Raw genomic sequence first — 72,089 nt, forward strand, 5'->3', positions numbered from 1 at the left:
AAGCTGAAAGTACACTCCCTGTTTCTATCTAATTCTTGCCTCCCTATTCTTCTTTCTCCGACAGGCATGCAGCCCATGAAGCCTTAAGTTCAGACGAGCATTATTAACAGCAACCTTTATAGTCTACCGGGGATTAATTTAATTTTTTTTGGCGTGTGTTTTTATAATAGTTTCAAGATGCTGGAATGTAGATATAGTTCTTGTAAAAAAAAAAAAAAGTTTCGACTTTTGGTTGATTCATTTAGCTACCCAGCAGGATCTGATTGCTTTTGCTGAAATTAAATTCCAAAGACGAAAATCTAACATACCACTGCCACAAACACATAGCACACACTACACAAATCCATACACACGGTGTGGTAGTGATGTCCAGGTGAGGTAAGAACTACTTTCTTACCTGGAGATAGGTTAGGTTTTAATTAATTTTTAGAAGTGTTTTAACTCTGGTCCATTTTCCTTTTGGATGAGCCATGACATATTGATAGATATTTAGATGATTTTGTTCTTATTTAATCTTTATTTTTTTGGTCACCAAAATCACTAGATTCTAGTGCAAATTAAGAGGTTGTTTTCTTTATACATTGGGAGTGGGTGGGTATATTTTATTTTACGTGTTTAATTGTAGCTGACACAGTTAGAAAGCTCTTTTGTCCTTCTTTTTCAGGCTGTATGCGAACTCCATTTCAATGCCAAATAGGTAGGTAGAGCTGTAAATTATACGTGTTGTGGATGTGCTAATAATAAGTTATTCTTATGGCCTTTCCAAGAAATCATTCTGGAGGAAAGGCAGTGGGAAGTATGTCTTGCTGTTTTTGGAGCACACAGAGAGTGAATGATACTCAGAAAAAAATGAAATGTTTAATTTTTATACTTTCACCTCAGTTTGAAATGCAGATGGAAGTTGTATTTTTATTTATGGCTTGCAGGATAGCATGGCCTGATAACAAATCACGAAGAAAGATGGAAGCCCCAATAGCAAATTTCATGCTGAAAATTTCATCATTTGTCACATATAAGTTCCTAAAAAAAGAAAAAAAGAAAGGGGACAAATGCCTTGAATTTGTGCGATACTCCAAGTTCCAAATGTAGCTGAAATTGTGCTGTGTGCTAGTCCATTTGGAGAGCATATGCAAAGCTCTGAGCAATTCATCCTTTTTTTTCCCTTTTTAAGTACAGAGTAGAAACATAGGGTATCCTGAACCCTTTGTTTTATCAAAGATACATTGACCTCTTAGAAAGATTTTCTCTAGTACCCAGTGCCTCTGGCCATACAAGGATCCATGCTTTGCACAGAAAGACAGGGGTCAAAAGAGAACTAGTCATATTGATTTAGTGCACTTGGTGATGTGGAGGTTAGAGGGCAAGCAGCCTCAGGATTTCTCACGGTCACCCAATAGCGTTAATGCTCTGTAAAATTAACTCAATTTAGAGCAGCTGACCTCCGGGCCAGTAATGAAGTAGGGGCCTTTGTACTGAGTATTCTGTTTTAATTCCTCAAGGCTATCTTCTTCTCCTTCCTCCAGCCTCCAAATAATACTCTACACCTTTGCTTGCCAGCCACGGACACACAAAACCAAAATAAGACAGACCCCAACCTCTGTTTCTCTTTGGTTTGGAGATCTCACTGAGTCTGCTGGCCGATGTCTATTGCCTTCCTTCTGTAAAATATTACCTGATAATAGATTATAGGTGGCCCATTTCTTACGTGGGTTGTATAATGTAAGATTCAGTATGTCACATAAAGATACAACAGATAGTGGAGAAGATATCCTGGGTCGGGGACAAGGGTCTTTGCAAATACTCCCATATACATAGTTACTTTCTCTATTTGACAGAATGACCAGACTTAGTCAATCAGAGATTGATGGGGATAAAGACATGATAAATAAAATATAGCTTCTTCAAAAACAGAGGATAATATTTCTTAGTCTTTTTTGGGGTCGTATTTCTTCTAGAACTTTCAAAAGCATTTGGGCAACACAGGGAGGCCTGAATGATTAGAATCAAATGGAACAATTTTTTTTTGTTTTTATTTTTAAAGATTTTATTTACTTATTCATGAGAGATACAGAGAGAGGCCGAGATACAGGCAGAGGGAGAAGCAGGCTCCCTGCAGGGAGCCTGATATGGGACTCAATTCCAGGACCCTAGGATCACAACCTGAGCCAAAAGCAGACGCTCAACTACTGAGCCACCCAGGCACCGCAATGAAACAATTTTAAACAATTTTTATGCCTATGATGTAGTAAATTGAGAGATGGTATCTAAATATAGACATTGGGATCAGATGATCTAGGCTTTTATTTCAGTTCCACCTTTCATTAGCTGAGTGATCTTGGGCATGTTTTCCAGTCTGTCTGAATATGACCTTCTTTGATTATAAAGTAGGAATGGTTGTCAAAGGGCCCTTACTGGATGATGTGCACTCAAGTCCATGTGAACACAGAAGGTGTGTGAACATGTTAGTTACCATTAGTAATAGGTAGTTTCCAACCTTTCTAGAAACACTGTCTGCTGGTGAGTTAATTAAAAACCTATTAACTGTGATATGTGTACTGGAAAGGAGAGCAAGAAGGGAGTGGCAAAACAGATTTTTAAAAGAGTGGGACAATTATGTAAATAGCTTGAATTTATTGATTTAATGCTAATTATTTTTAGCTTGAGTGAGTTTGTCAGACATATAATGTTACATTAATATATCTTCACTAGTTGGAGTGGTTTAATTTTCCATGTAATTTTCAAGGCCGCATTGAACAGCCAATCACTATCATGTGGGATATTAGAGAACATTGCAGATACTTTATGCTGAAGAGTCCTCATTTTGAGCAATGGTTTTAGAGACAAGTATAGCAATAAATGCACTGTTTACATTTATCTGTTCTATTGGAAGAGGCTCAAAAGAAAAAAAATGTATATCTATACCCCAATGAAGTTTTATTTCAGTGGTTTACATGTATACTTTTTTTTTTTTAAGATTTTATTTATTTGACAGAGAGAGGGACAGCATAAGCAGAGGGGAGGGACAGAGGGAGAGGGAGAAGCAGGTTCTCCGCTGAGCAGGGAACCAGATACAGGACTCCATCCCAGACTCCGGGATCATGACCTGAGCCAAAGGCAGACAGACATTCAACTGACTGAGCCACCTAGGTGCCCATTTATTCTTAATACTATAATAAAAAGAGAAGTGTAGAAACTGTCACTCCATTAAAGACTGTGAAAGGGGCTAGAACTCCCTTAGTTGGAAACAGAAGAGCCACTCATCATTTATAATAAATGGTACCCAGAAAACTTTGACCAATATTCACAGAAACTTGTGACCAAAATCTGTTGACAGAATATGTGAATTACTCATAAAATTTCTGGGAATTCCTGGGCTTCAGGGAAGCATAGGTGACCTAGGAGAAATAAGGAGAATAAACTGTTTCTGTGACTGTAAGAGGAGTTTCTAGAGAAGCCCATGAAGGGTTGTAATTTATCCAAGAGAAACCAAGTTGGGGTATCTGGGAAATTATTCCAGTGACCTCCAAGGTAATGCTGTGTTTACTTTTCTGCAGTTCCCAAGTATGTACAATGCCACGAGGCTGGACTCCTGTAGAAGGGGGTGAAACGTACATTCTTTAAGCTCACAACACAGAGGATAGCCATTCAAGGGTCTTTGGTACCATCTGGTTTAACCTCTTTTCTTGAATGAGGTAAATAAGATCAAAATAGCTTGTCTGAGTTATTGCAAAAATATTTAGTGCCTGAAGGAAAAGTGTGAGGGTAATTAAGAATTATGTACTTGTTATTTTCCAGTATATTCTATATCACAAAGCTATATTTCAATATTATTATTATACATCTATTTCACAGATGAGAAAATTGAAGTTCATTAAGGATAAGAAACTGGCATAAAATTCTCTTACTGGAAATTTGTAGGATTTGAACTCAGAAGAAGGCTCTCACCTTGCCACTAATTCACACTATCTCCCAAGAACCAGACATAATTATATATATATAAAATCTATCTTGATTTTAAGGCAATGACTTTTTTTTTTGTATAAGGTTTGCTGCTTAAGTGTTGAATAGATTCAGACAAAGCAGAAGAAATTATTCAGGAAGGAAGGCAGAAAGAAAAAAAAACTTCTGTGAAGATGGAGGAATCTCAGTACCAGGATGAAAAAAATCAGTACATGGATAAATTTAACAAAACAGAAAAGATAAGGGAAGCAAATTCCCTACTGTGGAAGCTTTTATAGAGGTTTGAGAGTGTACAAAATAAGCTGTGCCTTTACTGGAAGATATTGACTGGTAGTCTGCATGAAATCTTAATGATGCAGGAAACACATGTGCATTGGTCAGTAGGATAAATACTATTGTAGCTCTTCAGAAGTAACAATGGTTAATATCATTCAACTGGGGATTCCAGAAAAAAAGTAAGTTGACATGCCTATCCAGCCCCTGAGCAGATTTCTGGGGGCATAAATCTAAGCCATGAGACCCATTTAGACTCATTAAAGCCACTAATCAATTAACTCCAGCTGGGATTGTAGGAACAAACAAGAAATTTGTTCTCAAACCATGTTCCAAAGGAAACTTCCATAAGAAGGGAAAAAAGGCTCTGGGTTGAATTAAACTTAGGCGATATCACATGCTAAATCTTTGCCCTTGGAGAGTCTAAGAAAGAACTCTGGTAGACTTTGTTTAGCCTAGAATTTTCCAAAAGAATTTGACCATGGGCCACTTTTTCAGTAACATCTATATTAATGTATGGAACAAACTTTTTGCACATATAATTCTATAATACCTGATAATACTCATTGGCCTGTCGAGTGATTTGATATTTACAGAGAAAAAAAGGGATACTTTCATTTCAATATATTTTACAGCTTTGAAATAGATTAATTCTTAGATATTCAGAAATTCTGGTATTTTCTTACAATCTTGTATGTGCTACACATACTGTGTTGGTCAGTTCATCTTGGATTGAATTCAGTTATTGGAGCACATTGTTTTGGCTAAAGTGTTTGCTTACCATTTGCTTATTGCAGAAGCTAAGTTCATGTTTTCTTTTTATAGTTGCTTTGCATTTTAGCCCTCATTGATGAAAATTGGTTAAAATGCAGTATGGCAGCATAAATGCCATGAGAAAAAATGTAAAGTAAATATATGGATGGATATAGAACATAAATGGATATAGAACATAAATCTGTGTGTTCTCAGAAAAGTAATTAATCAGCTGTAACAAGTTCACATGAGCAGCCCAAAAAGAAAGCTACAGGTAAGATAAAAGATACAATGAACATTCAGATGGATATGTCAAAATGTAATTTCATAGGATCAGCAATCTATTTCTAGGATTCTGTCAAATACAAAAAGCCCTATTATTTATGCTCTTTTCGAAGTACTTGTAAATCAATCAAATCTATCTAGATTCTTCTAAACTAGGAATTGGAATAAGATTATGTTTATTCAGAGAACTGCTGAGATCTCTAAGCTGTCAGAGCACAGCAACCACAAACTTCGGTGACAAGAGAGGGAAGAAATAGGGAATTGGTGAAATTAGAGAGCTGGAGAAACTCAAATCTTTGGGAGAAAGAAAAAAATTGACATTGCATAGGAAATTCTTGAATCTTGTTAACTCAAGAAGACACAAAATGTACTGTGGGATTTTTTTGATACTACATTTGTCCAAAAAAAGTATGTCATGCTATATTGCCCTAAAAAGGACAGACTAATATAATTAATGTTGAGAAAGAAAATTTGCAGGTTACAATTTTTTTAAAAGACTTTATTTATTCATGAGAGACACAGAGAGAGAGAGAGGAGAGACACAGGCAGAGGGAGAAGCAGGCCCCATGCAGGGAGCTGGAAGTGGGACCCGATCCCAGGTCTCCAGGATCATGCCCTGGGCTGAAGGCAGGTGCTAAACCGCTGAGCCACCCAGGCTGCCCGCAGATTACAAGTTTTATTTATTTATTTATTTATTTATTTATTTATTTATTTAATAGATTTATTTATTTATTTATTTATTTATTTATGAGAGAGAGAGAGAGAGAGGCAGAGACACGGGAGGAGAGAGAAGCAGGCTCCATGCCAGGAACCCGACATGGGACTCTATCCCAAGACTCCAGGATTGCGCCCCGGGCCTAAGGAAGGTGCCAAACCGCCAAGCCACCCAGGGATCCCCAGGTTACAAGTTTTAAATCAAATAATATTATCGGGTGTTGCCTAATATCAAGGAAATCTGATTTAAAAGGCATTTATCATCATGCACTTACTAAACACTTAACAGTTTCGTTTGGACAAAACCAGTGATGTGCTACACATGAACACATTTTTGGCAACTATGCAGTCAGTTTAAAAGAGAAAAGTGCTCAGTGAGTCTCTGTTTTGGTTATCACTAAATATATTGCTACAGAAATTTAAAAAAATTGTCAATGATTATATTTGAAAGGTGCTGCAGAATAGAGTGTCCTGAGACTGGCCCGGGAGAGCAGGAGCCACTTGTACAGATAGGAATAACATTAGTGGGTGAATTGCTTTGAACACTGGGAATGGAAAGCTTTATTCACAGTAAATGATTGGAAGCAATTTTATTTCTCTGCACCATGAAATGAAATCATAAAAATTATGAATACAACCACATTACTGTGAGCGTTTATACTTCTTTTCAGTGTGTTTGAGAAGAAAGAAAAGAAGATTGTGTAAGACTGAGGTTTTGTTTTTGTTTTGTTTTGTTTTGTTTTTTTTTTGTTTTTGCTATAATACTCTGGCTGTCAGTGAAAAACAGGTACTCTCTCCAGTTTTTGAAAGAAAGATGATATAAAATATTCTTGAAATTTTTTATGCCAATATTTTCAAGGTTTAGTACAATGATGAATCCTATTGATATGTTTGAATCTTGAAAAGGCTAAACTTGCTTAAAAGCAGATACATCATGACTTTACTCTGTGCAGATTAAGTATTGCAAGATTTAAAATAAGACTAATTTATGGAGCAAATGGCTCATACCATGAGTTTGATTCTTATCTGGTGCTTGATGGTTTTCTTCTTTCATCAGAGAAAAAAATTGATAATATGTCATGGTTATATTTTCCATCCATATCTAGATGCTGCCACAAAATTACTTTCTAGGGACAAATACAATGCAGCAAATGAAAATCTATTTGCGAATTAAAACATTTTAATGTGGTGAGGTTGCCAATTTAAATTCTGAAAGCCCATTGGAAAGAGTATTTGATGTGAGATTTCTTCATAATTTTTGGGTCAGTGTTTAGATTTTAGCCAGAATTATATAGATTTTCTGCCATTATGATTGACTTATAAGACTAAGAAAATAGAACAAGCCAACCTATGCTTATTACCTAATCTATAGCTAATCTTATTTATTGCTGGCATTATGTTGAGCTCTTGGTGTAGGATTAGAAACAATATTTTCCTTCCCACTGATAGAAAATTAATGGAAATACCAATTTCAAAATATACTTTATTTTTATAAGTTAAAATCATAACACTTAAAGTTTACTTAAAATTAGTGATAGGGATTTTTGTTAAATAACTAATACATGTTTTATAGATAAAATGTTAGAGAAACATCAGTGTAAGGAGAGTATTTTGGAAATTGCTAGATGAGGAACTTAAGGGTTGGAGGCATGGTACCCAAAGACCATTAGTCAGGAAATGCTGTGGTTTCTAAAGCCAAACTTGAAATAAGAGAAAGGGGAATTGGAAGCTCACGTCATTCTATAAAACAGAGTTTTGTTTGCAAGGACATATGTGACGGAGAAAAAAGTATTCTGGAGAAATACCAATGGTAATTGGAAAATGAGAAAGAATGAAGGGGAAATGTACTTGGGGGCTGATTCTTTTTTCATTCATCCAGTTAATAACATAAAAATATTTTCCGAAGCTAAGCAGGTAGTTGATGTGAAACTGAGTTAGGTGTTTGAGGAGAGACTGGAGCCCTTGCCTGTTGGAATCTTAACCAGTGCTCTGGACCAATATCAGTCACCACTGATATTGACGGATAATACAACCAGAACAAGGGCTAGTTTTTGAGGAAATAGCCTGAGTTCCATTCTACTTGAGTAAAATCAAGGGCCTATGAAATATTTGCCTGGGATATCCATGAAGCAGGTGGACATAAAGGTCTGACATTGAGAGGAACTGTCTGAGCTAGAGGTACCAAATTAGGTGTCATTGTATTACATACAAAACCTGGAGTCAATATGAATTTACCTCACTCATTTTGTCTGCAAAGCATGTGCTTTGTTAGCTAACAAGTAGAGTATTTAAAGAGAAGGGCACCTAGAGACACTCGATATTTAAAAGTTAGATGTAATCTCAATATTGGCCTATGGGCTGGTTACATAGAGGAGGAGAAACAGAGAAGACCAAAAAGGACCAATTAGTAAGAAAAGAGGAAAACCAGTGGAACTGATGTCACAGAATTCAAAGAAAGAGAATGTATGTGAGCAGAAGGTCAACTATGTGCAATTCAGCTAAAAAGTCAAGAAAAATAAGGTAGGAAAGTCCCCCAGAGGCTTTCACGCATAGAAGTGTTGTTGAGTTTCCCAAGTTGGTGAAGTATTGCTAACAAAGCACTGAGCATGGGTTTTGAAAAAGGAAGTATGAGTAATAAATGCAGATTTGGAGTCTGGATTCTAGTAGAAGTTGCCCATGGCATCTGGTTGTAAAGTCAGGTTTAAATGATTTGGGATTGTCAGCTGGAAACTTTGGAGTTCTCCATTTAAGAGTGATTTGGAGGAGTAAGGACAAGTATGGTCTTTAACATTGGAGGATGCCCAACATTTATATTCTGGCCCCACAAACATAGAGTTCAGACAGGGTTTATTTGATCTTTGTTCCTCTTCCCTATGATTTCCTTTCACACACTAATCTCCTCTTAAATGTCCCTTTTTGAGAGCGGTGAGTGTGTGTGTGTTTGTGTGTGTGTGTGTGTGTCTTTGGGAGGGCACAGTTCAAGGGAAAATGGGATAGTCTTATTGTTGGAATATGGAATTAAGATATGTATCCAAGCCATTCTATGGGACAATGTATGACATAACTGAATTTAAAAGCAAATATTGAAAGTCACATCACAGATGAATAATATGCTTTATAATTTGATGAGGAAAGTATTAAATTTTATTATAAAATTATAAACACCCATACCACATTCTGATTTCATAAAGATGGTTGATTTTAGAAAAACAACTGCTAAAAGGTCATTTCTGCAAAAATATTGTGTGGAAAATAGCAGGAAAAAAAACCCCACCTTCTGACCACTTTACTATTATATGTGAATAAGGATTTGTTTATTGTTGTATTATATTTTATAAAATGAAATTGATATTAGAAAAGAAAGAAATGGTGAGGAAAAGGAATGCTCTACTTCATTAGAAAGTTTTCCTCTTTTTGTAAAAAAAAAAAATTGCTTCTTCAACCATTCTTTTTGAAATAGAACTTATACCACAGAAGCAGTGGCATCTGCGGTCTACAAACTGGCATATCATTTATTTTGCCTGATTTCTTAATTACTGAGCCTGCTGTATATGGTACCAAAATTTATAGACTTTGCCAGAAGCATTTTGTCATTTTACCCAAGATTTGTATAATTTATTTTCTATGTGGTGGACATGATCCTGCATTAAATTATCTGTGCATCTATTTCCTAAAATAACTGAATGTAATAAATAAGTATTTTGATTTCAAAACAGAAGTCGATTCTGGTCAGGTTTACGGAAAAGTGAGCCGTTTGAAAGAATTCATTCATTACTTTCCTTTATTCAGCAAATCTACACGGAGCACCTGCCATGAGCTAAGCCCCGTTCTACAGTTAGGAATAAATCAAGGAACAAAGCAAAGTTTTGGAAGTATATTTCTATTAGGGAAGACAGACACCAAATAAACAAATATGTAATATGTTGCATGGTAAAAAATATCAAGAAAAAATAATATCGAGTAAAGCAGAGGCAGTGGGGGTGGGGGGTGGGGATGGCGGCTGCCTTTCTGCAGCGGGCCTGCACCATGGAGCAGGTGCTCAGCGAGCAACTACCCAAGAATCACGTTATCAAGTTTCTACAGGACCACGGTTCAAATTTGTTTCTTGCAGAACATAAATTATTAGGAAACATTAAAAATGTGGCCAAGACAGCTAACAAGGACCATTTGGCTACAGCCTACAACCATCTTTTTGAAAGTAAGTGTTTCAAAGGTACTGAAAGTATAAGTAAAGTGTCTGAGAAGGTGAAAATTGTGAAGCTTAATGAAGATAAACCCAAAGAAACCAAGTCTGAAGAGACTCTGGATGAGGGTCCACCAAAACATACAAAATCTGTCCTTAATAAAGGAGGTATTGTTCACTGCTGGTATACAGGAACAGTACAGAATGGAACTGTTTTTGATACTAATAATATTCAAATCAGTTCAAAGAAGAAGAAAAATGCCAAGCCTTTAAGTTTTAAGGTTGGAATAGGCAAAGTTATCAGAGGATGAGATGAACCACTCTTAAGTATGAGTAAAGGAGAAAAGGCTTGACTAGAGATTGAACCAGAATGGGCTTATGGAAAGAAAGGACAGCCTGATGCCAAAATTCCACCAAATGCAAAACTCATTTTTAAAATGGAATTAGTGGGGGGGAGGGAGCAAGATGGCGGAAGAGTAGGGTCCCCAAGTCACCTGTCCCCACCAACTTACCTAGATAACTTTCAAATCATCCTGGAAACCTATGAATTCGGCCTGAGATTTAAAGAGAGCACAGCTGGAATGCTACAGTGAGAAGAGTTTGCGCTTCTATCAAGGTAGGAAGAGGGGGAAAAATAAATAAAAAGCATCCAAGGGGGAGGGGCCCTGCGAGGAGCCGGGCTAAGGCCCCCCATCGAGAGCTCCAGGACTGGATCCCCCTCCCAGAGAAGCAGGAGCTTCACCAATCTTCCGGGTCGGAAAGGCGCTCGCAGGGAGTTGCAGCAGGACCCCAGGAGGGGCGGGGGTGCCCTCAGGCTTCCAGGGGCACTAACCGAAGGAGAGCGTGCCACACCCCGCGGCGAGCTCCCTAAGGGCCTGCAGTGCTCCTGGCGGGGCCTGGGAGCAGCTCGGAGGCGGCACAGGTAGAGCTCGGTGGTGGGGGCTGCGCGGCCTCAGGAGCAGCTTCGGTGTTGGCTCGATTGGTGGCAGGGAGCGCGATTCCAGCAGCGCAGGCCCGGAGCCCAGGGTGCTGGGGACACAGCCCAGGATCCTGAGCTCCCCCCAGGACAGGCAGAGGCCGGAAGGACACAAGATAGCAAGGATGCTTCTGCCACCAGGCGGCCCGCCCCCAGAGCATCCAGGGCCCTGCGGACTGGGAGCTGTGGTTGTTACTGCGGGAGCTGACTCCAGAGCTGGAGAGCTGGCTGCTGCCACTGTTGTTGTTCCTCCTGGGGCTTCACAGGATGAACCCCCACTGAGCCTCACAGTGGCCTCACAGGATGAACCGGATAAACAACTCCCACTGAGCCCTGCACCAGGAGGGGGCTGAGCAGCTCCCCCAAGTGCTGATACCTGAGCATCAGCACCGCAGGCCCCTCCCCCAGAAGACCATCTGGACAGACAGGGGAATAACAAGTTATTGACCAAGCAGCACTGGAAAGTTCCAGGGGAAGTCGAGGGATTTACAGTATATAGAATCAGATGATACTCCCCCTTGTTTTTGTTTTCTGTTTGCTTCCGCCCCCTTTTTTCCTTTCTTCTTCTTCTTCTTCTTTCTTCTTTCTTCTTTCTTCTTCTCCTTCTCTCTTCTCTCTTCTCTCTTCTCTCTTCTCCATTTCCCACTACAACTTGTTTTTTGGCCACTCTGCACTGAGCAAAATGACTAGAAGGAAAACCTCATCTCAAAAGAAAGAATCACAGTCCTCTCCCCCACAGTTACAGAATTTGGATTACAGTTCGATGTCCGAAAGCCAATTCAGAAGCACAATTATAAAGCTACTGGTGGCTCTAGAAAAAAGCATAAAGGATTCAAGAGACTTCATGACTGCAGAATTTAGATCTAATGGGGCAGAAATTAAAAATCAATTAAAGGAGATGCAATCCAAACTAGGGGTCCTAATGACAAGGGTTAAAGAGGTAGAAGAACGAGTGAGTGACACAGAATACAAGTTGATGGCAAGGAGGGAACTGAGGAAAAAGACAAAAACAATTAAAAGATCATGAGGATAGGTTAAGGGAAATAAATGACAGCCTCAGAAGGAAAAATCTACATTGAATTGGAGTTCACGAGGGCTCCGAAAGGGACAGAGGTCCAGAATATGTATTTGAACAAATCATAGCTCAGAACTTTCCTAATCTGGGAAGGGAAATGGGCATTCAGATCCAGGAAATAGATCCCCCCTAAAATCAATAAAAAAACCGCTCAACACCTGGAAATTTAATAGTGAAACTTGCAAATTCCAAAGATAAAGAGAAGATCCTTAAAGCAGCAAGAGACAAGAAATATCTAACTTTTATGTGGAGAAATATTGGATTAACAGCAGACCTCTCCACAGAGACCTGGCAGGCCAGAAAGGGCTGCAGGATATATTCAGGGTCCTAAATGAGAAGAACATGCAACCAAGAATACTTTATCCAGCAAGGCTCTCATTCAGAATAGAAGGAGAAATAAGGAGCTTACAAGATAGGCAGAAACTGAAAGAATATGTGACCTCCAAACCAGTTCTGCAAGAAATACTAAGGGGGAGAGGAAGTCCAAGGGAACAATCCACAAAAACAGGGACTGAATAGGTATCATGATGACACTAAATTCATATCTTTCAATAGTAACTCTGAAAGTGAATGGGCTTAATGACCCCATCAAAAGGCACAGGGTTTCAGACTAGATAAAAAAGCAGGACCCATCTATTTGCTGTCTACAAGAGACTAATTTTATTTTATTTTTTAAAGATATATTTTTATTTATTTATGATAGAGAGAGAGAGAGAGAGAGGCAGAGACACAGGCAGAGGGAGAAGCAGACTCCATGCCAGGAGCCTGACGCGGGACTCGATTCTTGGACCCCAGGATCGCGCCCGGGGCCAAAGGCAGGCACGAAACTGCTGAGCCACCCAGGGATCCCCTACAAGAGACTAATTTTAGATATAAGGACACCTACAGCCTGAAAATAAAAGGTTGGAAAACCATTTACCTTTCAAATCGTCCTCAAAAGAAAGCAGGGGTAGCCATCCTTATATCAGATAAACTAAAGTTTATCCCAAAGACTGTAGTAAGAGATGAAGAGGGACACTATATCATACTTAAAGGTTCTATCCAACAAGAAGACTTAACAATCATCAATATTTATGCCCCGAATGTGGGAGCTGCCAAGTATATCAATCAATTAATAACCAAAGTTAAGACATACTTAGATAATAATACACTTATACTTGGTGACTTGAACGTAGCACTTTCTACAATTGACAGATCTTCTAAGCACAACATCTCCAAAGAAACAAGAGCTTTAAATGATACACTGGACCAGATGGATTTCACAGATATTTACAGAACTTTACATCCAAACGCAACTAAATACACATTCTTCTCAAGCACATGGAACTTTGTCCAGAATAGATCACATACTGGGTCACAAATCAGGTCTTAACTGATACCAAAAGATTCCAAAACCAGACAAAGACCCCAACAAAAAGGAGAATTATAGACCAATATCCCTGATGAACATGGATGCAAAAATTCTCAACAAGATACTAGCCAATAGAATCCAACAATACATTAAGAAGATTATTTACCATGACCAAGTGGAATTTATCCCCGGGATGCAAGGCTGGTTCAACACTTGTAAAACAATCAACATAATTGATCATATCAGCAAAAGAAAAAACAAGAACCATATGATCCCCTCAATAGATGTAGAGAAAGCATTTGACAAAATACAGCATCCATTCCTGATCAAAACTCTTCAGAGTGTAGGGATAGAGGGAACATTCCTCAGCATCTTAAAAGCTATCTAAAAGCCCAAAGCAAATATCATTCTAAATGGGGAAACACTGGGAGCCTTTCCCTTAAGATCAGGAACAAGACAGGGATGTCCACTCTCACCACTGCTGTTCAACATAGTACTAGAAGTCCTAGCCTTAGCAATCAGGCAACAAAAAGAAATAAAAGGCATTCAAATTGGCAAAGAAGAAGTCAAACTCTCCCTCTTCGTAGATGACATGGTACTGTACATAGAAAAACCAAAAGCCTCCACCCCAAAATTACTAGAACTCATACAGCAATTCAGCAGTGTGGGAGGGTACAAAATCAATGCCCAGAAATCAGTGGCATTTCTATACACTAACAATGAGACTGAAGAAAGAGAAATTAAGGAGTCAATCCCATTTACAATTGCACCCAAAAGCATAAGATACCTTGGAATAAACCTAACCAAAGAGGTAAAGGATCTATACCCTAAAAACTACAGAACACTTCTGAAAGAAATTGAGGAAGACACAAAGAGATAGAAAAATATTCCATGCTCATGGATTGGCAGAATTAATATTGTGAAAATGTCAATGCTACCCAGGGCAATTTACATGTTTAATGCAATCCCTATCAAAATACCATGGACTTTCCTCAGAGAGTTGGAACAAATCACCTTAAGATTTGTGTGGAATCAGAAAAGATCCTGAATAGCCAGAGGAATTTTAAAAAAGAAAACCATAGCTAGGGGCATCACAATGCCAAATTTCAGGTTGTACTACAAAGCTGTGGTCATCAAGACAGTGTGGTACTGGCACAAAACCAGACACATAGATCAATGGAACAGAATAGAGAATCCAGAAGTGGAGCCTCAACTTTATGGTCAACTAACATTCGACAAACGAGGAAAGACTATCCACTGGAAAAAAGACAGTCTCCTCAATAAATGATGCTGGGAATATTGGACATCCACATGCAGAAGAATGAAACTGGACCATTCTCTTATACCATACACAAAGATAAACTCAAAATGGATGAAAGATCTTAATGTGAGACAAAATCCTAGAGGATAACACAGGCAACACCCTTTCTGACCTTGACCACAGTAACTTCCTGCAAGATACATCCACGAAGGCAAGAGAAACAAAAGCAAAAATGAACTATTGGGACTTCATCAAGACAAGAAGCTTTTGCACAGCAAAGGATACAGTCAACAAAACTAAAAGACAACCTACAGAATGGGAGAAGACATTTGCAAATGACGTATCAGATAAAGGACTAGTATCCAAGAACTATAAAGAACTTATTAAACTCAACAGCAAAGAAACAAATAATCCAATCATGAAATTGGCAAAAGACATGAACAGAAATCTCCCAGAGGAAGACAGACATGGCCAACAAGCACATGAGAAAATTCTCTGCATCACTTGGCATCAGGGAAATACAAATCAAAACCACAATGAGATACCACCTCACACCAGTGAGAATGGGGAAAATTAACAAGGCAGGAAACCACAAATGTTGGAGAGGATGCAGAGAAAGGGGAACCCTCTTGCAGTGTTGGTGGGAATGTGAACTGGTGCAGCCACTCTGGAAAACTGTGTGGAGGTTCCTCAAGGAGTTAAAAATAGATCTTCCCTAGACCCAGCAATTGCACTGTTGGGGATTTACCCCAAAGATACAGATGCAATGAAACGCCGGGACACCTGCACCCCGATGTTTATAGCAGCAATATCCACAATAGCCAAACTGTGGAAGGAACCTCGGTGTCCATCGAAAGATGAATGGATAAAGAAGATGTGGTTTATGTATACAACGGAATATTACTCAGCCATTAGAAAGGACAAATACCCACCATTTGCTTCGACGTGGATGGAACTGGAGGGTATTATGCTGAGTGAAATAAGTCAATTGGAGAAGGACAAACATCATATGGTCTCATTCATTTGGGGAATATAAAAAATAGTGACAGGGAATAAAGGGGAAATGAGAAAAAATGAGTGGGAAATATCAGAGAAGGAGACAGAGCATGAGAGACTCCTAACTCTGGGAAAGGAACAAGGGGTGGTGGAAAGGGAGGTGGGCGGGGGATGGGGGGGTGACTGAGTGATGTTCACTGAGGGAGGCACTTGATGGGATGAGCACTGGGTGTTATGCTATAGGTTGGCAAATTGAACTCCAGTAAAAATTTTTTTCATTTAAAAAAAAATGGAGTTAGTGGATTTTGATTGAAATAACAATGCTTTAGATATAAAGACATTAGCAACAATAAAACATGGCCTTGAAGAAACTTAATAAGTAGAGCTGGTTACTATTGTAGGGGAAGAGTCAACTGGAAAATTCAAGAACTCAGATATTGTTTACCCAGTCCCCAACTTTTAATATATGTAATCTATCATAATTCTCTAAAGTTCAAAATATTTTACTACAGCTGTGTAAATATTAAGGTGAAATGACTTTCCTTTTACCTCATGCTGTAAACTAAAAGGCTCAATAAAAACATATTCGGTGTCTCGAAAAAAAAGAAAAAATAATATCAAGAAAAATAAAACAAAATTTGGAAATATGAATTGATGAGAAGTATGTGAGTTAGGCTCAGAGAAATGGTAACCATGGGAGGTTTAGCATTTATGATCATAGCCAAAATAGTCTGGGTGGGATGCTGCCAAATCTTCCTTAGAAATCGTCAACACGAGGACTGGATATTGGTTTCTGCCACTGTGACCCAGCTTGTATACTCTAGAGTCAGAGACTGCACAGGGAATGCCTGAGTGTAGGTCTTGCACCCAGACTTGAGCTTTCCAGAGAGATAATCTGCTCCCCTGTGCCATTTCTTTTTTTCTTTAAAAAAAAGATTTTATTTATTTATTCACAAGACACACAGACAAATGCAGAGGAAGAAGCACGTTCCCTGTAGGGAGCCTGATGCAGGACTTGATCCCAGGACCCCAGGATCATGGCCTGAGCCAAGGGCAGATGCTCAACCACTGAGCCACCAGGCATCCCCCCCCTGTGTCATTTCTAATGGAAATTCTGTTACCCACTGAACTTGTTTTTCCCCCCACTTGGGGATACAAAAAAAGATATATGATAACTAAAGTTGAATTTTAGTTAAATACTGGTTACTGTTTTAGTATAAGTATGTTCATATTTAAGTGAATCTTGTATTTGTTTTTTCTAATTATGACAACTTACCCCAAAGAGTAAAGATGTTGTTTGCTGAGAGCTACAAAATGACAAATGCCCACTCAAATCAGTTAAATGTGAAGATTCAAGAAAGACCAGTATAAAAAACCAGAATCATAATACAGTGTACTCTGTGCTATAAATAGGAGTGTGTAGAAAAATCTGTAGGAGAATATCTGAGAAAGCAACTTTTCTTTTTCTGCCTAGAAGTTGGATGGAGAATTTGGCCACGCTGCAAATTGGGGTTGAATCTTGAGTTTGGTCTCAAAATGAGTAGGAATTTGCCAAGTAAGAAAAAAGAGGGGGAAACACTTGACCAGCAGAGAACTAGCAACATGGATCAACGAATTATGAAGTAAGTGTTATGAATATGGTATGGTTTGCGTGAAGGGGTTTGTGTGTAAGAAGCGATTGGGGCCAAGGGTGTTGGATGAGATTGAGAAAAGTTTTATATAGTAGAAAAAAAAACAGGGATAAAAGCTGAGTTGGGAAGCCTTGCTATAGCTGGCATATATGACTTGATTTTGGTTTTATAGGTTTGGCTTTATATATTTATATCTTGAATTCCCAAGAGAAAAAAGCCTTACCTCAAGTCACTTAGTTATTATTAGGAGTATACTTGTTGGGTGGGAAGAAACCATCAGTGGTGGCTGATTTGTGGAGCTTTGGAAGGGGAACATGAAGCTAGTATGGATGGTCAGTTATGAAGTGAATTAAGTGTTGAGTATCCACACATGGTGAACATTAGTGAGGCCACAACAGTGTTCTTGGCGTAGCATACTGAGGTGGCCTTAAGGTTGGGTGAGAATGAGTGGAAGACAAGAAAGGAACCTGTGAGGTGACAAGTAAGCACAGATGCATTAGATGTGTGCAAGTTAATGAGGTCATGAGTACATAAATGTACACACTCTCTCAGATTTTTCCCCTCAGCCAGGCGCTTACCTGCTTTCCTTAGGCAACTCAAAGAAGTAAAGTTGAAGCCTTGAAATGAAATCATAGATTTTATTCAAAGAGAAAGTTTGCTGTAACAGAATACATAATATTTCTTTTATTACTACGAGAGTGTTGAATTCAGAGAACAGGCTTCTATGAACTTTGGTACATATCTGCCTGTAGTTTCTCAAGGGAAGGTGTAAGATATTTTTGAATAGTTATGCATGCTAAGACAAATTCACTTGTCACTCAGTTGGCTTGTAGCCTGAAGACTTGAATCATACAGAAGTGTAATCTCAAAAGTTTTTATCTCATGGTTTAAGGTAACTTTCACCACATCAGTTTTTGCTTCATTCAGCTGTACATTATTTTTTAAAGATTTTATTTAATTATTCATGAGAGACAGAGAGAGAGAGAGAGGGAGAGGGAGGGAGACACACACAGAAGAAGCAGGCTCCATGCAGGAAGCCCGGTGTGGGACTCGATCCCGGGACTCCAGGATCACGCCCTGAGCCGAAGGCAGGCACCAAACTGCTGAGCCACCCAGGGATCCCCCATTTCATTATTTTTTAGGCATAGCTCAGGCACCTGGGGTTACATCAAGCTGGAAGACATTTTGGTATATCAAATTAAGTATTTCATGAACTTCACCTTAAAATTTTTTTGCATGTCCTACATCTTTGGCGTATATATATATATACACACATTATATTATTTTATATATAAATTATATATAAATCTAAATTCATATATTATGGATTTATATAAATATATAATAAATATAAATATATAAAATATATGTGTAAAATATATAACATTTATAGAATATATTTTAAATCTATAATTTATAAAATATGTATAAATATTAAAGTATATAATAAATATTTAAGTTATATATTATATAAATATAAAGTATAAATATATATAAATTTTTATATATACCTTAAAATTTTACCTTTATGAATATATATGCTATTAGAGAAAGAGAAGTCAGAGACAAAACAATTCATAACATGATTTTAAAAAGTTGTTGAGAAACCGCACTTCACGGCTTGTAAATTTCATTATTTTTAAATCTGCCTCTGCCTCCCACATTAATATGAATAATGAGGAGTTTGTGTACAAAGATTTTTGAATAGGCCCTCTAGTCCTGCGTGTAATACATTAATATTGCTATGTTGTAGGATTTACATACATAAATGCATATACACAAGTATGCATTTTTGGAATTGACTTTTTGTAAGGATCCAATGATTAGTGTTGAGGACAAATAATGGAAGGATATATGAATTAGGACCAACTTTGCTAAAAGAGCAGGAAGTGTGCATTGGGATAAAGGAGGATTAAAGGTAAAAACTCAAAAAAAAAAAAAAAACCTCTAAAACCTGAGCATAATGAGAGGAAATTTTTTTTTTTAAATTTTTTTTTTTTTTTATGATAGTCACAGAGAGAGAGAGAGAGGCAGAGACATAGGCAGAGGGAGAAGCAGGCTCCATGCACCGGGAGCCTGACGTGGGATTCGATCCTGGGTCTCCAGGATCGCGCCCTGGGCCAAAGACAGGTGCTAAACCATTGCGCCACCCAGGGATCCCAATGAGAGGAAATTTTGAGGAGTATTTGGTCTAATATGAGTTAAGTGGGTTTCTGGAAACATAGGTTTTCTTCCAAAGCAGTGTGGGAAATCAATGGATAACTAGGAAATAGAAATAGTTTTATCTTACATAAGATAAAACTTTATTCATATCTGTAATATTCTACTGTTTCATTGTGGGGATCCTTTTGGTAGACTTATTCTTTGGTATTTGGCTTTGTATTCTTTGATGCTATTGCAAAATGATGTCTTTTTTAAAATCAAATTGTCTAATTGTTTGCTGCTCTTGTCTAGATATGCATCTGACTGTGTATCCAGCCACATTGCTGATAGATCAATAGTTTTGAATTTTCAAAATGCGATTAATTGTATCATTTGCAGTTATAACAGGTTTGTCTCCTCCATTCTAATCTTTGTTTCTGATTTCTTTCTATTGTGCTAGTTAAGGCCTCTAACTCAATATTCAATACAAATAGTAATAATGGGTACCATCATCATCATCAACATCATCATCTTGTACCATTCCTGACTTCATTTTTCTTTAAAATTTTATATTTGTTTGTGGTAAGAACACTTATTAAGTGATCTATCCTCTTAAATTTTTAAGTGTGTAATACAGTATCTTTACAGATACACGTTGCATAACCAAAACTTTATGCCCATTGATAAACAACTCCTGTTTTCCTATCCCTCTGGCCCTGAGTAACCATCATACTATTCTCTGATTCTATCAGTTTGACTATTTAGGTTCCTTGAGTAATTGGAATCAGACAGTCCTTCTGTGACCAGCTTATTTCTTTTACCATCATGTCCCTTGAAGTTCACCTGTGTGGCTGCATATTACATTGATTTCTTTCTGTCTGAAGGTCGAATAATATTCCATTATATGTATATATCCATTTTTGTTATCCATTTGTACATCCCTGGACATCTAATTGTTCCTTATTGGGCTATTATGAATAGTACTGCAATGAACATGAGAGTGCTACCTATCTCTTGAACCCTTACTTCTGGGTATTTATCCAAAATTATTGAAGTGGTATTGCTGGCTCATATGATTGTTCCGTTTTTAGTTTTTTGAGGAAATGCCATATGTTTTTCCATAGCAGCTGCACATTTTACATTCTCACCAACAGTGTACAGGGTTCCAATGTCCCCACATCCTTCTCAACACTTGTTGTCTTTTGTTGTTTTGATAATAATCACTGTGATAGGTATGAGGTGAGATCTCATTGTAGCTTTCATTTGCCTTTCCCTAATGGGTATTGAGATTGAGCATCTTTACATATACCTGTTGATCACTTGTACATCTTCTTTGCAGAAATGCCTATTTAAATCTTTAGCCCATTCTCAAATAATTCATTAATTTATTTGTTGTTGAGTCCTCAGAGTCTTACATATTTGGAAATATACTCCTTATCAGATAAATGGTTTGAAAACATTTTTGCCCATTCTGTATGTTGACTTGGTTGATTGTTTCCTTTGCTTTGCAGAAGCATTTTAGCTAGATACAGTTCCTCTTTTCTGTATTTTATTTCTTGGGTGTGTTTTTAGTGTCCTATCCATGAAATCATCCCAGGACCAATGTCCTGAAGCTTTCCCCTGTGTTTCCTTCCCTGTGTTTTATAGTTCTAGGTTGTTAGTTTCAGTCTTTAATCCATTTTGAGTTGATTTTTTGGTATTGTGTGAGATAGGAGTCCATTTTAATTCTTTGGCATCCGGCTATCTTGTTTTCCCAACACCATTCATTGAAGATCCTTGAAGATCCTTTCCTTTCTCCATTGTATATGCTTGGCTGCTTTGTTCAGAATGAACTTCCCTGTGTAAATATAGGTTTATATCTGGGCGCTATATTCTGTTCTGTTGACCTGTGTGTCTGTTTTTATGCCAATGCCTGACTGTTTTAGTATAGCTTTGTAATAGAGTTTCAAATCAGGAAGTGTGATGCCTTCAGCTTTGATCTTCATGTTCAAGATTGAACAGGCTGTTCAGAGTCCCTTGTGATTCCATATAAGCTTCAGGATGGGTTTTTCTATTTATGTAAAATGTGCTATTGAGGTTTTGATAGAGATTGCATTGAATCTGTAGATCACTTTGGGTAGTATGGACTTTTTTTTAATTTATTTTTTATTGGTGTTCAATTTGCCAACATATAGCATAACACCCAGTGCTCATCCCATCAAGTGCCCACCTCAGTGCCCGTCACCCAGTCACCCCCACCACCCACCCACCTCCCCTGCCACCACCCCTAGTTCATTTCCCAGAATTAGGAGTCTCTCATGTTCTGTCTCCTTCTCTGATATTTCCCACTCATTTTTTCTCATTTCCCCTTTATTCCCTGTCACTATTTTTTATATTCCCCAAATGAATGAGACCATATGATGTTTGTCCTTCTCCAATTGACTTATTTCACTCAGCATAATACCCTCCAGTTCCATCCACGTCGAAGCAAATGGTGGGTATTTGTCCTTTCTAATGGCTGAGTAATATTCCATCGTATACATAGACCACATCTTCTTTATCCATTCATCTTTCGATGGACACCGAGGCTCCTTCCACAGTTTGGCTATTGTGGACACTGCTGCTATAAACATCGGGGTGCAGGTGTCCCGGCGTTTCATTGTATCTGTATCTTTGGGGTAAATCCCCAGCAGTGCAATTGCTGGGTCTAGGGAAGGTCTATTTTTAACTCTTTGAGGAACCTCCACACAGTTTTCCAGAGTGGCTGCACCAGTTCACATTCTGAGCAACAGTGCAAGAGGGTTCCCCTTTCTCCACATCCTCTCCAACATTTGTTGTTTCCTGCCTTGTTAATTTTCCCCATTCTCACTGGTGTGAGGTGGTATCTCATTGTGGTTTTGATTTGTATTTCCCTGATGCCAAGTGATGGGGAGCATTTCCTCATGTGCGTGTTGGCCATGTCTATGTCTTCCTCTGTGAGATTTCTCTTCATGTCTTTTGCCCATTTCATGATTGGATTGTTTGTTTCTTTGCTGTTGAGTTTAATAAGTTCTTTATAGATCTTGGATACTAGCCCTTTATCTGATATGTCATTTGCAAATATCTTCTCCCATTCTGTAGGTTGTCTTTTAGTTTTGTTGACTGTATCCTTTGCTGTGCAAAAGCTTCTTATCTTGATGAAGTCCCAATAGTTCATTTTTGCTTTTGTTTCTTTTGCCTTCGTGGATGTATCTTGCAAGAACCATAGCTGGGGGCATCACAATGCCAGATTTCAGGTCATACTACAAAGCTGTGGTCATCAAGACAGTGTGGTACTGGCACAAAAACAGACACATAGATCAATGGAACAGAATAGAGAATCCAGAAGTGGACCCTCAACTTTATGGTCAACTAATATTTGACAAAGGAGGAAAGACTCTCCACTGGAAGAAAGACAGTCTCTTAAATAAATGGCGTTGGGAAAATTGGACATCCACATGCAGAAGAATGAAACTAGACCACTCTCTTGCACCATACACAAAGATAAACTCAAAATGGATGAAAGATCTAAATGTGAGACAAGATTCCATCAAAATATTAGAGGAGAACACAGGCAACACCCTTTTTGAACTTGGCCACAGTAACTTCTTGCTAGTATAGATTTTTTAAAGATGGTATGTCTCACAATTGATAAACATGATATTTTTCTGTTTGTATCTTAAATTTCTTTCATCAGTGCTTCGTGGTTTCCAATGCTAGTCTTTCATTTCCTTAGTAAAGTTTATTTATTTTCTTTTTTTTTAAAGTTTATTCTTTTTCATGTTATTGTAAATGGAATTATTTTCCTAATTTCCTTTAAGGTAATTCATTGTTAGTGAACAGAAATGCAACTGGTTGTGTATATTGCTCTTATATCCTGAAAGCTTACTAGATTTGCTTCTTATTTATAACAGTTTTTTATTCATCTTTTTGGTTTTCTGTATATAGTATCATGGCATCTGGAAATAGGTTTAATATTATTTTAACTTTCTCATTTGGATGCCTCTTCTTTCTTTCCTTCCTCCCTCCCTCCATACTCCTTTCTTTTCTTTTCTTTTCTTTTCTTTTCTTTTCTTTTCTTTTCTTTTCTTTTCTTTCTTTTCTTTTTTCTTTTCTTCTATTTTTCCTGTGTCTTTCTTTACTTCCTTTTTTCCTTCCCTCCTTCTTTCCTCTTCCTTGCTCCCTCCCTCCCTCCCTCCTTTCCTTCCTTCCTTCCTTCCTTCCTTCCTTCCTTCCTTCCTTCCTTCCTTGTTTTAGCTAAGACCTCCAATACTATATTGACTAGAAGTAGTGAGATTGAGTATCCTTGCCCTGTGCTGATCTCACAGGAAAAGCTTTCAGGTTTTCACTGTTGCGTATGAAGTTGGCTTTGGACTTTGCATATATGGTCTTTATTATGGTGTAATAATTTCCTTCTGTTCCTAGTTTGTTGAAAACTTTTATCATGAAAGGGTATTGAATTTGCCAAATGCCTTTTCTGCCTCGATTGAGGTGATCATATGATTTTTATCCTCTATTCTATTATATGTGGTGAATCATATTAACTGATTTTCATATATTGAACCATTTTACATCTCAGGGATAATGCGCTTGGTCATGGTGTGAGAGCTCTTCAACGTGCTGTTTCATTCAGTTTCCTAGTATTATGTTGAGCATTTATACATCTGTACTGATCATGGATATTGGCTGGTAGTTGTCTTTTCTGCTGGGCTTTGGTATTATGGTAGTTGTATTATCAGGAAATGACTTTGGAAGCTGCTTCTTTTCACTTTCTTGGGGGAATTTGAGGATTGGCATTATTTTTTCTTTAAACGTTTGGAAGAGGATCCCTGGGTGGCGCAGTGGTTTTGCGCCTGCCTTTGGCCCAGGGCGCGATCCTGGAGACCCGGAATCGAATCCCACGTCGGGCTCCCGGTGCATGGAGCCTGCTTCTCCCTCTGCCTGTGTCTCTGCCTCTCTCTCTCTCTCTCTCTATCATAAATAAATAAAAATTTAAAAAAATGTTTGGAAGAATTCACCAGTTAGGCCATCGGATCCTGAGCTTTTGTTTTGGGAAGTTTTTAATTATTGAGTCAATCTCTTTTCTAGTAATTTGTCTGTTTAGATTTCTTTTTTGTAAATGATTCAGTCTTGGTAGGTTATATGTTTCTAGGAATTTATTCATTTCCTTTGGGTTGTCCAATGTGTTCGCATAGAATTGTTCATAGTAGCCTTTTATGATGTATTTCTGTATTATCAGTTGAATTTCTTCTCTTCCATTTATAATTCTATTTCAGTCCTCTTTTGTTTTTCTCGGTAAGTATAGCTAAATGTTTGTCTACATTCATTATCTTTTCAGAAAACCAGCTCTTATCTTTATTAATCTTTTCTTTTGATCTCCATTTCATCTATTTGTACTCTGATCTTTGTTATTTCTTCTTTGTTATTTTTTTTACTGATTTTGGATTTCATTTGTTCTTTTTATAATCCTTGAGGTTGTAAAGTTGTTTATTTGAGCTTTGCCTTTTTTCTTAATGTAGGCATTTATTGCTATAAACTTATAGTACTGCTTTTGCTATATCCCATAACATTCAGTATGTTGTGTTTGCATTTTAATTTGTTTGAAAATATTTTTGATTTCTCTTTTGATTTCTTCTTTTACCCATTGATTGTTCAGTAGCATGTTATCTCATTTCCATGTTTGTGACTCTTTCAGTTTTCTTTTTGTATGTGATTTCATACCATTGTGGTATGACTAGGAGATGGGCCTTTTTTCCTCTGCCTTCTAAACTAAGTCCTGAGTGGATAGCCATGTGAGTGCTTGCACACCTAGGAAAAACTGCTACTTTTGCTAGTCTTTGGGTTTCATGGACATAGGCCTCATTGACTTTCAGAGCTAGACATTTAAGAAGCTCGTGCTTTGTATGGGAGTCTCAGAAGTTGAGGTTAAGCCCTTTGATTTTCAGGGAGAAGCTGGGAATTGACAGTTACCTCCTGATTATATGGCATTGTGCCAGGAATTGGATTTATGACAAGACTGTGTCTCAGCCTTTCTAACCTGCTTTTCCTGTGGATATTTTCTTTTTTGCCTGATGTATAGGAACCTTTTGGCTATTATGGATTTCTTTCAGAAGAAGTTGCTTGATGTGTCTGTGGTAGGAGAGGAGTTCAGGAGCCTTCTGTTCTGCCATCTTGGTTGACTTAAACACATATATTTTAAATTGTTACATTCTTATGGTAAATTGAGACTTTATCATTTTGTAATGATCTTCTCCATTCTTAATAGTGCTGTTTCTCTTACAGTGTACTCTATATGATATTAATAGTGCTATTCCAGTTTTATTTTGGTTGATAAATAAAAATAAATCCAGTATTTCTGAGATAGGTCATGCTCTACTGTTTTCTTCCAATATTTATATGTCCTTATGTTTTTGGTGAATTACAAATAGCGTATACCAATTGGCCCTTAATATTTTGCTTTCCAATTTAATGTATTTATATTTATTGTAATTATTGATATATTTGGATATATTGATATATTTCTATGTACTTTGCCCATTTATTATTTGGTTATTTTGTTCTCCTGTTTCTAATTTTTATGATTTGAGTTGATATTTATACCTCTCTCCCAATAAGATAAGAACTTAGCACTTTATCAATGGATTTTGCACCCCTAAACCCAGATCAGTGCCACTCTCCACCCACAAACCTGCTACATACAAATAACTCCTCATTATTTTGAGGATTTCATGGTTTTCTGCATTTTCATACTTCAGTTCTTTCAGGATTGATCTTGGCCAACAGATCTATACTAGTTTTACTAGATTTATACTTCTCAGAATCAGAGCCCATTAGGGTTGCTATTAATTCTATGGCTATTTTCAACTATAATCTGCATGTTTTTGTATAACTATTTTCTTGAGACTACTTATGCCACTGTTATGGAGATTTGGAATTATTACCAGTATATTTTGTGTTTTGTTTTACACGAAGCTCTTTGGATGAAAGATACAAGTACTCTAATAGTTTTCTTTTTCTTTTTTGTGAGATTTGTATATTCAAGTTTAATGTAAACTTTTTTTAAGGTTAAAGTTTAAAATTATTTTCTCACGATATTTTAAATAACTGATGTTTATTTTAAATGTTGGAGAGATAGGCCAACCGGGAGAGGGTAATTCCTCTTCATTTTTACCCCATTTGGAGAAATATTCATGGCTACTCAAAACCATTGGTGTAGTTTAGACACACAACCCTTCTCAGGTCATTGTTGTCCACGAGTTCTGTAACACATTTCATAGATAGTGACATGGACTTTTTCAACATAATGACAATATTTATTTGTTGCCATCCATTACCTTGTCAAATTTTCCATTTTTTATTTTTCTGGTACTCAACCTTACGGATCCTGAAAAATCATCTATCCTCTAAGAGACTTTTCTCAGAGGTGAACACATTTTGACACTTTATCTCACAGTTGATATTCCAAACCATATTTTCTATTATGTCTATTTGTTAAGCAAATATTGCTGCCATAGAGACTAGGTTACCCTAAATGTGTTTGGATCACGCATTCTTAAATATCTTATCAACACTATGATATATGTGTCAGATAATTTTCCCTGGTAATGGAAGATTTAATGATAAATAAGTCCAACTATTCCTGCCTTTTAAAATGACATTAACTTGGGGAATAGAGTTTATGCCATATAAGATTCAGAAAATTTATTAGTTTACTATGAAAATTTACTATTCCGTAAAAATAATTTTAAAGTCTGTAAGATCCTCATACATTCTCCCTCCTGGTGGCCACGGATGTGCCTGGATTCATGAAAAGGACTTTTCCTATATATTAATTCTAAGCCAATGGATGAATTACAGTAGGGATTGTCCTATAATATGTTGTTTTTTCCTTTTATTTAAACACATATGTGAGAATGATCATTGTTATATACTTTGACTAATCTTCTCAAATAGAGAAGCTCTTTTCTTTAGATAGCAGATGAGATTATAACCAAGTTTTACTGGCTTTGGGACCACTTTATTAGATAAATTTGTGTCTTTTTTTTTATTTTTTATTTTTTATTTTTTTTATTTTTTTTTTTTAAATTTGTGTCTTAATTTGTTTTGATGTTTTTGTTAAAAGTTGGTCTTAAACAGTAACTATCAAGAGGCCATTCTTTTTTTTTTAAGATTTATTTATTTATTTATTCATTCATTCATTCATTCATTCATTCATTCATTCAGAGAGAGAGACAGGCAGAGAGAGAAGCAGGCTCCATGCAGGGAGCCCGACGTGGGACTCGATCCCAGGTCTCCAGGACCATGCCCTGGGCTGCAGGTGGTGCCAAACCGTTGCACCACCGGGGCTGCCCCAAGAGGCCATTCTTATCTCTATTTTCCAGGGTTTTATTTTAGGGAGGGGTTACCTTACTATAGATCATAGGTACAGACGATGCATTTTAGTATTTTCTATGTTATTTCACAAGTGCTGATAATGTTACACTTAATTCATAATATATCTTTTAAAACTAGATTTGTAACTTGAATTTTTTTGAATTGCTTTGGTATTATTTATTTTTGTCTTTGAATTTGAAGTAAGCTAATAGAATTAGCTTACCCTGTCATGAGTTCTGGGTGTGTCAGTTTCCTGATACAGTATTTGCAAATGCAATGCTTTTCTATACGGATTATAATTTACAGTTTGTTACTTTCCATACATTAATTCCAGAAACTAAATATTTAGGATATCTGGTATTTCCAGGCTCTGGTTTATAGGCCAGATGTAGTCTAATTTGCTATATGCATATTCTGGCTAGTATTAAAATATGGAAATACTAGAATATGGCCATAACATGATATTTCCATCATATTGTGGGTTTTTATGTATTTGTTTTAGTTGAAGCATAGTTGACATACATTGTTACATTAGTTTCAGATGTGCAACATAGTGATTCAACAAGTCTATACATTGTGCTATGTTTTTAGTTAGGTTAAGAATATATACGAACACCTTTGGTTTAGAGCAATTCGTGTTTTATTTATTTCTGCTAAAAGTAAGGGCTGAACTGCTAAGGAAGACCCTTTGACAGAGCATCAGATTTGGTGGTATGGTCAGAGGCTGCCCTATGACTGGGTGAAAAGCCAGATTTATTAACTGAAATGAAATCCTAAAGAACACATGAAAACAGATATAGTGGAACCAAAATCCTTTAAGATTTGATTTTAAGCTCATGAGGTCCAAATAAACCTGTGGATAAGTTTCACTATTTTTCCTTCAAAAAATGGACTTATTGTGTGCATCTAACTTCACTAGTGGCTCTAAAAGGAAAATTGGTTTTTCTTTGCTTGAGTAAAATGGGAAAGCACAAGTTATGAAATGTCATATAATGAAAAATTTGATGAGTGGAATGAAATTGAGATTGGTGGCCCTCATTTACACAGCTTCCAGAGAATTTATAGTGAAGAGAAACAAAGTAGAACAAAAGGAAGAAGTCAAAGTCCACTCAACAAGTCAGAATTTAGAAGTGTAGTAGTCTGGATCATGCTAGGAAGGTGGGTGGAGTGAATGTGTCATCTTTTGCAGAATGCTAACACACCCTTAGTTTTCAGAGCCTGTGTCCTCAACTACTGTCTCTGCTGATGCTCAATGGATACACCATGTTGTTTAAATTCAGTTTAAAATGTTATCTTAGTGAAAATCTGCAGCTAGAACAGAGATTGATGCCTTGAAATGCAGAGATGGGTAGGAAGAAAACCTACCACGAATTTCAGAGCTGTTTTTCAATCTGTAGCCTGAGGGAGGTGTCTGTTTCTGAAGTTGCCACTTGGAAGATGAAGAGAGATGGAGGTTGAGGTAGTGAACATCTTCCCTATTTGCCTTCGTCTGCTATGTGAAAATGTCCATATTGACACTGAAAGGATTATCTGGAGAAACATAGAGTGTGTGTGTATGTGTGTGTATATCAGTGAAAATAAAATTGAGAAATAGAGGAGTTTCAGTGTTTATCTTTCAAGAAATACCTGCCTATTTTCAGGTAGGGTGTAGTGTATACCCTTTTAAAATGCTAGAGGTTGTATAATTCGGTTTACAGAAAAGATGTGTATGTGAAAGCTTTGCACTATGAAAAGACTCTAAGATCTCTAGATCAAAAAGCCCCTTCATCACTGAACCTCAATTTTCTAGCCTCAGCCAATCATTTTCCTAGATTAAGTCTCCTGGAAGAGCTGACATGACCTAAATGGAGTGCATGGCTCTGTCTGTAAGCCTTTCATCACATATGTCTTCTGTCAACCTGAGAAGCCCCTCTTCTTCCCTTACACATAGTTCTCTCCATGTCTTGCAGTTTGAAGACTTCAAGTGTCAGATGGGAGAGGTAGCCAGACCCTTCAAACCTCTTTTACCATGGGAAATTGGAGGACACCCATGAGAAACATCTTATTGTAAAGATCCATACCACTTGCTATAGAAGTTTCCAGTTTCCGGAAGGGCTGAGAGTGGAGGAGGATGATGAGAACCATAAAGCAAAGCTTCAGAAATTGGTGAATGTGCTGAGAAAAGATATAAGCATCCAAGCATATACTGTTTCTGCAGATGGAATTACTTCTGTGATGAGTAATGCAAGATGTAGGAGCTATGAGGTGACCCAATGCACATGAAAATGTATGACTGTAAATATGGAAGAGACTTGGCTTAGTCAAAAGGATGGTGAGTTTGAGATTATGGATGGCATGGATAAACTCAAAACAAGATCAGTTCCTCCTCACATCAGAAAGCTCCCAACACTCCCTACTGAACCACGAACTCATGAAAACACTCCTTGTGATTGCTTGAGGATGTGGCTGTCGGGTCTCACTTGCTTCCCTGTGAGGATGCAAGTACCACAGGCTGGCAGGTGCCATGCACAAGGATTAGGGAGATGCTGGAAGGGATACAGAGGGACATAATTCTAGGACATGGATATGAGACTCTCCAGTTGCTTGGTTCTCTTACTCATGTATGTGATAGGCCTTTTGGACCTATCCTGAAACCTAATGAGGAGAATTGGTAGGTTTCTTTCAGATACAACATTTTAACTTTGATAATAAGATGTTTCTAGTTATTTTTAAAGGTTTTATTGTAGTTCTGCAGTTTTAATACTGAATGTAAGGTATATTCTTCTACAAAAGCTAGCTGACATGTTTGTTGAATTTTTTTTTTCAATCACATGAATTCTCAACAAATGTTCTATAACCAGATCGAATACCAATTTTCTATCTATTTTTTATCTCTTTCTCTTTGTAGAAAGTGAACCAAGGTGATGTGATAAATTATTTTTTCTACAAATAATCATTTGGAGCTCCTTAAATGAAACTAACTTTTCTAAAAATAATATCTTTGAGGAAAAAAGGGCAGCATAAGCTGAGGAGTGATGGGAAGCAGTTTTTCATCCCCTAGGCAAGGAATTTCCTATGCTGATAGATCATTACACCAGCATCCTGGGATGCTGCTCAGCTTTTTATTTATTTTATTTTATTTTATTTATTTTATTTTATTTTATTTTATTTTATTTTATTTATTTTATTTTATTTATTTTATTTTATTTAAGATTTTATTTATTCATGAGAGACAGAGAGAGAGAGAGAAAGAGAGGGAGAGAGAGAGACAGGCAGAGGGAGAAGCAGGCTCCAAGCAGGGAGCCCGATGTGGGACTCGATCCCGGTCTCCAGCATCACGCCCTGGGCCGAAGGCGGGTGCTGAACTGCTGAGCCACCCATGAATCCCCTGCTCAGCTTTTTAAATACTAGTCCTCCATTTGAACTTCTAGTCTAGTGTATTGAAGGTAGGGTGGAGAAGTAAAGCACCATATGCTTCTAACCAATCAACTTAGTGGGTGCCATGGGCTTCTCCTACTCCCCACATATCCCACTGAAAGCACATATCTCACCCACCCTCTCCCCAAAGACATTCCCATCTGTTTTGGTACAATGATGTGCAAGCCCTTTGAATTGTGGTTTCCTATTTCTTGTTATCTGTCATCCAGTTTCAGAGATTCCTCAACATTTCTTAGTCCTTTAAACACTTCTTGATTTGGAGGGGCTGTTAAAGACTATTTATGTATCACTTAATGTCCTTTCTAGAGAATTTGTTGAGAGAGAGAGAAAGGTGGGCGTGCTTAGTTCATTACTTAACTCCTATCTTGCGGATAAGATGGATTGTATTTCTCTAGATGGAAATTGTTTTTCATTGAAATAGGTTTCTATTTCCAGTAATGTCCAAGTGCTCTCATATTTACATTTGCTATTGCTGTCTTATTTTATTCAGTGCATCTTTGACCTCTTTCTGCAGTCTGATTGGAAGGAGAATTATGAGAATTATCCACATTGTTTTCACTTGTCTAAGAAAGAGGAAGTCCAGCAAAGAAGGAAAAGTGAAGGAGAGACCAGATGGCCATTTGTCTTCTGAATCACTTGCATTCTGTTCATTTCACCATTTGCCGAAATTTTTTTAGTACACATGAGGATGACATATCATCAGGTAGGCAGCCACAGAAAAATAGATGCCACTTCCATTTTGGGTCAGCAGAAATACATGTTCTAGGTCAGTCATCAACCTGGAGTCAAATAGTGTGGCGTTTTGTTAGGATCTATTTAGTAGTGTTCACATTAAAAGAACCTTTTGCATTTTGAAACTAGATTATTACATAATTCATTTTATTTAATAATCTAAGTAGGTCTCCTTCTCTTTCTCCTTTTCTTTTTAACATTCTTACCAACTGACCCCATTTGTCCAGGACTTAATATTCTGTGTTCTGGCAGCCTCCCAGTATATCCGGTGATAACTGCCATTTTAAATTTACCTGAGACTTAGCTACTTTGCTTTTAGTCTTGAATGAGTTTTATGAAAATATGTTTTCTGTAATCTATTTCTTTAGTATATATCAGGTAGTGACAAAGGAATAGAGTGAGAGAAGCACAGGCTGATTTACACTTTGATTTGGAAATTCAAATTCTCTCCCTTTTTTTTTGGATTATATATCATTGCAGGATGTGAAATAGATGAACAATAAAGTGTTTATTTCTGAAAAAGCAATAATGACATTGTAAGATAATAAAATTGCTGCCAGCTATCGTTTTAGAATTTGTCTTTTTTTCTTAAAATTTGAAAGCTTTTTATTTTAGCTTGTGAATTCCTTTTCTTTATTTTTCAGTTAGAAGATATTGTACCAGGCTGTGTGAATACTTTTCAAATACATGCTTTTCTGTATGATTATCTTTTCATTGCTTTATTATCTTTTAATTGTGTGTTTGAAAACTTAGAGAGAAATTCTTCCAAAGAATTAATGTGTGAATGAGTTCATACTTAATGATATTTACAGAAAAAAATGAATCTAGCTATATTGGAATACTGGAACAAAATATTGGTAATATTCTCATATAAACTAATACTTATTGGGTATGGCCTTGGGGCAAGACCCTGTGGTAGCAGTTAGAAACAAAGGCATAAAAAAATGTACCTGTGCCTTAATGGGTTGACTTTCTACACAAAAGAGATGAAATATCAACATATAAAAAAATAAAAAACAGTAATGAGGTTGCTAATCACATAAAACAGAAATAAATGTACTGAAAAATAAGTAAAATGTATTGAAAACTCTAACTTGACTAAGTTGAGGACGGTTTTTACTTTTTTTTTTTTTTTACAATTTCAAGGAAATCCATGTCAGAGTTCTAGCGGTCTCAAAGAGTTTGCACAGAACTGACATCTTTTTTAGTGGGGAGTAGTGGAGGAAATGTGTTTCCTGCTTAAGTATATTAAGAGAAGCTTTAGAGTGCCCAGCTAGCTCTGTCAGTAGAGGATAAAAAAAGCTTTATAAATTTTTCAGGTACATTGAAATGGTGTTATATCTTTTGATTTTTCAGTTGCCAAACATTTTTGATTGTGATGTCTCAGTTTTTAACCTCCTCATAACCATCCAGCCTTTGAAAAGTTTCTCTCCCATACCTGTATAATAATAACTGTTTAATGCTCACTGTAAGCCACACAGTGTGTTACTAGCTTTGTGTACTTAATCTCCTATAATCCTCGTGCATGATTGCAACAAGAATGGGTGCAGTTGAGAATTTAGTCACTGAAGCTTGCTCTACTGTTGACTTGATGGTATAGTGGGCCATCCTAACAATCAATCCAATCGCATTTTAGTTGCTGATGTTCAACACACACTTGGTGATCGACAAGCTAGTGACTGCCATCAGCATAGAAAGTCCAGTACAACTTTCACATCATCTCTGTTCTGAATTTAAGACTTCATCTGTGTCCATTTTAACACAAGAAAGCTAATGAATTTTACTGACTAGTCTTGGCAGGCCCTGAAAATCAAACTGGAGAGTAGGCCTGGGAGATAGGTAGTTTCAGAGTTTGGGGCTATTGAAAATGATCCCAAGTGATACCTGTCCCCATTTCCAACAACCTTATTCCCTCTTGAACTTTCTCTAGTGCTCATTTCAAGATATGTAGTCTCCTAACTCATAATGTATTGATTCTCCTATTTCAACTATTCTGTTTTGATGGTTCAGTTCATAGTTCTAACAATCAGCAAGTAGCAAATTCTTAACCTACTAATCTGTAGATTCAGTCCAAACAGTAAAGCTGGCTGTACCATTCACTTAGTAAATATTAGTTTTGAGTATATATACATGTGATTATTCATGTGCATTAGGGGCTTTTCATTAATCTCTAATTCTGATTGGAGCATACCCTGTTCATTGTCTACTTAAAAATGAGAAATCATTAGATTCTTGAAGTAGATTAGATTCATCATGTACATGTTTTGTTTTTCCCTCAGATGTTCACAGACCTAGCAATAGAGATGGCACATTTGTAGTATCAAGTGAGTGCAGATCCTGGCTAAATATTATCAACATAGACTAGTTCCTAACACACAAAATGGGGTATGAAGTATATTTATGTAATGGCGATGATGATTATTTTTTTCCAAATCCAACTGGACAGTCATTTATTTTCTAGAATAAATACAATCATCCTCCCCTTTTAATGATCAGCATATTGTATAATGTGATTTCAAGTTAACCAAGAAAATATACTGCCTCAGTTTAATTACATGGGAATATGGTATTTACTGAAGATACTTTTAGAAGTTAAGAATAATCTGAAAATAAAGATGAGAGATAGCCTTCATAAAGGCTGGCCAGTGACAATTCAATTTCTGTCAAGTCTAACCACATGCTATCATGATATTAAATTAAAAACAATAAGCACAGTTCAGTGACACAGATAATGGAGAGAAAATGACAGGGTTCAGTTCAGTTTTGCTTATGTGTTATCTATATAATTTCTAAATTTTCCCAGACATCATGATAGTGAAAGAGTCTGTGGCTTGGTTTTAACTACCCTGTTGAGTAGATGAAAGGCAGTATGAAGGACACTGGAATCTTTGAATTCCTGGTGGATATTTTCCACCACAGCCTTCACATATTTAGTACAGATTTAATGATGTGAATGAGACCTAGCTCAAGAAACTATGGAAATAAAATCTGAACACACACCACAGACCTACACAGAGTCCTCCCTCTCCTCCCCTGCCCTCAGAAATAGAGTTGTTTGAATTGAAATGATGGTTTTGGGGAGCATCTTAAGGTATTGAAGAGTTTCATGGAAACTGAGGATAGCTGTTTCTTTCAATTTTAGTAAAATTAATTTTATTAGGCTCTGGAGTTTGACAAATTTGAGGCTTACTTAGAAGCAAATAACCCCTCTTACACTTGAACTACTGTCATATAGTGGTATATACAATAGTCATACTGAACTAAGATAACTACTATTCAGAAGAGATCATTCATTTGATCTACATTTCTGCTTCCTTATCTGGAAAACAGGGATAATAATGCTTAGCTTATAAAATTGTCAGGAGGATTTAAAAAGCTAACCTTAAAGTGCTCATAAGAATGTACTTTGGTTGGTCCCATTTCTGTGGTGTCCAATGTCTTGTACAGCTCTTTTTATCACTTTCAGGCACTTAGATGACTCTTTTATCAAACTTCTACTGAAGAGTGCATTAAAAGAGATCTCAGAGCAGTTTAGATACATTATCTTATTTAAGTCCTAGATCCTGTTACTAAGTTCACAGGCAATATATACACCAGATCATGAATTTATTTGGCTGGGGTAAAGTATCAAAGAAACAGGTTAAAAATTTAATTTTTCTTGGGACTGATCACCCAGGAGCATGCAATTAAAGCTTGCCAATCAATCATCTATTAGATACCAGTGATTGCTTAAGGGATTTTTTTGTACATTGTCTCAGGTGGGACTCACTTTTTTGTGAGCTCAAAAGGTGAAGAAACCTCTACTAGGTCACAGAGGTAATAAGCAATGAAGCCTGAATTCAAGCCTGGATCATACTCATTTTTGAAGGCCACATTCTGGGCAGTATCATCCCCAGAGTATACCATGACAGACGCAAATTAAGACTCTGGTGTGCTGTCTTGCAAATGCAAGTTATTTAGCACAAAAGCAACTGTGTGACGATGTGGAAGGATCTGGCGGCATGTGCAGCTATTTGAATCTAAAATAGAGCCTGTTGCCAATCCTAGACAAGAAAGTACTACCCATTCGCTTTCTGATTCTCTGTCCTTCTCTGTCAGAGAAAAGTCCATTGTTGTGTTTGCTGATGATAGCCCATATTATAATTCTCAGAAGAAACCTGAAATAACTCTAAATGGAATCACTTAAACAATCCATTTAAATTTAGAAATTATTAAGTTTTTAAACAGATTTGATTCAAAGTGGGAGCAGTTCTTCATATAATACAAATTTCTCAATTCTTTAATGAAACAGTATTCCTTTAAATTAGGTATAAAAGAAGAATGGCCTTTACTGCAAATGATTTAAAAAAAATCTAAAGAACTATATATATGTATATATATATTTATGTATGTGTGTATATATATATGTATGTTAAAAAAATCTAAAGAACTATATATGTATGTATATATATATGTATGTATGATACAAACTTAATTTTTCTCCCTTTTGTTCCTCATTTGAAAGTTAAAGGTCATGTTTACCAGTCAGTGAGCTCTTAAGTTTTGTAAGTTGAATTTCCCTCTGTCTTTAAACTCTGTGTCTCTCATTACAGGTCACTGACCATAAGCAAGGGTTTCAGAGCTGTGTTTGAGTAGTAGGCACCCAGCCTTTTCTTTCACTGCAGTTTTATCCTGAAATGCTTTTTAATTGCACCTGACAAATACATGCAATCTCTCTTAGCTTAGTGGATTCCAAGTGAGGCATGTGAAATACTTGTATTGAGCTAATACTCTTTTTCCATGGAGTCCACCATCTGACTTTCTTTTCTGCCTTATTTCTTACATAAAATATCTTCTAAATTTTATAAGAGCTCTGTGTTGTTGATGGTATATGTAGGTGGGGGTAGTATGTGAGCAATTGCTCAAAAGCCAAGTAATATAGCAGTTGGGTGCCTGTTACAAGTTTGAAATCTTGAAAGAAATAAATGAAAATTATATTTAAATGATGTTTCCCCATTTTGTCTTTGATATTAAACTGATGAGGTAAATTGCTTTCAGAAGTTAAAATAGAGATCTAAAGGTTATAATAATATCAATGCAAAAATAGCCCAGAGAAAGGAAGAGACAGAGAGTTCATTTAAATATGCGAATGATCTGTGGAGATGTAATGGCATTATTAATATTAATTATGGCATTATCATACGCTGCTCTCCAAATGGAAAACTGCCAGTTTCTATCTCACTGGCAGAGATTTGGAAATGTAAATACAAGTTGACAACCTTGCTTTTGTGCATATAGGTCACCCATGACTCCTAGTTTAAAGCATTGTAACCAATCTAATGTTAAACAGTCTAAGTTTAGCAGAAAAACTCAGGAAGTGAAGAATTTGTTACTTCCAAGTGTAGCTTGTCATGGTACCTTGAGCTTGTTCTTCTACTGGTTACTGAAGTACTGATGCTGTCTGGTCTCAGGATCTGGTTTATATCTTCCCGGTCTCCTTAACCCCCTTGCAGAGGTGTCGGATCAGAAAAGGTTCTGTCGGGATCCCTGGGTGGCGCAGTGGTTTGGCGCCTGCCTTTGGCCCAGGGCGCGATCCTGGAGACCCGGGATCGAATCCCACGTCGGGCTCCCGGTGCATGGAGCCTGCTTCTCCCTCTGGCTGTGTCTCTGCTTCTCTCTCTCTCTCTCTCTCTCTCTCTCTCTCTGTGACTATCATAAATAAATAAAGAAAAAAATATTAAAAAAAAAAAAAAAGAAAAGGTTCTGTCGATTTACCCCAAAGATTCAGATGCAATGAAACGCCGGGACACCTGCACCCCGATGTTTCTAGCAGCAATGTCCACAATAGCCAAACTGTGGATGGAGCCTCGGTGTCCATCGAAAGATGAATGGATAAAGAAGATGTGGTCTAGGTATACAATGGAATATTACTCAGCAATTAGAAACGACAAATACTCACCATTTGCTTCGACGTGGATGGAACTGGAGGGTATTATGCTGAGTGAGATAAGTCAATCGGAGAAGGACAAACAGTGTATGTTCTCATTCATTTGGGGAATATAAATAATAGTGAAAGGGAATATAAAGGAAGGGAGAAGAAATGTTGGGAAATATCAGGAAGGGAGACAGAACATAAAGACTCCTACCTCGGGGAAACGAACTAGGGGTGGTGGAAGGGGAGGAGGGCGGGGGGTGGGGGTGAATGAGTGACAGGCACTGAGGGGGCACTTGACGGGATGAGCACTGGGTGTTATCTGTATGTTGGTAAATTGAAGACCAATAAAAATTAATTTATTAAAAAAGAAAAAGAAAAAGAAAAGGTTCTGTCGGGCAGCCCTGGTGGTGCAGCGATTTGGCGCCGCCTGCAGCCTTGGGTGTGATCCTGGAGACTCGGGATCAAGTCCCACATCGGGCTCCCTGCATGGAGCCTGCTTCTCCCTCTGCCTGTGTCTCTGCCTCTCTCTCTCTGTGTCTATGAATTAATACATAAAATATTTTTTTTAAAAAAAGTTTCTGTCAAACCTGCTGGCTGGTTTGATGGTTTATTTCAAAATTTGATGGTTTATTTCAAGACCATTGCTTAGACCAAAAGTTGTTCTTTATTTGAGGATGGGTAAGGGTGAAGATAAAGAATTTTATGCCTGAAAAACTCTCTCACCAGAGAGAGAGGAGAGTCTTTTAGCTCTGTACACTGGTGCTTTTTTTTTTTTTTCTTTAAGCAACTGGCATTTAATGAGGAAGAAAACAACATTTTGAAGGTTATATTTATTTATTTTTTTTAACACTATGACTGTCTTAGTGTTTGGAAGATAATGTTTCTATGTATAGTTTACAGTGTTTGATATCAAGTTGAGTCCTGAACAGATACATTTCATTAAATTCCCAAGACTTTGTTTTTCACCCCATTAAGTTCCATTACCAAAATTACCAGGCGAGATCTCTTAAAAGTTTTAGAGTTACATCTCTAATAATTGCACAGGTCTCTTCCTTCTTGTTCAGTGTAAAATGCTATTTTAAATGAATCAGAGTGTGTATTTAGCTGCCAATTTGAATCCCCACATCTGGGAATCGTCCCAAGATCACACACTTCCTGTCTGGAGGAGGGAGCGTTCTCAGTATGAGCATCAGAAGCAGTAATTTGATGCAGTAATAAAAAGAGACATCCCAAGTGAGTCCATGTGATTAAATATGGAAAAGGGGGGTATGGATGTTTGGGTCCTTGACATGTGAAGGTAATTAAACCTCAAAATTCGAATTTCTCCTCTTCTCTTTTTAACTATGCCTGGCCTAAAGAAAAAAAAAAGATTTGAAATATGGGCAGAAGGGTGTGGTGCCATATGGCAGCACAAACAAAATTACCCAAACACTTCAAAAACAAGCAGGGTGCGTTTCTCCCTCTGTTCAGTAACCATATGTGAGCTCAACACGTGAGAAGCTCCCTTCAACTTGATTCAAACAGACTCTTTGTCTTTTGGCCTCTAGTGTGCTTCCTTGAAACAAAAACCAGGGGACCTTGGAGAGACGTTACAGTGAGATCCCTGCAGAGTCTGAATCCAATACCGCAAAGCTTGTAGAACTATTTTTGAAGTGAAAGAACTTCAGGGAGAAGGAAGAAGATGTAGAATAAAAGAATCCTTGCCATCAAGGGGCAAGCTTGCTTTTGGCTTTCAACTGTCCTGGGAGTTGTTTATAGAAAATGAGATGGACACATTCCTGCCCCAGTTGGGATTGATCATCAAAGATGGGCAGTTGGATTGTTGCAATGGACATAGAGACATCTTTGTAAAATCATGAGAAAAAAATGATTGACAAGCAATGAACTATATAGGAAATATTAGCAAAATGTGGTTATGGGTGATTGGTGAATCCTCTTGAATCCAACCTTTCTTTTCTTTGTACAGCTATGAAGTGTTTCTTGCTGACTTCAATCACAACACCTCCTTTCATCTTTTACTTTGAAGTTACCACTTGGCTTATTTAAAACCTTACACATTACCTTGGGAGTAGGAAACCTTATGCCATCGGTGGGATCGATTATATTGCACAATATATAAATGAAATACATAACATTTAATTGAGAATATAATATAAGCCATAGGAAAGAAAATCCTAAGCAGAATTGACCAGAAATCAAGATAAGAAAAATCCAGAGGTTTAGAAATGGATCTGAGGAATTTGGATGGGAAAGACAACATATAGACATTTCAAAGGATCTCATGTTAATTCTAGATTCTCATGCTAATCTAGTTAGTACGAGATCACTGATATTCAGTTCAAGCAGCTGTGCTAAACTGAGTAGTTGGTAAAAGCTTTAAAAGACCAGATTAATGAATGAATTTTTGAATACCTAATACGTGTCAGCAAACCAGTCTAGTAAATATTTTTGGTGGCCTCGCTACAAGGTAATTTGAACACAAAGTCGTAGGACTTTTATTTTTGTTGTCTACACAGCTAGCCAGGTATTTAATCCTTGTGGAGTTTTCATTCACATTTTAATGTTCAAAAGTTCTTTGTTTAGTGTATAGGATTATGCTAGTTATCAATATACTAACTGGGTTGCTAAAACACATTATTATGGAAAGGTCAGATGCTTGGCAATCTCAACTTTATTTAGGTTTATAATAGTTTGGATTTTAAAGTATATCCACACACTCATACAATGTAACACATACCCCTTCACATGTTCAAATGCTGTGTTATTAGCTGCTTCAAGAGGACTTTAAGAATTAAGAGCAAGAGGGGCTTTGAAATATCTGCTGGTTCATAATATGGATCACTAAACACCTATTTCCTTTTCCACATTTTTTGCATCATCCCCAATAAGCTCGTGACTTTGGTGGGAACACATTAAGTCACTGTGATGTCAAAGGAGCACGTGTGACTCTGGACACTGCAGGCAGCTGGAGCCCAGAAGCAGTCCTTTCCTGCCTTGCTTGTTTGTTTTTAAAATCCTTTGTGGAAATCAAAATTTGCAATTGCCAAAGTAGTTCACTAGCTGACTAATCAATCTATAGTTCATTTCAATTGACCTTAAAGTTTGAGATCTACTTTTCTCAGTGGCTGGCCGCCATTTATATGTTGACACAGATCAGTGTTGATCACACAAGTGACCCAGAGCACCGAAGGAAAAGCTGTGTTGGTCAGCTATTGGAACAGACTTGCCCTTTGGTAGAAATGCAGTGGGATGGAATAATGTCTCTTTTGCTCAAAGACAAGCACTCAGGTGGTCAGCTGTGCTTGAAAAGAGCATTAAAGAAAGCATCTTCTATTTAAACAAATGGAGTAACAGATTCTAATAGCAAAACAGACTTACTTTTGAGGACTCTATATGCTTTATTGATGGATGTTCTGTAGTTTGCTTCATTTAAGATTATTTACTAATAGGACTTTCAGTATGACTCAAAAATGTTCCATACTTATGAACTGATTTTTTATTTTGTATTTATTAAATTTTATTTTTAAAAGACTTTATTTTTAGGTAATTTCTATATCTAATATGGGGCTTGAACTCACACCTGGAGATCAAGAGCCACATGCTCTACTGACAGAGCTAGCCAAGGTGCTCCTAACTAATTCTTTTTTAATTATGCATTTTTTGTATTATTTTGTTTTGTAAAAAGCAATATAAAACATTACAACTCATTACATTGTCTAACTATGAAAGGCCTCTAGCAATAAAGCAATAAGCACAATGCTATTTCTAAGTCATAGATTTAAGGGACAACACGTTGGGGAATAATAATGATGATGAGATCTTGATGGTAAAGTATAGGGATTGCTTTAAAGTGATAAAGTGGTACAATCCAGGTGACCTGCAGCTCAACTACATCTTTAGAGCATGGCAACTTCATCTCTATCACTTGATCTCAAAATTGCTTATTTGAAAGTAAAGTATATTACTAAGGTAGTCAAAAGAAGTAGCTGCATTTCTCAGGTGTTAGCCATGTGTTGAGAACTTTGATGGTAGGCCACAAATTAAATACAGGAGGCCACTCCTTTCTAAAGTTAGGCTTAATTTTGGGATGCCTGGGTGGTTCAATCAATTAAGCATGTCTTCAGCTCAGGTCATGATCCTAGAGTCCTAGGATTGAGCCCCACGTCAAGCTCCCTGCAGAGCAGGGAGTCTGCTTCTCCCTCTCCCTCTGTTCCTCTACCTTTGATCCTCCTTCTGCTCATGTGCACATCTTCTGTCTCTCTCTCAAATAAATAAAATCTTAAAAAATGGTAGCCTTAATTTTGCTAAACTTATTGTAGGCTCTTACCCTCTTGGTTAGAATTTAAGGAAAATATATTTTACTGTATTTTAGTTACTCTAAAAATACATAAAAGTTAAAAATATTATTTAAAAAAGGATGAAAAGAAAGGTGTTAGAAAGGAGAGAAAACATCATCGAGGAAACTTTATTTATTATCTGCTGTTGTTCCTTTGTGACTTACTGCCCTAACGCTTGGTTTTAAACATAAAGGTCTTTGAAACTGCTTCCTTGAAAGCAATTTATTATGCACTTAATTGGCATGAGCCTCAGAGTTGTGCTTGTGTATTTGTACAGGTGGTGGAACACAACCCAGAAGTCTCTACACATCAAGAATCATAGACTTAATCATAGACTTACATAGACTGTGAATTTACTTTGAATTCTTAAAATAAATGATTTTTCTGCTTTCTGTCTCCACCTCCCCCCCCACCCAAGTCTACCTTTCTCAGTGGAGGAGGAGAGACAGCATGAGCTGGGCAAGGGTGCTAATTTTTCCTGTGAACACAGTTGATAACAAATGGCTAGTGACTCCTCTCTCCTAAGATTGCTGAGTGAGGAATTTGAATGGGACACAGCTGATGCTGTTTTTCTTTTCTTTTTTTTTCTTTGTTAAGATTTTTATTTATTTATTTATTTGAGAGAGAGAGAGTGAAAGAGCAACAGAACAGAGGGAGAGAAGCAGGCTCCCCACAGAGCAGAGAGCCCCACATGGGGCTCACTCCCATGACCCTGGGATCATGACCTGAGCCAAAGACAGATGCTTAACCGACTAAGCCACCCAGACGCCCTGGATTATGCTGTTTACTAAGTAGTTGATGAAGCACTCATTATCTTGGATGAAACTGATAATTTTCATCCTGATCCTGTTGCTGTTAGTGGGGGCATATGTCACAGAATTATTCAGTGTGCATTAAACTGGATCCTTACCCTATGAATGTGATCCTTCTCCAGGCTTCTTTGCTGGAATAGGGATACATTGACCCAGCTGCCCCAAACGGAAACATGAAGTGATCCTGGAAGCCTCTAGCTCCCAAGTCCATTTGGGATCCATCTACCTCTCATCATCCTGACTGTACCCTTCATCTAAGCCATAGTCACCTGTCCCAGGACTAGTTTGGTAGGGTTATAACTGATCTCTCCATCTTCCATTAATTCCTTCCAATTCATTTGTTGGGAAGCAGCCAGAATAGGGTTTTTTTTTTTTTTTTGTTGTTCTTTTGTTTGTTTTATAAAAAAAGACCTTAAAATACTTCCAAGGATTTTCTGTTGTATCGAGATAAACATAAAGTAGATGACTGTCCTTAACACAGCTCTTTAGGTTCTGTGCAATCTGGACTCTATCTACTTTTCTGTCCTTATCTTGAGCTATTCTCCCCTTTGATTAATGGTCTTCTTTCAAATACACTGGTCTTCTTTTAGTTCCCTCAAAGGGACAAAGCTCATTTCCATGTAAGAAGCTTTATAGTTGCTGCCCTCTCTGGTCAAAACACTCTTTCCCTTATTGTTTTCCTCCTTATTCTTCACTCTCAGACTATGAGCTACTTCCCTATCAAGGAGCTCTCAGAAAAACTTATTTATTTATTTATAAAATATTTTATTTATTTTTATTCATGAGAGACCCACAGACAGAGGCAGAGACATACAGAGGAAGAAGCAGGCTTCCCTCGGGGAGCCTGATGTGGATCTCAGGACCCTGGGAGTTTCTGATTCAGAACTCGATCTCACAGCCTGAACGAAAGGCAGACGCTCAACCACTGAGCCACCCAGGTGCTCCAGAAGAACTAATTTAAACTCTATGTACCCTGTTACTGTTGTTGGTGATGTTCTTGTAAAAGGTTAATTCCGAGTACTGAAACCTTACACATTTCAGAGACACCTGTCTTTAGGACTATCTCCAGGAAGATGGATACTGAGCCTTTTAGAATAATCTGCCAAATAAATTTTTGTACACCTGAAGCCTTAGGGCATACCCTGTGCCATTTTAATTAAGTCTTAGCCCAACGATGTGATTTATGTTACATGACTGTTTTTCCTATGGGAGGCCAGAATCTGAGTAGTTGAGGTCAATTATGCAGGAGCTGTGTACTTATATGACTAGCACTCAGGTCAAACCCTAGACATCAGTCCTCTGGTGAGCTTCCCTGGCTGGCACCCCTTTAAAAACATTGTCCCACATCACTGATGGGAGAATTGAATATCCCATACAATTCCACTGGGAGGGGACTCCTGGAAGCTTACCCCTGATTTCTTCTGGACTTTCCCTCTTCTGCCTTTTCCTTTTGCTGATTTTATTTATTTTTTGATTTATTTTTTAAAAGATTTTATTTATTTATGCATGAGAGACACAGAGAGACAAAGGTAGAGACATAGGCAGAGAGAGAAGCAGGCTCCCTGGGGGGGAGCCTGGTGCAGGACTTGATTCCAGGAATCTGGGATAATGACTTGAGCCAAAGGCAGGTGTTAAACCACTGAACCACTCAGGTGCCCCTTACTTTGCTGATTTTAATCTCTGTTCTTTCTCTGTAATACACTGTAACTGTGAGTATAATGACTTTGATGGGTCCTGTGAATCTTAGTGAATTGTCAGGACCAACAATGTTAGTAGGGACCCGTAATATCTTGTTTCCTTCAAAATAATTAACTCCATTTGTCGTTCTATATTATTGCTTTTTTTTTAAGACTTGATTTCTACACATTTGAGTGGAAATGAGGCCGTGCCTTATTATTTTTCCTTCCTTATACCCAGTCCCTGGCATAGCACAGTAGGTACTCAACAAAGTTGGGGAGGGATGTTTAAAGGTAAAATATACAGTATTTTGTGAAAATAAAATTTTCAATAGCTCCTAAGAACTTTATTTATTTTGTTTTAAGAATTTTATCTTTAAAGATTTTATTTTTAAGTAATCTCTTTACCCAATATGGGGCTTAAACTCACAGCTTTTGAGATCAGGAGTCACATGCTGCACTGAATGAGCCAGCCAGGTGCCCCAAGAACTTTAAATAAGATTCAGTAACCTTGTCTTCTTTTTGATTTCACCTTAAAATATTATGATTTAGTTTTAATACCTGAATAATTAGTATACAATTGGAAATAGTCACACAATCTCATTTGGCTTTATAGATTTGTGCTAATTCTCATAGCTGTTTTTCACTCAGTTCTCTGAGTTAATATTTTGTCACATTTGTATAGAATTCCTACAATAATATGTAAGTTTGAAATGGAGAATTTTTAAAGGCTTTATTTATTTATTCATGAAAGACACAGAGAGAGGCAGGCTCCCCTTGGAACCTGATGTTGAACTCGATCCCAGGACCCTGGGATCGTGACCTGAGTCAAAGGCAGATACTCAACCACTGAGCCACGCAGGTACCCCTGAGATAGAGCATTTTGGTGTGGCTAGTGAGAAATAAGGAGAGACAAAACCATGCACACAGAATTATTTGGGTTGACTTAAGAAAACAAAGTGTCAGTGTTGTATATTAGATATCCAGAATGTATTCACTTTGCATAACTGAAACTTTATATCCTTTGATCAATATCTCCTTATTTCATTCTCCTCCCAACAGCCTCCTCCAGCCCCTGAAAACCGCTATTGTACTTACTGCTTCTATGAGTTTGACTATTTTAGATTCCATATGTAAGTGAGATAGTGCAGTATTTATCTTTCTGTGTCTGGATTATTTCACCTAGCACAACTTCTTCCTGGTTCATCCATGTTGTGTGAGTAGGGTTTCCTTTTTAAGGCTGAATATTATTTCATTATGTATTTCTATTCCTATCTACCTATACATCTTTCATCTTTCTATCTCATATTTTCTTGTCCCTTTACCCTTCCATGAAATTTAGTTATTTCCTTATCTTGGCTAGCCTGAATAGTGCTACAGTGAATGTGGGAGAGTTACTATGTCTTTGAAATCCTGATTTCAATATCTTTAGATAAATACACAGAAGTGGGATTGCTGGATGATATGGTAGTTCATTTCTAAATTTAGGGGGGACCTTCCTACTGTTTTACATTGTGCTATGCCAGTTAAATCCCCACCCACAGTGCACCAGGGTTCCCTTTTCTCCATATCCTTGCCAGCACTTGTAGGTAGCCTTTGTCCTTTTGATACGACTATTCTAACAGATATGAGGTGGTATCTTGCTATGGTCTTGCTTTGAATTTCCCTGATGATTAGTAATGATAAACGTCTTTTTGTATACTTGTTGGACATTTGCATGTCTTCTTTGAGATGTCTTATTAGAGCTCATCTATTTTTAAAAAAATTACTTTGTTTTTGTTTTTTCCATCAAGTTGTAAGAGTTCCCTACATATTTTGGAAGTTCATCTCTTATCAGATATATGATTTGCACATATTTTCTCCCATTCTTTGGATTGCCTTTTTACTGTAATGATTGTTTCCTTTGCTCTGCAGAAGCTTTTTAGTGTGATGGAATCCCACTTTCCCAGTTTTGCTTTTGTGACGTTTGCTTTTGGTGTCATATCCAAAAATATCATTGCCTAGACCAACATCAAGAAGCTTTCTCCCATGTTTTCTACTTGTAGTTTTATAGCTTCAGCTGTTTTTAAGTGTTTAATTAATTTTAAGTTGATCTTCTTTTTGTATATAAATGTTCAATTTCATTCTTCTGCATGTAGATATCCAGTCTTCTCAGCACTAAAGAGACTATCCTTTCTCCATAGTGTTTTATTGGTACATTTGTCAAAGATCAGTTGAGTGTAGATGTATGGGTTATTTATGGATTATGTATTCTATCCTGTTGGTCTATATGTTTGTTTTTATACCCTGGAGGTATAAAACAATTGATTACTATAACTTCATAATATATTTTGAAATAAAATATTATAATGCTTCCAGCTTTGTTTTTGTTGATGAATATTTCTTTGGCTAGTTGGGGTCTTTTGTGGTTGCATGTGATTTTAGACTTCTTTTTCCTATTTTTCTAAAAAACACCATTGGGATTTTTATAGAGATTGCATTGAAGATGAATATATCCTGGGGATCTATTCTACAACATTGTGACTATAGATAGTAATATTGTATTGTATTCTTGAAGTTTGCTAAGAGACTAGATAACAAGTCTTCTCACCTTAACAACAAACAAAGAAGATGACAACTACTTGAGGTAATGGGCATGTTAATTAGCTTGATTGTGGTGATTATTTTATAATGTATAAGTATGTTAAATCATTGAGTTGTACACCTTCAATAAATACAATTAATTGTCAATTATATCTCAGTAAAGCTGGGGAAAAATACAGTGAGAGCTGTCACTGGGAGGAGAATTTTAAAGCTGTGAAGAGCATAATTAATTAAAGGACTTTGTAACATGCTCTTGACCCACATTTTAAATTGCAGAGAGTTAGTAAACCAGGGCTAGAAATCCCTAAGGAATCAAGAGGAATAGACAAAAGCTTGGCATAAATAGAACAGGGGTAATGAAAAATTAATTTCAGTGTTTAAAAGGTATCTGCTGTAGTGACTGATCAGAAGCGGTCCACTATTTCCTCTGTGTCCTGGAATTTATCTCTTTGTTCTGAGCAAGAATGTTGAAGCTGTTCTTCCCTTGTCCTGTGTCGCTCCTGTCATAGATGGAAGCTGATGTGGGAGGAAGTAGAGGACAGGAATTAGGAGCCTATCAGAAACCAGTCATGATGTAAGTCTGGTACTGAAAGTGAGTACTCATGTGCAAACATTCCATACAAAACTTCTAGGGATACATCCTGTAATGTTAATATTAATATCATGTTCCTAAATCAGACACCCTTTCTTGCATGAGCTGCAATGTTCATTTACTGTCTGTAAAGTACAGGATATTGAAGTGGTCCTGTTTGTTTTTTTGCCTGAGTGGTGTACATTCCTCTTCTCATAAAGCACCCTGGCTTCCCTCTGAGAATCTATCCTTACTTGGCCATGGCCTGGGTGTGTGACATTTGCTGGTCCAATCTAATAGACACCCAGAAATTTAAATCTGAAGTTGAAATAACAGCCAGGAACTAGTTTTCCCAGCTGCTATATCCTATCTATATTCTCAGAAATGCTCTAATTCTCTATCTTTTCTGAGGCAAAATAATATCTTTGAATCAATAAGATAGCAAACACAGAGCTGGAACCTCTAGGTTGCAGTGTTCATCTCTTAGTGCTAGGAAGATCCACCTAATGAAGTGAAGTGTGGCTTGGAAAATGTGCGTAGGCTGATAGAGATGTGTTCAGGCACATTGATTTTCAGGGCCTTGTAATGTTTCTTATGGCAATAGTACTCTTATTCAATTAATACATGCTTTGTCACTGAAGCAAATTCTCCTTAGTATAGTTTTCATTACACAATTGGATCTGATTACTGCTGCTCCACAGTGGAGTGAATTCAGTGAAATAGACTTCTGGGTTTGGGCTACTAAACTACTCTTTCTTCTGTTCATTCATTGCCATTCAATAAACATTTTCAGGGTTTATATTACAGAGAACACACTGTGCCGTGGGCTAATAGGGCTTCTTCCTAGGACATGATTACATGACTAAAATGATCAGTTTTGCTAGAGAAAAATTTAAGAGACTTTGGGAAAAAACATCATTTTAGGCAGATGGATATCCATGAAATTTTTGAATGCTTTTAAGAGATTGTGGGTTTGTAAAACAACTGTCCTTATCAACAGCTCCTAAACATACTTTAGGGGCACCTGGGTGGCTTAGTAGGTTAAGCCTCGGACTCTTGGTTTTGGCTCTAGTCATCATTTCAGGGTTGTGAGATAGAGCCCCCCCCCCCCCATAGGGTTCAGAGAGTCTGCTTGTGCCTCTCCCTCTCCCCCTCCCTCTGCTTGCATGCAGGCATGTACACTCTCTCTTTCTCAAATAAATAAATAGTGGTATTTCACCTTAGAAGTTTTCAAAACATTTTCCTCCTAACCGACCTGAATTCTTCTCCTAAAATCCATTTATGCCTTCTTCCCCATCTTTGCATCCATTCCTTATGATAATCCTTCTCTTAGTTAATAGAGTTCATGAAAACTCCTTTCTATAGTTAAGGTAGCTATGAAGTCACTCTCCAGGCTTTTTCTTCTTCAGGCTAAGTAATCCAATTATGCCAACCTTTGTACTGTAATTAAACAGAACAGTGCTGTAGAAGACTTTAATCACATCCCTGAAATATCCCCAGATCAAACAGGTGCCCTGCAAGAAGAACTGTGGCTAGTGGCCTAGTAAAGCTAGAAAGGTTTCATGTTCTGTGCAGTTCTGTGCTGTATGCCTCCATCTGGCAGAGGCTTGGAGGAAGCAAATAAAAAACCCATTCCAGCCACTGGCTTTCAGTGGGGCTTGACCCATGAGTGAATGACCTGGAACAGGTATGAATCATACCCCATTGATTAAAAAAGTTCCAAATGCAGGCTACTTAGTGTGTACACAATAATGTCCTAGAAAATGAAGTTCTGGCTCTAGCAAGTTTGAATCTGAGGCCTGCCTAGTACAAGTGTCAAACAACCTTAGAATTAGCAGGCTAAGTGATCTCATATGTACCTCACTACTTGGTGTCTTTCCTCTGCTGAGGTTGGAAGAAGGGGTGATATCCCAATGGCTGTATGACCTTACCACCTTGCCATGAGTCACGGTATGTGCTTGCCATTGGTATCTCTTTAGCTATAACTGGTCTACAATTTTTTAAAATACTCATTTATTACCTTTAAAACAGCTGATCGATTTTAACATAGTCTTTACTTATTTTAGGTAAAATATATGTTCCAAATAACTACATGTTCATATGCTTTCTTTCACCCATTTATTTTTTTTTTCACTTTTTACTTCTGACTGCTATCTAAACCTTAAAATAAGGAAGAAGGAAATTGCTCTGGTGGTCCCACACTTACTTCCCTCCTAACCTGAATGGGAAGCTGACCTGAAATTTGAATCAGGAGCTATGTGACTTCTCAGTCTAAACTCCTTCTGGTACTCCTGTCTTAAAAATGGGATGTCCTAAGAGTCAAGACTGGAGTGAAGCAAGATAGATGCCTAGGGTTCATGCAACATTTAAGGAGGAACTCACTCTCAGAGTTCTCTTGCCTCCTAGTTGGGTCCTCTTGACTTTTTCCCAGTGAAGTATGTGGTAGGTGTACAGAATGTGTCCTAGAATGTGATTCGAGGGGGGATCACACTTCACTGCAGTCCTGGAGTAGTCTACCTCCATACCCATGAATTAAGAATTCTGTGGATCTGGGAGAGGGATCTTGGGTATCAACTGTCTGTGGGTAAATCAAGATCTCTATTTGGGTCCCTCTGATTTTTTCCTCCTTTTTTGCTTTTTTTGACTTGTGCCAATGTTATGGACTAAATTGTGTTCCCTTAAAATTGATAGATTGAAGTACCAATCCTTAGTACATCAGAATGTGACTGTATTTGGATATAGGGACTTTAAAGAGTTAATCAAGATTGAAAAGGTCGGATGGTGGTGCCCTTATTCAAAGAGATAGAGACTCCAGGGAGGTGTGTACAGAAAGGAAGGTGTGTTTCCATGTGAGGAAACAAGAAGGTGGCTGGCTGTCTTCAAGCCAAGGAGAGAGGCCTCAGTAGACACCAAACCTGTTGATATCTTGATCTTTGACTTCTAGCTTCCAGAACTGTGAGAAAATAAATTTCTACTGTGTAAGTCACACAGTCTGTGGTATTTTGTTATGGTAGCCCTAGCAAGTGAATACAGATGATCATATGGCCAATGTGATGCCAGAAAAGCCCTAGTATATGAAAAATTTCCCATCTTAGCCCTGAATATGACCTTCAAGGACACTTCTATGGACACTTTGTTTTTACCATTTTATTCTCTTTAACTTCAAGGAAGCTATTCTTGGATTAAGAAATCCCTTCATGAGTTATAATTAGAATTTGAGGCCAAGGCAAAAAAGACCTCTAGAGGTTTCTCTTTGCTCTAGGAATAGGATTGTAAATTTTAATGGATCATCTCAATGTTCCCTAAGTTTGAGGCCATGCCCAGTCCCTGCTGTTATTACCTACAGTAGAAAAAAAAAAAATCGACTAGATGTCATTCTTGAGTGATGGACCATGCCTCTCTTCCAAACAAAAAGCTGGCTAATTTCCATAATGTACATTTCATGATCGGGATCATTCATTTGTCTCCCCTGTTCTTTTCACTTAATTTAAGGTTAAATCACATCTATTCTTTTGCTCTTAAACACACACCAGTATGTGTACACACAATATGTAGAAACTCCAACAACAATAAATTAAAATATGTAAGAGTGGACCAAAGGAATATCCCCCTGCCCCCCAGAGGACAAGTATCTGTCATGAATTTGGTGTTGTCAAGAACCAGGATTGATTCCACTGCAAATCGGCTCAAGTATCCATATCTACAAAGGTAAGGTATAGTACTAGGTCATCTCTAATTCTGTTATGTAAAGATTCTGTCACAAAAAAACTAGGTTAAAGTTCAAATACTAGTAGAGAAAGCTCTACTTTCTCCTCCCTAAGTCAAGAAATTCGAAGTGGACCTCTCTCTGAACTAGCAGCTATATCCCAGCCATACCTCTAGGCAAGCTATATTCATTTAACATTCAGAATTTACACCCTAAACCAAGGTTTCCCAACCCAATGCCTAAAGGATGAGGGCAGGATGGGAGCTATGGTGAGCTAAAGAGCAGAGCACATAAACTATTTAAAAGGCTTGCCCAGGATTCTGCCCTATATGATATTACTGACTTAGAAGATGAAGAGTTCCACCATTGCTAGATCTACAGATTTTCTAGGAGAAGCCAGGCATGCAAATTTTGATATCACATTTCATAATCCTTAAGTGTTGGCAACCTTAAAATTTTTTGAAATTCCATAAGGTAAATACACGTCTGTCATCATTAAAAAAAAATAACCCTATAGTTCTCAATATAGAAGCTATGCAGACATTCCCTGACACTGGGTTCATGTTGTCACCTTTGTGGGAAATCTATGTTCCCCCAGAGTACAGTACATTCTCAGGGATCCTTATGTATTTGTCTTATTATTTTTGACTTAGCCTAAAATTTCATTTGAGCAAAGGATTGTTTCTATAAGTAGTTGTGAAGTGTTTAAAACAGTCCTGGGCACATAACAAGCACTACTGAACTGTTAGCTACTGTTGCTAGTAAAGAGTTTGTAAGATGTATGCTGTAGGAATTATGAGTTAATGTCCCAATTTTTCTACCATGTTGTTCTGGAGAAAGACCATCCTTCAATTTCATGAAATTCAAAAGCATTTTAAAACATCTTTAAAGTTTTTATGATATTCAGAAATAGCTATACTTTATGTAAGGCTTTAATGTGCAAAAAGCCAGAGAGAGTCTTAGCTAGTTTGCAACCTTGCATTTGCTATTTTTGCTTTGAGATTAAAAAAAATGTGCAGTTTCATTTTTTATCTAGGTTACTCACAGCTGGGCTGACTTAGGGGATTTTACCTTTGGATCTGAGAGTACAAATACTTCCATCAATATTCTATTTCCCAAAGGTATGCTAATTCTCGTGAATAATCACAATGATCATGGCAAATTTTTAGAGATTATAACTGAATCATTCCTCCACAATTGCTGTAAAGAAAGTCTGTAGTAGAAGCTACTTAACTTGAAGATTCTCTCACATTCTAGCCCCTGACCTACCTTCCTGGGAATGCATACAGCAATGAGGAGTGTTACACTTTCTTCCTTTGCTCCTGTCATAACCTGGGCCTGGAATGCCTCTCATCTCCCTCTTGTTGTCAAAATTATTCCATCTTTAAATCATGCTTTCAAATTCTACCTCCTCCAGGTAACATTTTTCATGATTATAATCACTCTGTGCCAGTCCTGACATTTTCTTCCTCTGAGACCTCATAGCTACTTATTTATTCTTGTATCTTTGAAGGTACTCAGCAAGTTCTTATTATGCATGTCCCCATAGCTTTTATAGCTCCCCACTAGACTTTCTACATTATAGGGATATATAGATTACTGACACTGTATGATGCGTTATTGCACATCTAATTAAATCCATTAGAAGTATTGATTCTTGGTTCCTTTCTTTCTCCTACATGTTAAGCCTTTCTGTGGTTAGAGGTTCCAATAGCACCCCTAAATTTTCCTTCCTTCAGTTTGAGCTGAACACTCAAGTGGTATTGGGGCAGGCCATTTTGTACCATTTCTTGGTTCTATAACTTTCTATATTCTCAGTGATCTATTGAGTTACTAGTTATCTTTTATTTTTTTGAGTTACTATTTATCTTAGAACATTTTATTGGTTCCTTAGGGATTGGGGGAAATTCAGAATATGAAGCCTGTCATTATTTAACCTTGTCATAATTTCCCACACAAAGCTCTGTAAACCTTGATATTTACTTTGCTTCGCATTTGGGAGAAGTTTTATAGAGTAATGTCACAAAGTGGTTTTCAGATGCTCTCTCTGGTGTACACTGGAGGCCCATAGGTGACCCTGGAGGACAAGCGTCTACAAAGCCAGCGTGAATTTCAAGGGAGCTGGTCTTCTCTTTCCCACAGCTAAGGTGCTCAAACATTTCTCTTTGTCTGGAATAGAACTGTCTCATCTTTATGTAACTATTAATAGTGACCTCTTGTACCCTCAAAAGGGTGTCATTTTTGATAATAAATTCCATGGTTTATTTACTCGTAATATCCCTCTGTTTATGTGAAATGCTGGTTAGTACAGTATCAAAGATCTGTGAATTGAGAGGTGATCAGGAATTACATTGGGATAAAGAAGGATTTGCTCCTTATAGCTGAGATCTCTTTTCTTACATTTGATAAGATCCTGTAGGTAGAATGAATTCTTATCTCCACAAGGTGTCCCTGATGTCTCCACAGGTTATGGCAGTGTGTGTATATGTGTGTGTGTGTGTGTGTGTGTGTGTGTGTGTGTGTGTGTGAAAATGGGTGAAGGATGAGTGAGTGATGGATATGGATGTAGAGGTGGGTGCTATTCCTGGTAATATACATGCTCTTTCATAATGAGGTTGGCACAATTAATGAGTGTAGTAGACTAGGAACCCAAAAGCTTTGGTAGCCAGCCTTGTTGACAGTGAGAAATGCCTAAAACTGATCATTGTTTTGCAGTAGAAGCACCTTCAGAAAGTTTTTGCCTCCTGGCAGATCCTTGAATTCATCTAGGGGACCTGGGTATTTCCTTTGTGCAGATTACCTTATAAACATCAGGATTCACATGCCCATTTCCCCCCCTGAGCTCTATATTGTAGTATTTTAAACTCGCTTCTCCTTCCAATGCCCTTGTGAGCTAGAACCTCATGTTTGAAATTTGGAGATTATGTTCTTTCTCCCAGCCATTCAGTGAGAGTGTGCTATACCTGGAGTTAGAGACAGAGAATTTATAATAAAAGAAAAACTAGATGTCAGAAGTCTTACTTGGGAGTTTGGCTGTAAAAGTTCTCAAGTCAAAAGACTTGTCTCACATTTCTTAGTCTTTTATTTCTAATTCCCATCTCTGCCTCTGCTTACCCAGCAGATTCCAAACCATGTTACCTGAACACAAACTGATCTAATGGATCAACTTGGGAACATGTAACCTGGATATGATTTGGGGGCTAATGGAAAACATTATGGACGAATTAGTTATCAATGATATTTCCTGAATTCTGTGAATATATTCTGTAGGGTCATGGTTAAAAGCGTGAGCCCTGTAACTTGGCTATGGAGGGCAAAGTTCCCATCTCCCCAATGAATAGCTGTGTGATCCACACCAAATGCCTTTGGTCTTTAAATCTCAGGTCCCCAACTACAAAAGAGACATGAATGATGATAGTATTTACTTTTTAGGGTTTTTATAAATTGCATGTAAAAAAAAATGCATGCTGAGATCTTAGCATTGTGTGTGGTATTGTATTAATCCTGTGTTTCTGATGCTTTGACATTTGGAGTCTTATGGATCCTGGAGAGACTGCTCCCCCCAGGACTAGACAATTCCTAAAGATACTATGTGACCCATGTGCAAGGGTGCCTTTTATGCATGGCAGCTAACTAATTCAGATTCCAAGCCCTCACTTCTGCTCTGTCGGGTTCTTATACTCCTGGCCACTATTCCTCTGCCTTTGTCATCCCAAGGTTGGGTATCAGACAATGAGACACACCCCTTATGCCCCAGAGCCCTCTGAAATGATTCAAACCAGCCAATCCTAAACACAGTTTCCATGCCTCTGCCATTTCTTCCCATGGAAACCATAATAAAGGCCCTTGCCTACAGTTTCCCCTTATTACCCCTGCTTGCTGACTAACCCTGGTGCTTCCCTATGTGGCACTTGTGAGATTGGTGTGACCATCCTCTTGGGAACTGTGAGCAACAAACTGTCTTTTCAATAGAAATCATCTCCTTTTCTGTTGACTGTCCCATACCTGAAAAATAATAGACATTTTAAGACAGTATTTAAAAATTACTATTATTATTATATGCTAATAGGAAGGACCTCACACCAATTCATTATCCTATAGCTAAATGCCTATCCACTAATGTCTTCATGTAGATATTTTCTGAAGGCAAAACAAAACCCACAAAATTTTGGATTTTTGCTTAGAAGTTTGGCGGACTTAGAAACCAGGAGATTTGAATTCTCGATTTAAATCTATCACTAAATCTTACTTGAGGAAGTCTCACAGAGCTGGCATTACAGATTCCTTGCTTTTAAAATAAATAAACATGAAGAGAAATCTCACAGAGGAAGACATGGACATGGCCAACATGCACATGAGAAAATGCTCTGCATCACTTGCCATCAGGGAAATACAAATCAAAACCACAATGAGATACCACCTCAGACCAGTGAGAATGGGGAAAATTAACAAGGCAGGAAACAACAAATGTTGGAGAGGATGCGGAGAAAAGGGAACCCTCTTACACTGTTGGTGGGAATGTGAACTGGTGCAGCCACTCTAGAAAACTGTGTGGAGGTTCCTCAAAGAGTTAAAAATAGACCTGCCCTACGACCCAGCAATTGCACAGTTGGGGATTTACCCCAAAGATTCAGATGCAATGAAACGTCGGGACACCTGCACCCCGATGTTTCTATCAGCAATGGCCACAATAGCCAAACTGTGGAAGGAGCCTCGGTGTCCATCGAAAGATGATGGATAAAGAAGATGTGGTTTATGTATACAATGGAATATTACTCAGCAATTAGAAACGACAAATACCCACCATTTGCTTCAACGTGGATGGAACTGGAGGGTATTATGCTGAGTGAAATAAGTCAATCGGAGAAGGACAAACAGTGTATGTTCTCATTCATTTGGGGAATATAAATAATAGTGAAAGGGAATATAAGGGAAGGGAAAAGAAATGTTGGGAAATATCAGGAAGGGAGACAGAACATAAAGGCTCCTACCTCGGGGAAACGAACTAGGGGTGGTGGAAGGGGAGGAGGGCGGGTGTTGGAGGGGAACGGGTGACGGGCACTGAGGTGGACACTTGACGGGATGAGCACTGGGTGTTATTCTGTATGTTGGTAAATCGAACACCAATAAAAATTAATTAAAAAAATAAAATAAATAAAATAAATAAAAAAATACAATTAGGTTGATAAAAGCATTATTATAAAAGGATAAAATACGAGTGACTAGGGAAGAATTTTAAAAAAGAAAGATGGGAAATATTATGTTAGATAGGGAAATCAGTGACCCAATTTGACAAAGAATAAAGAGCCATCCCATTTCCATTGGTAAAGAAATGTTGTATATCATTTCAATCATTTTAGGCAAGAAAAATAATGAGGCAAAGCTAATATGGAGACTACATCTAGGGAAAAACATGCTAAACTATAAATGAACAATGCCTGTGATGAATTATGCATGATTTTAAATTAGTTAATGAAATAGATTCATATTAAATGATAATGAAGGATTTCTGGTTCTAGTTTTTGAATTCCATAGTGAAGTAAATCATTGTGCTAGAATTTCTACTGACAGCCATGGCAGCATAAATCTCACCATGTGGCCCATTCAGTGCATTCTCCCTAATAAGGAAGGAGGACATTCGAAGTGTTGACATGTTGGAATATGAGAGTGAGGCTCTGGGTGGGTGGGTAAGGAACTGAAATGTGGAGAAAGGGCATAACATGTAGGTCGTTGCTTAGGAGGAATGTTGTCAGCAAAGTCATTTACGGCTCAGTCCCCACATGGCCTTCGAGGGGCTCTGTTTTCTCCTTGATGGATCTGACCTCTTCTAGCCAATTACCCATTTGGTCTATATTTTTTGATGTTTCTTTAGCATCTAGCATTTTGCTTTGGATGTTTCCTAGTTTCTTTGCTTTGGGGCAGTTATCTCAGCTAGTGCTAATGAGGCTGTCGGTGAGTCCTGGAGGCAGCTGGGAGGGTCATTTGTCACTTGGCAGAATGTTCTCCATGGCTGGAGCTAGATTTTAAGCTTGTTTTTGAGAATAGTGGCTTTTTTTTTTTTGAGTACCTACTAAATTCCCATGGAGTAGGAGCTTCCCATGCATTCTCTGACTGAGTCCCTATAATTTTCCTTTGAGCTGTTTCCTATCACATTTTTCTAATCAAGAGAGCTGGGCTCATGGAGGACAAGTGGCTTGGCCAAGGTCTCATACCTAGTAAATGACCAAGCTAGAAAATGAGGTCTGAGTGATCTCACTCCAAACCCTGTGCTCTTACCCAGTGATTACTTCTCAGATGTTCACCTGGTCACAGGGGAGTGTGGGCAGGAATACAACCATATGTGTTAGAAACACTGAGCACCACTGGAAAAACTCCCAAGTATCTTGTCCACTTATTGCTTCATCTTTATGTATGAACTGGAGTATTCACATTTGGCTCCATGTATTTCTGCCTGCATCTCTTTCCTGACCTTTCTAGAGGTTAAGCACAACCAAATGACCAATCAAACATCTGCTCACCTTAGTAAATTAAAGGAGCCTCTGAGAGGAGTGAATACCTCAAACACACCAAACATTTTTCTGGCTACTGTTGAAATATCACTTAACTCTTCAAGGATATGCCTTTTTTCATGCCCAGATTCGGACACAGCTGGTAGACAGGGGAACTCTGGTTGTTTCTTTGGGTCCTCTAGTCCTTCTTCAAGATTAAGTTAAATTTCTTTATCTAATCTCCTGACTGATGTGGTAGTCCACAACCAGGAATTCCTCTGCACTGACTTTTACTTGTTTGGCACTTTAAACAGGAAAAGTATTGCCAGCTCACCATTTCTGTTTGTGGTGACCCCTCTAAGATCATGTTCTTTTTTGGCTTCTCCAACATTTCATATAATGCTTCGTTCATAGTTGGTGCTCAGTAAATACTGTACTACCATCTGATTGGGAGATCTGGAGAGTTTGGCAAGTTCATTCATTGAAGTGTGTCTAAGGACTGTAACAAGTTTCAGGTCATGGTAAATCTAAAACTATTCCATAGCAACGTTGCATGAATCACTCAAACTGCAGAAGCTGTCTATATTTATAGCTCAGTGGACTACAAAATACCTTATTCTAGTCTAGGGAGATGGTCTCAATTGAGTGGAAGCATAAAGAAGAACCTTTGCTTTGATGATCATGAGATCTCAGGTTGCTTAGCTCCTTCTTGCCCTACTGTTTGTTCCTCCCCACACATGTCCTGCATGGTAAGCTTCTTAGGGATTAAGCTCAGTGCATTTGTTTGCATGTACTTGGCTATACAATCATCTAAAAATCCATGTTTAATGTGTATCTCATCCTTACAGTTCTTTTTTGTTTATATATATACAGACCGAAGTAAAAGCATGGCTTATCTGAGTTGTAAATGATTGGGTTTTTCCACTTTCCCCCTTTTAATATGAAGAAAGAAAGCAAAGGCTTTTTGAAGATTATCCTGGAAGCTAAATCAAAGTCAAGTGGCTCTCATTAATAATTATAATAATCCAAATTATAATAATCAAGTGATTTTCCATTAGGTCTGTGAATTCAGGAAAGGATCTCTCTTGAATTGATACGATGTGGTTAAGTTTTCCCTTGAATTGAGGATATAGGAGTAGATGGTTTTTCACAGAGTTTCTGAACATGACTTGGTGGGACAGAAGCTTGCTTTTTCTTTCTGGTTTATTATTTATGTTGTCTGTGTGTATTTTCCCTCTTAATCTTTCATAAACACCTATTAATTGATTCCCCATGTACTCTGGTGAAAGAATATGACTAATATAATTTTAAAATAATTAATAGAACAGAAGCACTGATGACATCTCAGTTTTTTGTTACCCTTTCCTACCCATCAGTTATAAATTTCCTTCCCATGCCCTATGACTAGAATTATACATTATGAAACTTTATGACCTCATTTTCAGATGATTTCTTTAAGACATTCTATTTGAAACTCCTAAAAACATGCTTCTGAACATAATGTTTTCACACAGCATGTGCATTATTAATTTTTGAAAATGTGACCTCCAAAACCTATTACATTTGTCACACTGTGATGGAAACGTTTATTCCTGGAAATGGTGTTTGGGCGATAAAGGCAAGCAGCCTCTGAAGCTGTGTCATTATCGTTACCTTATCTACGTGTACATCTTCTCCCACCAGGCCCCAGCTTTCATCAAGTTAGCAAGTACACGACAAAGCAATAACAACATCAAGTTTTGCAGAGGTTCATTTTGGGAGTTGGCATTTTGTTTGAGCCTTTTCTTACTGCATGAGTCACCTCAGGCTGCCATAACAAAATACCTCAGACTGGGTGGTTGGAACAACAGGAATGTACTTTTCATAGTTCTGGAGTCTTTCATAGTTCTGAAGTCCAAGATCACAGTGCCAGCTAATTTGGGTCCCCAAGGAGGGCTCTCCTTCTGGTTTGCAGATGGCCACCTTCTCACTGTGTCCTCACCTGAGGTGGGGAGAGCCTGAGAGAGAGCATGGTAGCAAGTTCTCAGTGTATTTTCTTATTAGGGCATTAAATCCTATCATCAGGGCCTCATCTAAATCTAATTTTCTTGGGGTACCTGTACACGATGGATGTTATTATTACTATTATTATTATCATCATCATAAATAAAGGAATGTTATCTATATACCACTTTGCTGTTTTGGACAAAGATTTTTTTCACATGAATTGCATTATTATTATTATTTTTAAGATTTAAAAAAATTTATTTATTCATGATAGACATGGAGAGAGAGAGAGGCAGAGACACAGGCAGAGGGAGAAACAGTCTCCATGCCGGGAGCCCGACGCGGGACTCGATTCCGGGACTTCAGGATCGCGCCCTGGGCCAAAAGCAGGCGCTAAACCGCTGAGCCACCCAGGGATCCCCGAATTGCATTATTTATATGGATCATTTCCCCTCTTCCACATGGGAGCTTCCTGAGGGTAAAGGTACATGTCTTTCCCCTTCTTAAACTCAGTACTGACCATACACGTTGAGTCCTGGGTCCTACCATACCCACCACCTCTTCTGGAAGGAAGAAACTGCCAATATGACTTTCCAATCCCAGCCTCCCTGCACTCCTCTCACCAAGACCTGACATTCCGATTTTACTCACAATTCATATGCTTATTCCTGATCTCCCCAATGGGCATCCTTGCCAATGGAGTTATCTAAGAGGAATTTCCAGCAAAAGAAAGTGTGTCAACTCTGTTTTCTTATTATCTGTACTTTTGATTCTCTGACATCAGGGGCCTTGCTGATGTGGATGGGCCTGCCCCTCCCTGGGTGGCAGGTGCCTCTAGAGTGCATGTTAAAGACGCTGGGGGCACTAAAGAGTGATAAGTGCTTTCTGGTTAAGAGAAGCAGAAAATGCTTTGCAGCAGGGATGGCATTTGAGATATATTTCATATGACAGGTAAAATGCTGGCACCGGCTGCAGGCCTGGGCAAGGGAAAACGTCCAGCAGGGAGCACCAGGAGAGGCAAGAGCCGGAGCAGGATGGAAGCCTGCTTACCTGAAAAGACCAGGGGAGTCCAGGCTAGGAGCTGAGTGCACATCCATGTTGTCTTGAAATTTTAACCGTTTATGATAGCTTTAATGGTCAGAGTAGATGCTATGAACTGAATTATATTCCCTCAAAATTCATATGTTGAAGTACTAACCCTTACTGGGATGGTATTTGGAGATGGAGTATAGGAGAAATTTAGATTTATTTTTTAAAAATATTTTATTTATTTATTCATGAGAGACACAGAGAGAGGCAGAAATATAGGCAGGAGAAGCTGGCTCCCGGTGGACCCCAGGACCCCAGGATCACACCCTGAGCCAAAGGCAAATGCTCAACCACTGAGCCACCCAGACATCCCTACATATTACTTTTCCCTAAATGCCAGAAAATTGTTCAAAGTGATTTATGTATATATTCTCGTTGACTCTTCAAAACAACCCTTTCAGGAAGGTTTTATTAATAGAATTATTTTATAGATGATAAAATTAAGGCACAGAAAGGTTGAGTAATGTGCCCAAGGATACACATAATGACAGAACTAAGATTTAAACCTAAGAATTCTGACACTATTGTCCATGCTAATAACCACTCTACCATACTTCTACTGGAGGTGGACAATATGTTCCATATTCTTCCATTGTGACATATCAGAATTTAAGAATAGCTCAAGGCCTGGACTTTAAGCAATTCAGTAGTACATGCAAATAATTTCCCTTGATAAGTAACTTATCTGCATATTAGTAATATTATTACTGCCGGCAAGTGACTTGAGTCAAGGAAAGAATACACACTTACAAGATGGCAAATGTGACGTGATTTGTATGCATGGTTGACATTTTTAGACCTAGTCATAGCTTTGAGGGAATGGATATTTGGGAAAGTGCACAGTTTTCCTGGTGACCCAGGCTTACCCTCCGCCAGGAAGTCTGAGAGCAGCCATATCAACAGGATTCAGTTCAATTTTTTTCTCTTTTCACTTCCTTTTTGTTGGAAAGCCGCATAGCCTTTTGTGGGGAAAATATTACATTAACATGCAATAGAATATTTAGTGAGATTTCACTGAACCAGTCACAGTTTCAAACCTGCCTTGTTCAAGCAAAAGAACTCTCCAACATTGAACCCAAACAACCAGATGGTGAACTCTAGTACATTCTATGCATGTTACTGCTCAAGTATGTTTTCCAGCATCTTGGCTGCCAGAGGATGCCACTGATGGTGTAAATATGTCATCGATAATTTGTCAGTTTGCCCTACTAATGACAGAAACTGTAACTATCAAAATGATTAAAAAATTATCTAAGCAATTGCTGTCAACCCAGAAGTTTTGAAGACTGTCTTTACGATAGAACAAGCATGAGGATAGCAAGTGGAGTATGAATTCTGCTGGATCTCAGGGGGTACCTACCCTTGGGCTGATGGCTCATAAGAAGAGCCTTGTGAGCTTAGTGCCTTTCTTACAAGGGTAAATATAGAAAACAAAGATAAGGCTTCCATCAACATTTTATAGTATTCCAGAAATATTTACTTTGATTACTGTATTTTTTTCTTATTATTTGCATGCATGTTCCAAATCTATTATGTAGAATGAAATTATTCTTTAAAAAGAATTACCTCCATTTTACTGAGCCAGGATGTAATGTGCTCTTTTAGAAGAGAACAGACCCCACCCCACATTTTGTTTGCTTCATGTGTAAAACGGACGCAGTTGTGTGCTTTGAGCAAAGCAAGAGACGCCTATAGCCACCTCAAGGGAAGTAGACAGAGTTGAAAGAAAGCAATCCAAGGAAAGACACATTGCTGATTATGCAGCTCCAGAAGCTGGTCAAGACAGAAGGTGTAAGAGAGACAAAATACACATTTATAGCAGAAAACAGAGAAAGAAAAATCCCCATCTTGAAGGTCACTCCCTTAATGTTGAGTAATTGATAACAGTCTACTTGCCTTAACCCACCGTTCTTTGGCAGTATTTTAGTATATTCCAGCGATATCACCGAGATCTGCTGTGCTTACAATTCTACTTCAACTCTTTCCCAACTGGCCACATTTCTTCCTTTTATTTATGAGTTTGATTAAAATGTTAACAAAAACCGCAGCTAAACCCAAATAACGTACTGGTCTGGGAATCGGACATACAAGCCGCAAATAAATGTATTTAGTAGGATATTAGTATCATGCATCAGAAGTACATGTTAAAATATGGCTGCACTGGCCCTTTGAAAAGGAAGTGGTTTTGTTACTGTATTTACCGATTAGGTTTTATCGCAGGCCGTATTATATTCTGACAGTTCTATGGTGAAATAGTATTCTGATGCCACTTAGGGCTGCAGAGTGGTACTAAATTCTCAGATAACAGAATAAAACTGCTTGGAAAACATATGTTTAAGTCAAGTACGGTTTGTCCAGTTTGGTTCAGAGTGACTTTGCCTCAAAAGGAAAAGGTGCAATCCCATGAAAGAGGATTGATGTGTTTTAAAATGGGAAGAGGAGTTAAAAAAAATACGGCTTTCCATGTTATCTGTCAATTATATCTCAAAAAAACTGGAAAAAGAAGTTGGACAAAAAACAAAAACAAACAACAACAACAAAAAAACAACCAACTATGGCTTTGAGCTTTTAAAGAGAAAGTGTGGCAGACTCTGGGATAAATCCAAGGCTGGGCAGCGGTCCTTGTCCCGCAGGAAGTGCTGGTTGATGTGTGGGGTGTGCAATGCAGGATTGTGTCTTCTTTTCCTCCTGGGTCCTGGGAAGGGGCTTCAGTCCCTCACAGCTCCCTTCCTTCTCATCTTGGTAAGAGGCCATGTGAGCCTGAAGTGGGTCCAGGGAGGACATTGTTAGTGGACTCTCAGTGGGATGCTGAGGAGATGGATGGTAGGGCCTTGGCTCCTTGTACCACCACCTCCCTTATCACTCCATCCCCCTGTTATTCCCCTCTCCCCCCCCCACCCCATCATGTCCTTGTGAGCTTTCTATCTGGATTCTTCGTCCTGGCCTCTGGGTCTTTCACATCATGCAAGAATTAAGCCATTGCCCCTGGGCCCCAAGTCTGATCTCATTGCTCAGACCTGATGTACAAAGTGTGACTACCGAGTCCTGGCCTGCGCCCTGTTAGGAAATGAAAGGTCATTTTTAGCATATGAAATCCCTGTCCCTTGCTGTAAAACTTTTTCTCTCCCAATATGAAACTCTTGCTCTAAAATTTAACAACTCTGCAATTTTTATGAACTTGTGAAAGCCGTGTACATTACCACTTACTGACAAGCAGTAATGACTATATTAGAGAAGTGGAAATTAGTTTAAAAATAAATTTATTTGGTCATAAATATATAAATGTGACACAAGTGACTGAGTTTGCTAATAATCATTCTTGATTTTACAGATGTGAAAATTCTTTTCAAAGACAAGTGAGAAGGGACTAATAAAGCAATCGGGAACAGAATGACCTCCTCAAGTTTGCTTTGGGGGGGATTTCTCTTTTTGAAACTATATCCAGATTATCAGCGCTTTGATATCCATCACATGAGTTATTGTAAAGTGGCCTGGTTAAAAAAGGAAAAAAAAAAGGCCATCAATAATTACTCTGTTGAATAGGATTCGAAAATATTGACTAATTGTTTTTGTTCCAGGTATATTGGAGATCACTCTCATCCACTGTCTTGGCCTTCCTACTGATGTAGGAAGGAGTGATTCAAGTATTTTCAGCCTGGAAAACATTTATAGTATGATTGTGTTATAATTATATGGGCAAAAGTCTGTTTTTAGATCTGTAGTTTACCGAGTGAAACCCTATTACCCTCTACTGTACGAAGATGATCTTGATAGATGTTTGGTTGTTGAATGTGGCATGGAGGGAGGCATCTCAGGCTGGGTTAAAATACCTAAATGTAGTCCATTCCACAGAAATGTGTTCCTGGGAAAGCAGAAGCACTGATACACAATTCTCTAGCAATTATCTGTGTCTTGCTTGGGTTATTTTGTGCAGAGTGTAGACCTTAATAGCAAACGAAGGTCTCCCATTGAGAGTTCATGGCAGCGTGGCAGGTTCATAAAAGTGGGGAAGACCTAACCTGCATTCCTTTAGCACAGTTTGTTGAGGAGACAGATTGCTCTCTCCGCTTCACAAGAAGAGAATACACTGATGGGCAAAGCAAAGGAGAAGTGTAGAAGATGATACAACAAAATACAAAATGGCTGCAGTTAAGTCTCCCAGAGTGTGTCACTGCAGGTGGCAGAGATGAAGCAATCAAGGTGTTCCTCAGAAAGAAGTTATCCAATGTGTCATGTCACACGCTGGGAAAATTTGACTACCTCCAGTTGTGAGAAGAAGAATGGCTCTTTCCTTTACTGAAATCGGATGGCCTGTATTGGCGAGACCAACTTGTAAGGTGTTTTCCTTGTCCTGAGCTAGACAGCGAGCTAACTTCTGCTTCTACATTGCTCTGTAGACCAGGAAGGTTGAGTCCAATGGTGGTATAAAAATGGTCTTGGGGGATGCCTGGGTGGCTCAGTGGTTGAGTGTCTGCCTTCACAGTTCAGGGCGTGATCCCAGGGTCTTGGGATCAAGTCCTGCATCAGGCTCCCTGTAGGGAGCCTCCTCTCCCTCTGCCTCTCTCTCTCTCTCTGTCTCTCGTGAATTAATCAAATACATACGTACATACATACATACATACATATGTTCTTAGAATTTTCAGAGTACATAGGCTCCCCTGAGTTTCTGGACGTGAATTCCAGGGTTGTTGAAACAAACACATACCTAGTCACGTTTTGGGTTCTCTTCCTCTCAAGGCCTGGTTGTGAAGCAGTATGCTTCCTAGATCCTCTGAGGTCTGCTCCCAGTACCTGGTCTCCCCTGGTCTGCAGAGCATGAGCTGAGCAAATAAGCTGTAGTCAGAGGCCACCTCTCCACCAACAGTGAATTCAGTCTAGGGAAGATCAGAAATTGCTACACCTGGGGATGCTGGACACGCAGACAGCTGGCCCAACAGGCTGATGGCTGAGGAGGTGGATAGAAAAAGAGCAAAGAAGGAAGGCCTCCTACCTGACAGCAAAAGCTCAGAGGTGTATCCTCGGACTCACATTGCTTCAGAGGAGAAGGTATGTACAGCTGTCAGACAGTAAGGAGAGATAGCCACGTTGAAGCATGTCATGGTAAAATAGGATAGGGAAAGAATTTTTTGATATGATGAATTGCTTAAAGAGTGTCAGATGATCTGACAGGGGGATGTGACTGGCATAATATCACTAATAGAGAGCATTTAAGGCTAATAAGACAGCTGATATGCCTGACCAATTTATGAAAAAAATTGCTCTCATTGTGCAGGGGATGCTCCTGTCTTCCTTTATCCTTTCCCTCTGGGCTGGCATCAGGCACTTCTGATACTTCTCTGTCAGACTCACAGATAGCCACAATGTGAGTGTGCGTCATCTCCTGTAGATCATAAAAAAAAGCAGTATTAAAGTAGTGAATCCAAGGTGGTTTTGAAGTAAATATTATAAGGAATCATAAAATAATGAATCAAGGCTGAAAATTGAGGTTGGGGCCATTCAACTTGCATCTTTGAACTTATCAAGCGTGGCCTATGGGAACTGATTGAGAAACAAAAAAGAAGGCATGGTCTGAGTTGATTTCGTACAAAATTATAATACAGGATGCATTTGTATTAAAATATTAGAAACAGGAAAAGAACTGTATGTGGTAGCTCCTCAACCAAGTGTGTTTGAGGGACCCCTGGGTGTCTCAGTGGTTGAGCATCTTCTTTGGCTCAGGTTGTGATCCCAGGGTCCTGGGATTGAATTCCACTTCAGGCTCCCCACAGGGAGCCTGCCTCTCCCTCAGCCTATGTCTCTGCTGCTTTCTCTGTGTCTCTCATGAATAAATAAATACAATCTTTAAGAAATTAAAAAAAAACAGTGTGTTTGAGAAACCAACACGTTGATGTTAAAAGAGGTATAGCCAGTGCTTGAAAACCACTAGTTAGAAACTTACACTGTTCTATTCCTGCTTTCAAAATAACAATAAATCTTTAAAAAGGAAATTCTCATGTACTTTGGGAGACCTGAAATTCCATGCCCTGCCTTGATATCTTTTGAGTCACCCAAGGCCCCAGAATCCTAGTTGTGGTCTGTCCCCAACCAGTGAGAATGGCCCCCGCTGGCTAGTACGCCCATCAGCTGATCCAGCTGGGCCTCAACCTAAGAGATTCACATTTTGGCCAGCTAGCAGAATTACTAAGCCAATCCCGTCCTTCCTCCTGTGGGGACCAGGGGTCTGTCCCCCTCTAGCCACTACAAAGCCTGCCTCTCCCAGGCCCACTGATTTACTCTGTACTCTGGTACAACTCCCACGTGGCCTGCATGGTGTGCAGTGTCTTCCTCTCCCAGGCTGAGTATGTTAGTGATAAACTGCCGGGAGTGTCATCTGTGCAGTGTTGGGTATTGTGCATTTGGTCATCTCAAACCTTTTCTGGCCTACGATCCCTCCTTCTCCAACAGGGTGAATGGGAGGGGATTCGAATAGCATGTGCACATAAATTTTGGTGCTTCTCTTGTCCATTCCCAAATCCATGCTGGAGGCCCTTTTGGCTCTAACCAAGGTTGGATCATGACTTCATCTTTTAGGAAGTTTTCATTGTGTTGTTAGTTTTTGCAGTGAGTTGGGTGAAGTTCTCCCCATACACCATAATGCACCATGCTCTCTCTGCCTATAAAAGAAAGTTCATTAAGCTCTAATCCAGTAGTCCAATAAAAAAGGAACAATAGAAGCATAACAGTTGAAGAAATCATAATGCTTTTTATAATTCTTCTTCAAATGCAGTCCAAACTGGCCTATTAGAAATCAGTTCTTAAGAAAAAAGAACTACCTCAAAAAAAAAAATTCTTGTGAACCTTTGTTATTATGCATGGGACAGAACTATATGAAGAAAATAAATCACTCTAATATGTTTACCAAAGCTGTGGTTATTCGTGACAAAGAATGGGTGTTAAGTCCATAGGTTAGGGGTTGGAAACTCAAATAATGACAGGAACCAGGCAAGTAATTAAATGGCTGAAGCAGGGTGGAAGATGATCTAATTTTAAATGTTGGCAACTAATTAAAATGTTTTAAAAGTACTGTATAAGCCAAACAAAACACATCTGGGGACCACATGTCCAAGGGCAAACCTAAAGCAACTTTTAAAATCCCACTACTTCTTCAAGGCCTGCCTTGTACGCTTGGCTCTCCAGGAATCCTGTTATTGCAGAGACAGCCTGTGCTGACCCTGACCTCAGAGTTTCTATTGGACTGGTAATGAGAAGCCCTTGCACTCTCACTCTTGCCTCAGTGGAGCTTTTATTTCTCTTGAGACTGAAGGTCCTTGGGAACGGAGACCATGTGTTAGTTTTCTCTCATTCTCTGCCATGGGCATCACCTTTTAGGTCCTTAGTAATAATAATGATGATGATAAAGATAATGGCAACAGCTACCATTTATAAAGCTCTTTCCATGAGTCTGATGCATTTTGAATAGCTTTTACATATATCATTTAATCATCGGTGTCCTTGTGAGAGAGGTCCTACTGTCATCCCATTTTACTGTCGGAAACCTGAGGCATGGAGAAGTTAAGGGACTGGTCAAGGTCACACAGCTGGTGAGAGGCGGAGCCAGGAGATCTGGCCAGTCGGATTCCATAGCATGTTCACTGAGGCACCATGCTACAGTTATTAATTAATGCAACAGAGTTGTTCCTAACCAAGAGTTTAAAGCTTTTTTGTGCCAAAACGTTTACCATAGTATTAGAGAATCTCAGAGTGGTGAGCTGACGAACGTTCTGTTTTCTTGCCACCTCTCTTCCCCTTTCTCTCTTTTGTCCATTTTTGGTTCCTAATAAAGAACAGAGTAGTAGGAGTTAACATAGAACAGCCATGCCTGTTCGGTGTCAAGATAGCCAGGTCATTTGTTTATGTTCTTTGTTCAAAATGAAGTGTATGTCAGTGCAGCTCACTGGTCTAGAAGTTTTGTGTGTGCACTTGGCAGTTAAACAGCCAGATAGGAGATACTGAATACTTCTTTTGTGAGAAAAAGTTGAGAGGAAAGAGGAAAGTTCTCAGGGGTGAGCAAATTGCTCTTTCTGCACTTGATGTGCATGAATTGCTGGTGGGATGAACTGGGAAATGTCAAGGTGTTGTGACTGGGGGTATATCCATATTTGACCCCTACTTCATTAGTGGTTCTTCTCTACATGGAAGAGAAACTGTTCATGCATCAGGGTATTCCATTGTGCATTCGGGCTTATAAAAATATTTGATAATCACTTATGAGAGCAAGTAGCTCTGAGGTGGTGTTATCGTTACTGTTCTTAAGTAAAATAGCAGAACACATTTTGTAATACATAAATGACTATATCCTCTCTGTCAGAAATTGAAGATGAAGATTGGCGCTTCACACCCACTGGTGTACGTTCTGGTATGTTCTAACACCAATGAGAGTTGCTTGGCTCTCTGGCTCTTGAGAAAAGTCTTAACAGTTTTTTTCCTGGAGCCAGGATATATGGCCTGTGAGAAGGTATAGCAAAGAACAAAGATAGGATCCTTCACCCTATCCATCTCATTCCTCTCCTGGCTACACTTCAAATATGTCTGCACTCCCACAGATGCATGTGGCAAATGGCCTTTGGACACAGCCCTTTGGTGTGGCTGGGAACATGACATTTTATATTTGTCCTTAGGTCTTCTACAGATGTTTGGGCTGAAAGCCATGGTCACCCCAAACATATACTGCACCTAACATTTCATCACCATCAGTATCTGCTTCAGACGTTCTGCTGCCAATCAAAGCTTGTCTATACCCTAAGTCCCTCTCAGGACTGTGCGTTCTTTTAAATGATGATGGGTGTAATGGAATAATTTGATACACTCATCTCTGATAATGTTACTCAAGTAAAAGTCTATTTTCGCCTAGTTAAAATGCACAGCGCCTTTTGAAGGTCTTTATGGAGTGACAGGAAAATTAGAAAGTTCTGACAGACCAATCAAGAGGAGATATTTTGGTGAGTGAGGCCTTTTATGACTCTGCCACTTATGCCAGCTCAAACTCTTAGGTGTGCCCTGATTTACATAGTGAACTGGCCATGGTCACACACCCACATACCACTCCCTCACCTCTTTAGGATATCTGGACATCAACTCACTGTGAGTTGATCAGTATATCAAAAGCATAGCAACAAAAAGTACAAATTTAAACAGCATAACAAAAACCGTGTAGAATATTTTACCCAGTTTAATTTGACATTTGACTATTTAATGTGGCATAATCTGGTGATCCTCAAAATTGTAACTCCTGAAATATTTCACTATTGAGGAATGTTTAAATATGTTATACCCACTGATGAATGTTATATTATGCAATTGTTTGAATAGTCACAGAACAAGGGGAGTGAAAAAAATTTAAAAAATAGATGTGGGTATAGATGTGTGTGTGTGTGTCCATATGCACATGGACGCACACGCACGTATCTTTTCATAAAACCCTCCATGTTCTGGTATAAGACAGAAAATCTGTAAAACAATATCTGAGCAATGGTTCTGTGTCTTAGGATTTTTTTTAATGTTCAGTATTACTTTTATTTGCACTTTGGACAATTCATTTGTATTATTTTTAAAGATAGGCAAATGTGATGGTGGTGACAGAAATAAGCTTCTTTGTACCAGGACAACATCAGCTCTTGCTTTGCTGCAAGATAAAGAGGCAGACAGCCTCCAGTCCTGTTTCTCATCAGCTATGGGGTGTGCTAGAGCAACCTGGTACTGGCAAGCGAGACCCAGCATTTCTTTATCCTGAAGAGAGAAGGCAAAGGGTAATCAGTGCTTCCTGAAGCAGGAAAGCCAGGATTGATGCTGGGCTTCATCTAGTGCATGCAAGGCCTCTCTCAGAAGAAGTCAGGATGCCAGAGGATATCTTGGTGGCTGCCCTAGCCTGGAAGCCATCAGGCTCTGCTAGGTCTGTTCTTCCAGCCTATACAAACCCCAGTTTTAGCAATTTCCTATGGCATTATTTCCTGTAAGAAGGTAAAAGAGCACCAACGAGTTAGGTATACTAACTGAATATTATTTAGGTTGACTGGGCAAGTGCACTTTGATGAGAACCAATCCTAAATGACTGCTTCTGGTCAAGGTCTTTTAGGTTGGGGCAGCTGCAGACTTTGGCTTCTGTGGCCACCTCAAGATGCTCTAAGTCCAAGGAGCTTCTTGGTCCTTAAAAGTCCAAGGACCTTTAACTCGCCTGCTAAGCCATGTTATGAGGAGCAAACAACAGAGATCTTCTACAATCAAAAGTACCAGAATTCTGCTTCTGTTTCTAATAGACCAGTGGACACTGGATTTGCCTGTCAAAGCTAAATAACCAAAGTCAGACAAAATAATTCAAATAATGGATTGCAGAAACAGGACACAACACAGTACAGGATACTGATTCACAAAAGAGAAGAAACAGTAAGTACCTATGCTTGTCCCGCCTTACTGCTTAGAGAGAGTTTCTATGGCATAGCACAGGAAAAGGGGAAGGTTGGTAAAATCTAGTTGGAGAGATAGACTTCAAAATTTTGTTAAGCCAATGTGGCTGAAATTTGCAGGGCAAGATACTGGAGAGGAGAGAGCTACCCATAAAATGAGAGATGCAGAGAGAGTGAGCTCAGGAGAGCTCAAGTCTCCTCCTTAGTCTTCAGCTGATACTGAGGAGTGCATGCATCTGAGGAGACTATTTGAGGCCAGGAAAAGAACTAGACAGGGAAGACAAAACAATCCACAAAGCTTGCACAGGACTAGGAAGGCTTCATGATCTTCTAGATAGCATAGAGAAACCTTGTAATGCATAGGCATCA

At 38.3% G+C, this 72,089-nt stretch overlaps 1 pseudogene; it reads left to right on the plus strand.

The window, feature by feature from the left end:
* Positions 1–9,978: 9,978 nt before the first annotated feature.
* LOC112932470 (peptidyl-prolyl cis-trans isomerase FKBP3 pseudogene) lies at positions 9,979–46,862 on the plus strand (annotated as a pseudogene).
* The last annotated feature ends 25,227 nt before the right edge of the window (positions 46,863–72,089 follow it).

This window comes from Vulpes vulpes, chromosome 12, assembly GCF_048418805.1.
Source record: "Vulpes vulpes isolate BD-2025 chromosome 12, VulVul3, whole genome shotgun sequence".
Classification (NCBI taxonomy): domain Eukaryota; kingdom Metazoa; phylum Chordata; class Mammalia; order Carnivora; family Canidae; genus Vulpes; species Vulpes vulpes.